The sequence below is a fragment of the Musca autumnalis genome, unplaced genomic scaffold (assembly GCF_047663935.1).
Source record: "Musca autumnalis isolate F117 unplaced genomic scaffold, ASM4766393v1 scaffold_5, whole genome shotgun sequence".
Classification (NCBI taxonomy): Eukaryota; Metazoa; Arthropoda; class Insecta; order Diptera; family Muscidae; genus Musca; species Musca autumnalis.
The window spans coordinates 93,350,133-93,422,221 of record NW_027412088.1 but is presented as its reverse complement, the minus strand read 5'-3'; the positions used below and the strand labels follow the sequence as shown (position 1 = coordinate 93,422,221).

The following is a 72,089-nucleotide window of genomic DNA, read 5'->3' as shown; positions in this document are numbered from 1 at the left end:
ATACAAAGATTTGAACAAAAAATTCAACTTTGTAAAAAAACAACTTGCATTTGAAAGAGGAAATAAGTTAGAGGATAGCGAAGCCGCCCCACAGTCGATGTGTCTGAGGAGCCTTCCTAAACCAAAGGCGAAACATGCATGTCACACAGTGGTGATTGTGTGGGTTCGTATCGTCGGCTTTCCTTTTTCAAAAAGCATCTTGGTCAGTAAGCTCGTCTCTAACTAGAAATTAATTAAAAAATTGCAATGTATGTTTAACATAAAACCGTTTAACTTAAAAAGTTTTTTACCTATTTTTATTTCTAGTTTTTAGTTTTTATTTCGCATTCTGTTTAATTCATTTAGTGCTTCATTATTGCAAGGTTTCTTGCCCGTTAGTTTATTGCAGTCCAACTGTACCGCTAACGACGTACCGCTAACGTCGTATCATTTTTAGCCACCCTAACGCCACACAGTCCTTAACACGATAAAAAATCTTGACTTGGGTGGTGGATTCAGGCTGGATTAATCAGATACCTAAATTACAGATTCAATTTCTAAATTTAAATCTTAATTATACGCCATTTAGTGGCTGCGCCCATCTTAAATATTGAGGTTGTATAGTGCAGTGTTTTCTTCTTGTCAAGCCCTTTTATTTGATACCCATATTGGTGGGATTGATAAAAAATTGTTATCAGCCATTTGGTAGCGGCGGCCATCTTAGATTTCAATGTTGCATAGTAAATTGTATTCTACTTGTAGAGACCTTTCATTTGATACCCACGTTGATGGGATTGATAAAACCTAAGTTATCCGCCATTTTGTAGAGGCCGCCATATTGGATTTTCATTTTATATAGTACATTGTATTCTACTGGTTGAGCACTTTCAGTTGATACCCATATTGATGGGATTGATAAAACCTACATACGTTATCCGCCATTTTGTAGCGGCCGCCATCTTGGATTTCAATTTTTTATAGTGTATTGTATTCTGCTTGTTGAGCCCTTTCATTTGATACCCATATTGATGGGATTGATAAAACCTACGTTATCCGCCATTTTGTAGCGGCCGCCATCTTGGATTTAAATTTTTTATAGTGTATTGTATTCTGCTTGTTGAGCCCTTTCATTTAATACCCATATTGATGGGATTGATAAAACCTACGTTATCCGCCATTTTGTAGCGGCCGCCATCATGGATTTCAATTTTTATAGTACATTGTATTCTGCTTGTTGAGCCCTTTCATTTGATACCCATATTGATGGGATTGATAAAACCTACGTTATCCGCCATGTTGTAGCGGCGGCCATCTTGAATTTATAATGATAATGAATAAACATAATTGTATTGTCACCAAAATCCGAAGTGTATACAAAATTTCATATTAATCGGATGGCAGGAAGAGGGTGAAATTTGAATTACTAAATTTGACCCAAGAATAAATAATAAAACAAACGGGGTGAGCTAAATAAAACCATTTAAAAAAATATTTTTTGAAAAATCTATTTAAGTATTTTTGTACTGTTATTGAATTTTTGTACATAGAGCGGTAATGGGGACCAGTGCAGCTACCAGATTGTAGTAGCATGGACACAAACTAAAGTAAGTTGTTCTATTTGTCACCAGACGAAGCATAGCGTAGACACAAACTTAAAATTGACTAAAGTGATAAAAATCGTGCTGGCAGTTCCTAAAGAATAGTGTTCGCAATTTAGATCGAACACAAACCAAAATATGGTGTTATATTTGCCACCAGATGGCACGTAGCATAAACACAATCAAACATTTACTTAATGATCAAAATTTGTATTGACAGTATATACAGCTTACTGCAAAACACAGTAAATGTGCTATCTAGGCGAATTGTGATAAAAGCAACGTTGTATAGTAAAGTTTCATAATATTCGATGGTCAAACTCTCTTTCATTTCTATGGTATATGCAAAGTATTTCCCGGATATAAACATTTCTCACTTAATAGCACTGAAACTTGTGCAAAGTTAATTGGAAACATTTTTTGACACATGCATTTTCAGTGTTTATATCCGGAAAACACTGTATTTGCTGTTTCTTCATTTTTGATCCATAAAAGCAAATCCCTTTTGCTGACCAAGCATATTCTGTTTGTACTGGAACATTGACACATTCATTTCTTGCCTAAGAATTTGTTTACATTTTGGAGCAGTTTGATTTCAGTATTTGTCAATGAAATAGTTATAAGAAGGGGGCGAAGGGACGCTAAACAGGAAGAAATGGTGCAGAGTTTCATTGCAAATACAAGCAGTAAGTATGGCGTTAAGTTGGACCAGGCCGAACTTTTTATACCCTCCACCACGAACTGTATTATAGTAAATAGTAACAATAAGCTTCCTTTCGTTTATGAAAGAACTAAGCTCTTCCTCTAGGCTATGGCTTATTCCTTAAAGGAGCAGAATATCTTAAATGATGAAAATCACTTAATATTGATAAATTTCCACGTTGATTACAAAAAACCAAGTTACACCCACTTCAGGTGGAAAATGTACCAAACACTTTAAAATACCTCACATCACCGACGCAGCCATCGGTGAGGCCCGAGTTTTCTATCTTCTCCAAACACAAAATTCTAATTAAAAACATGTAAGAACGGCGTTATGTTTGGCCAGGCCTAAGTTGTTATACCCTCCACCACTAGTTGTATTGAAGTAAAATGAAACAATTAATTCCCTTTCGTTTATTAAGAATACTAAATACCAAATTTCAGCAAGTTCGGTAAAACAATGTGGCTAATGCTAAGTTCACATTTACGAAATCCACTCGATTTCAACTGTCAATTCCATAGCTCAAACGTCAAATGAAATCTCATCTGGATTTCATTTGACGTTTAACCTATGGATTTAACAGTTGAAATCGAGTGGATTTCGTAAATGTAAACCAAGCATAACCTTCACAATACCGAAATTCGGAAGGAACCGTTCCATGGGGGCTATAAAACGTCGATCTACACCTACAAATTTCTGGCGGAAAGAAACCTTCAGATTTACGAAAATCGGGAGGTTCCGCTCTATGGGGGCTATATCGAAACGTGGAGCTATACCGACGAATTTCAGTCAGAAAGGCTTTTGCCTCCAACAAAAACTAAATACCCAATTTCAGCCATTTCCGTGCGTTGCTGTGGCTACAACCTTCAAAATACCGAAAATCGGGAGGTACCGCTCTATGGGTGCTATATAAAGACGTGGACCTGTACCGACAAATATCTGGGAGAAAGTTTTATACCCCTAACGAAGACTAAGTACCAAATTTCAGCCATTTTGGTGTGACATTTAGGCTAAAACCTTCAAAATACCGAAAATCTGGTCGTACCGTTCTAGGGAGGGGCTATATGAAGGCGTGGACCTATAGCGACAAGGCGTGGACCTATAACGGAACGGTTAGTACCCCAAATGGAGATCAAATACCAAATTTCAGCCATTTCGTAAGGCTAAAACCATCAAAATACCGAAAATCGGGTGGTACCGTTCTATGGGGACTATAACAAAACGTGGAGCGATATAAACCATTTGCAATACCAAATATTCTAGGAGTAATAGAAACTTCTATACCAAATTACAAAGCTCTATCTTAAAAATTGCGAACTGTGTCGTTATTTCAACTGACGGACAGACGGACATGGTTATATCGAATTAGAATTTTACCCTAATCAAGAATATATATCTTCTATATATAAAATAGAAAAATGTTTGTATGTTTGTTTGTTTGTTTGAAATTTATAGACTCAAAAACCGCTGAACCGATCTTGCTGAAATTTTCAGGGTATATTACTACATCGCCTGAAAGTAACATAGGCTATAAACAGTTTCGAAATTCCGCTCCGATCCGGAGATATAGCAACAGAATCGGAGGTACCTCCAAAAAAATTTAAATTTGGATGCAAATATCTATAGAACGGTTACAGATACAGACTCCAAATTTGAAATGTTTGATGGATTTTAGCCTAAAAATAAATGTGCCAAAATATATCGAAATCGGATATAGCTCCCATATATATTTTCGTCCGATTTCAAGTATTTGATGTACCAAACACGCTATATATGTCCGATTTCCATGAAATTTGGAATGCGTGACGGAATTTGGCCTATAAGTAAATGTACCAAACTATATCGAAATCGGTTCAGATTTGGATATTGATCCCATATATATTTTCGTCCGATTTCATGTATTTGATGTACCAAACACGCTATATATGTCCGATTTCCATTAAATTTAAAATGTGTGACGGAATTTGGCCTATAAGTAAATGTACCAAACTATATCGAAATCGGTTCAGATTTGGATATAGCTCCCATATATATTTTCGTCCGATTTCAAGTATTTGGTGTACCAAACACGCTATACATACATGTCCGATTTCAATGAAATTTGGAATGTGTGACGGAATTTGGTCTATAACTATATGTTCCATTATACATCGAAATCGGTTCAGATTTGGATATAGCTCCCACATATATTTTCGTCTGATTTCAAGTATTTGATACACCAAACACGCTATATATGTCCAAATTCGCTGAAATTTGGAATGTGTAACAGAACTTGGTGTAGAAATAAATGTGCCAAATTATATCGAAATCGGTTCAGATTTGGATATAGCTCCCATATATATTTTCGGTCGATTTTCCGCATTGGATGGACCAAACACGCTGTATATGTCCAATTTCGCTGAAATTTGGAATGTGTAACGGAATTTGGTCTAGAAACAAATGTGCCAATTATATCGAAATCGGTTCATATTTGGATATTGCCCCTATATATATTTTCGGCCGATTTCCTGTAATTTATGCACCAAACACGCTATGTGTGTCCAATTTCGCTGAAATTTGGAATGTGTGACGGAATTTGGTCTAGAAACAAATGTTCCAAATTACATCAAAATCGGTTCAGGTTTGAATATAGCTCCCATATATATTTTCGGCCGATTTCTTGCATTTTGTGCACCAAACACGTTATGTATTTTATTGCAATTTGGAATGCGAGACGGGATTTGGTGTAAAAATAAATGTGCAAAATGATATCGAGATCTGTTCAGATCGGAATATAGCTCCCATATATATTTTCATGTTTTTATTACATATGTCTAATTTAAATGAAATTTTGAAGACACTTAGAAGACATCATTATATACACAAGTACGAGTACTTATAGTTGAGAAGGAATTGACCAAGGCTACAGCATTAAATATTATATCTTTGAGAGACTTCTTAAGAATAATGTTTTAATATGATATAACTAAATCATTATTTGTGTAAAAATTTTGAATACGAGTGGGAGTTATCCTAAGAGTAATTCCAGATATCGCAATATGTTAATATGTATATGACCTGGAAATAATAAGTCCCATTTATAAAATAAATTACAACTATCCTCAAACCTAAGGTTCTCAAACCTGGTTCTATTCTTAATTTTATTCACTCCAAATCCAATCTGTACAAATAAAGAGAAATTAATATTGTAAGAGTATATAACTACCGTAGGAATACTTATAGTCGAAAAGGCTTTAGGAGGAGTGTTACCTCCTGAAACATACAAAAATACCATAGTAGCTCCAAAACAGCCCTGAATGGGTAGAGAACGCCTTCATATCTCCTATATTTATACGTTTAAATATTAAAAAAGCATTGCATTATATTTTATCTAAGTCGGGGTAGCAAAGCGCACCGGGTTCAGCTAGTATATATATATATATATATATATATATATATATATATATATCAAGCTTTTTGTAGAAAATTAACTTATGTTGAAACTGAGGTATGGGGTATTGTAACTCGCGATAAGTTTTACTATACCATAACTTTTGACCGCATTTCGGTAAAATAAACTGTTTTAGCCCGATTCACCGAGGGGTTTCTTAAAATAATATTTTGAGCGGAAGCTGTGGTCGTACTAATGTAAAAAAATCGGAAAAAATCGTTGAAAAAACGAGTTTCATTATGTTATTTTCCAATTAGTGGTTTTACAACACAATGTAGAGCTTAAAGCTCAAAGGAGAAGTTAAAGAGTACACTTCAGAGTTGAAGTTTCTAAAGTATGATTTTTTAAAATATCCACTGTATCTACCTCAAACGGATGCTGACATTTTGAAACCAGAAAAATGGGGTTTTTTGAATTTTTGTTCTAATCGGGACGCGCAGCTGGATTTCACTAAAAACTTATTATTTGATTATAGTACTCACGATTTCGCATTTTTTAATGTATAACATGAGGGTGTAGCCCTCACAGGATCACAGTAATCTGCGCCCAAACACGAAATTTTTGTGCGTAAATTTTTCTCAAAAACCTATTTTTTTGGTTTAAAATTTACAAACGTCAATCGATTTCCGTGGAAACCCGCGTAAATTTAGTTTTTTTGCGTTCTGAATCTAACAAGCCACGACGCGTAAAAATCCACCCACTAGATCGGCGGATATGATACCCCTCAAATTTTGAAAATTTGCAAAAAATTGTTTTGAAAATATCGCATATTAAAACGCGTTTTGGATGTGTCAGTTCTACTCAAATAAATAGATCGATACGCGTGTTTAAACTCCGCGAAAACAGATATTTAAAAACTCTCGTAAATCCAGAGATATAATAGATTTTTTCTAAAAATTGAGTGCGATGCTACATCCACGGTTCTTGATGGATCGCATTGAAACGGCATAGAATGATGTATTTTTTAATGGTGATTATTGAAATCGGATGCGCATAAAATGTAAATGAACTTCGCGGAAATTATGACCATTTTACTGTGTTTTGCACCCTAATATGCAGCAGATGCTACATCGTGGTCGCCAAATAGAATTTGACAAACTGTACATCAAATAAGAGGGATTGATTCGCTGTGTTGGAAAATCGGATGCGCATCATGTCATTTTCACAATTGCGCGGTTTATATGCATCTCAAATGTTGTAATATTCAATATAACATTATTTTAACGTTATGCCACCATTGGAATTCCTTGTGATTTGATATAAGGTTCTAATAATATTATCCAATAGGAAAACTATAAGCGAAAAATTTGTTACAACGAAATATCATCATTATTGCGTGAAATTTTGACGAAAATGCCGAAGAACTCAAACATTTTTTCTCCAACTTTTCCTAGAAAACCATAAAAAAACAAGTAAGAAAAGTCTATAGTCGGACGGAGCCGACCATGGGATACCCTATACCACTATCCCTGGACAATCGCTCTCCACGGAACTTCTTTTCAATGATTGTGAAAATTTAAATATTAAATATCAGAGATGTAATGTATAATACTTATGACCAAAACAAAAAAGTTATCTAGCATGACAAAGACATTTTTGTAGCAGGAAAGGAAAATTTAGTTCACACAAACTAAAATGTAATGAAACCCACTTATGTAGTACTACTACTTCCGTTGTTTAACCGCTACGTTATTGGAATTTTTACCAATTTGACACAAAAGTTTCAGTCTATTTAACCCGCTAATGGGTACTTTACACGATATGTATTTTACATATGGGTTGTCACTTTTTATATACAAAATGTATACGCAAAGTGACAACCAATATATAAAATACATATCGTGTAAAGTACCCATAAGTATTATCTGATCTTCAAGTTGGTTTGTACGCTTCTTCTTCATCATAAACTCAAACTTTGTTTAAAATTGTGCGGGTTATTTTTTTGACCTACAGAGCCGCTACGAAATTGGTAAAAATTTTGTTTTTGGTCCATTTCATTCCCTGAACATTTCACGATCATCAGCAAAAACTAATCATTTCTATTCTAGCCCGAACCCAACCTCCTTAAAAAATTCGTTACAATCGGTCCATAATTGCGGCCTTAAGCTTGTTTACAATTTTTAATGGACGGACTCACATCGCTAAATCGCTTTATCTCGTCGAGATATGCATTTTGGCATACCAAATAAGGGGTCTAGGACGAATATTTCGTGGTGTTACATAAACTTTTGGAGAGACAATATTTAGCATGGGATAAAAATGTGGTTCTCTACACAGAACCCATTATATATTAGGCAGTATGCCCGTTATCTAGCAAACACTTTATTGCAATTTACATCAGAGGAAAGGTCAGTAGTTTTTTTCCATATGTAGGCTACTATGCGAAATATGTCTTCATGGAATTAAAATATCGACCAAAAATAACATTTTTATATTTTTCATACAAAAGTAATGGTCCATTTCACCCGCTAAAGAATATCAGATCATCATTTAAAATTGTAGGCATCTTTTTCAACCTATACCGGTCCAACATGTCCAAATTTTCGCGACTATTGATGTATAATTGCGACTTCTAGCGAGTTTATTATTACACTACAAACAAATAACGGAATATATTAGGCTGTAACTCTGTTATCTGATCATTCACACCAACATAATTGGCATCAATTGAAAGGTCAAGCGTTCCACTTTCAAGTATATCTCACTTGTCCGGAATGTCACTTCCAGGAATTAAGATATAAGCGGTATATTAAAAATTTTCACAATTTTCACACAAAAGTTTTGGTCCATTTAACCCTCTAAATATTATCCGATCGCCATCTCAAATTGCAAGCTTCTCCTTTGTGATATACTCTTACCTTATTTAAAATTACGCGTTGATCGGACTATTATTGATATTTCGCGGTGTTACATGAATTTTTACCAAAACAAACTTATAATACCCTTTTCCACATTGTGGTATAGGGTATAATAAAATTAGAATAATATGATTTTAATTTTTTCGTAATATTTTCTTCGTATTTTTGCAAATAACTTGAATACTATAGCTCCAACCTTCACAACTTAGGTTTCATTTTACTCCTCAAAATGTCTGGATGCTGTTATAATTTTTTTATATATTTTTCGTAAGTATGAGCGCTATTGTTTCAAAAATATGTTTGTAAATACGTGAAATTATTTAACAAATTTGATTTTTCGCGAATCCACTGAGACTTTGCGATTATTTTTTTGCATCATCGCAAAGGTTACGAATTCAGTTCACGATAATAGGATATAACAGCTAACAATATTAAGCCGCGATTTTGTTAGAATTTTTTCTAATTATCATAATTAAAACAGTCATATCTTTTGCGCGCAATGATCAAAGTTAGTAACGAAAACAGATATGGAATGCTGATTTTTTTCTTAATCTATGTGCCAAAAATCATTGATGTAGTATCAAAATTTTTTTTTGATTTTTTTGAAATGAAAAAGACAATTTTAGACATTTTTCGATGAATATTTCGATGTGTTACAAACGGAATGACAAATTTAATTATAACCTCCATATTATGGTGGAGGGTATAAAAAACCCTTCGAAATAGATACCGGTTCATAGGGGCCAGACTAAAACCTGGACATATATGGATAATTTTTTGCAAGTAAGTTTTCTATCTTCTGAAACCACAAAAATCGAATTAATAACAAAACTTTAAATCATGTGGTCCCTAATGTGGGGGTTATACAAAAACGTGGACCTATATGTCTGCAAGGGATGTTTTGTACCTGTTATAATATTTTGAATCCCTAGCGAAGACCACATGCTAAATTTCAGTCATTTCTGTGGAATAATGCGACTAAACATTAAAAATACCGAAATCATTGGTGCCTTTCTATGGGTACTATAAGAAAACTTGAAACTATACCGACAAATTTCAGGTTCAAAATAGTTTACCCCAATGAAGGCCAAATTTTAGTCGTTTCGTTGGGATATTGAGAACACAACCTTCAAAATAGCGAAAATCGGAAGGTACGATTCTATGAAGGCTATGTGAAGACGTCGACCTATTCTGATAATCCTCTTTTGGAATATTTTATACACCAATCATCATCGTCATCAACGCAATATTATTAAACCTTCTGGCTTAAGCAACAGGCAGTGTTTCACATACGACTATGTGATGTGTTGTTTACAGTTACTTGAAAAAATGACGTTGCACTGTGCGAAATATGAGCACTTTAGCGGAACTTTACTAATAACTTTTAAAGAACCTAGATTCCTACAATGTTGCAAAAATATTTCTTATATTAGTCGAAAATGTGGGGCTCAAATTGGGCCACATAGACCCGCGGTTTCCTGTAGCGCTTATGTGACGGCGGCTTCCGTTTTTACGTTTTACATTTACTTTTTAATCGATTTTGCTGCAAATTGGTATACTGAGTTTTAAGCGATAGAAAACTAATGTACAAAATATTTTCAATATAGGTTCGCGTTTGGGTATAGCCGCCATTGAACGGTACCAGTTGATAAGACATATTTTAAATTTTATCGACACATTTTCCAACGTATTTGGTTGTATTTTGGATTATGTTCTTCGTATTAGCTATTTTAAAGGTTAAAGACCAAAAATTGCAACCGATTTTGATGCGAATGTAAATTTTAAGATTTCTTCAAAACACAGTCAACAATGGCGATCGTTGCCGCGTTTACCTTCCACTTTTGGAAAATGCAATTATAAGAAATTTCCGAAGTCATTTAAAAAAATGTTGAATATCTCCGAAAACTGCGCGTTTTATAGCTTTGCACACAGAGGAGACCCAAATCTTTCAGATTATATATATCTTAACACGGAAATGCACGGAACTCACTTTTGAAATGTCCACGGAAAATAAAAAAATAATTTTGAAAAATTCAAAAAAAAAAAAAACACTTCTTTCCGATTAAAATTGCACGAAAACAATAAGAGTTTTTTGCATTATTTAAAAAAGTAAAATATCATAATTGTTGTGTAAAATATTAAAACAAAAATAAATCATGGCATACTGACTTACCATTTTTCCGCGCCGCTCCAATTTTTATAATGAATCGAAAATATATTTATTAGAAAAAAAAATTATGAAACAAAAGTGCAACTTTAAGTGCATTTTAAGTCGTTTCGTGGAGTAAATCGCCAAACTGAGCACGGGCCATTTGCAGGGGAGTACTTAGCTAACGAATTCAATAAAAATTTAAATAATTTTATGTACTTTCAAAATTCCTTAAAGTTCCAATAAACTTCCCATATTTCGCACTGTGCGTTGTACAAAAAAAAAGAAGGAATTTACTTGTGCACATCCGATGATTTTTTACAACTTCCGACGTGAATAATCACGGCAAGGGAGCATCGATCAAATTAAATCATTGTATGTCAATAAAGGACCATCCTATAGCACTATGAAAAACTTGTTTATTGAATTCAATCGTGGCCGACACTCGCCAAAAAAAAAACAAAGTTCGTTAGGGTCGTCCAAAAACGGCCGTTGTGTCAGACAAAATCAAGCCGTGAGTGAGCGGATAATGCAAGAACGCAGTGCTATATACCGTGTGAAAGAGGCATCCTTGGGCATTTTTACCATCAACTAACATGAACACTTGGCAGCATAAATGTTATTTTTCTCGTTGGATCCCCTGTCCCTCTGTGCATGAAATTTCTGTGAAAAATACGATCGCGGCGCTTCAAAAGACGTTTATAAGATGGATCCAGGTGACGAATTATGGAACTATGCGTATGAACCCGAAAAATGGCAGCAATCGCCAGAAGTGCTGTAAAAACGTTAAAAAACCATGTTTTGGAGGTCTCTCAATCAAGCCACTGTAAACAACCCAATACATGGCTGTATGTCAAACTGTCCTGAGTACTCTTAGGCTAAAAACTGTCAAACTTCCAAAAAAAAAAAAAATGTCAAATGACGCCTGGCGACACTGCGTGTTGCCTAGGCCAGAAGGTTTTTTAGTGACTCTCGTATTTCTCCACTTAAAGGTTTGGATTCCTCTAACTCTGCTGCTTTCCTCTGAGTGTGGAATCCCCCTATCTCCACAAACTTATGCAAATTTCAATGATTTCGGTGGGATATTGAGGGCACAACGTTCAAAATACCGAAAATCGTGAGGTACCGTGATATGGGGGCTATATGAAGACATATACCGACAAATTTCAGGTGAAAAATTTTATACCCAATTTTCAGCCAATTCGTTGTTATACTCGTAATGAGACTAAAACCGTCAAAATGCTGAAAATCGGGAGGTACCGATCATCTTCAATACCAAACATCCTTGGAGTAGTTTCTATTACTATCTTAAAACCAATAAGGAAAGGATCAAAGTCGGACGGGGCCGACTATATGATATCCTACACTACTGTGAATAGGTAAAATATATATGGGAGCTGAATCCAAATGTGAACAGATTACGATATAATTTGGCACATATATTTCTAGACCAAACACCGTCACTCATTCCAAATTTCATCAAAATTAGACATACATAGCGTCTTTGGTGCATCAAATACCTTATTTTTAGACCAAATTCCGTCACACATTCCATATTTCATTGAGATCGGACATATATAACGTTTTTCGTGCACCAAATACCAAAAATTGGCCGAAATTTTATATGGGAGCTATATCCAAATCTGAACCGATTTTGATATTATTTGGTACACTAATTTCTTGACCAAAGTTCGTCACACATTCCAAATTTCATTGAGATCGGATATACATATATAACGTCTTTCGTGCAACAAATACCAAAAATCGGCCCAAAATTTATATGGGAACTATATCCAAATCTGAACCGATTTTGATATAATTTGGCACATTTATCTATAGACCTAATTCCGTAACACATTCCAAATTTCATCAAAATTGGACAGATACAGCGTGTTTGGTGCATCAAATACCTGAAATCGGCCGAAAATATATATGAGAGCTATATCCAAATCTGAACCGATTTTCACCAAAAGCAATAGCGTTCTTCATAAGGCTAAAAAAATGTGACGGAAGAGCTTACTAATTTCCGAAACGATAAGAAAAATATAAAAAGTTCAGCTAGGGCGAACTTAACGCCGCACAATGGTTCAGGAATCGATTTTCCTGGCCAAAAATCAAAATTTTGTTTTGTCAAAGATATTTAATTTCTATATGGGATTCGGTAGTAAACATATTGAAACTAAGGAAACCAAAAAATTAGGCCCAAATATTGGAAAGTGTGGGCGTGGCGTGCCCCTAAAGACGAGCGTTTTCCCCATTTTTGGGAAATACGTAATTTTTGCAAATTTCTGGAGAAAGACGAAGCTATTTCTCTGAAACTATAACAGTTATTGTGTTCATTGTTTTTTTGTAAGGTAGGTAGGATTGTGGCCTTTAAAAATCGTTTTAGTAAATTACCGTAGCGTTTACACAACATGACCTATTTTTCCTCGGGTACTAAATTTTATGAAATTCCAAATTTAGTGGACTAGAACTTTTGTGGAACAACATGGAACAAAGTTCTGTTTTCACAGAAAGATGCCCGAAGCTCTCCTTTTCCAGCCCATATATACTTTTGTACCCGTTTCGTTCCGTCCGTTTAACACTTTTTTCAATTTATTGAAATTATATGGGTAAAAATGTCTGTTTTTCTATACTGTTTCCTCGCCGCTCAGTTGTTCAAGAATCGATTTTCCTGGCCAAAACCCCAATATTTTGTGGTCACAGATTGTTAATTTATATATGAGATTCGAAAGTAAACATATTGAAAGTAAGGAAACCAGGAAATTAGGTCAAAAATATTGGAAGGTGTCAGCGAGGCGCGCTCCTAAAGACGGTAATGTTTTCCCAATTTTGAAAAAATACGTAATTTTGCTCATTTCTGGAGAAAAAAGTAACTATTTCTCGTAAACTATAACAGATATTGTGTTCATTGTTGTTTTTTTGTTAGATACGTAGGTTTATTTCCTAAGAACCGTTTCACGAAGTGAGCTATTTTATTTTTCCTCAGGTACTAAATTTTAGTGAAATTCCAATACCCGATCCGTTCCGTCCGTTTAACACTTTTTTAAATTTATTGAAATTACATGGTAACAATGTGTGTTTTTTTCTATACCGTTTCCCATATTAATTACAGTTTTTTACACAAATCGAATTTTTTTAAGTATATAAGTTTTTATATGAGTTTTACGAAAACACAATGATTAGTTTTTTAATTGTTGAACAAATTTTAAATTTGTTGAAATTTTTTTTATATTATTTTTTTAGTTTTTGTTTATTTTTGTGTATTTGTTTTAGTTTATTTATTGAAATTTGACCATTTTTATACCCCAGCCTTTAGGCTAAAGAGGGTATTTACACTTTGATACGGCCAAAAATGTGCCTCCTCGAAATAATGGTTTTAGACCCCAAGTATGTTTGTACGATATCCTTTTCAGACAATTTTGGGTCGATCTAGCAATGTCCGTCCGTCTGTCTGTCTGTCTGTCCGTCCGTCTGTCTGGCTGGCTGGTGCGCACGATAACTCTCGAACGGATCAATCGATTCGGTTCAAATTTTGGGTATCGAAATTTGTCCAGATTTGATTTAAGTTCGAAGATGGGCCATATCGGTCCACTCCTTCAGATACCTCCCCCACAAAAGTTCAAAAATGTTCGGAAAAATTGTCCGCACGATAACTCTTGAAGGGAGTAACCGAATTAGTCCATACTTTGCACATCGTGACAATTCTACCAGACATAGATGAGGTTCCAATATGGACCCTATTGGTTCACTCTTTCGGGTACCTCCTACACAAAATTTTGCTTAAGTGCAGTTTAAGGCCTGCTCTCGAATCGCTTTGATTTTTGTTGCAGCTACTTGTATTCACTACCCTTATTACGACGATATAATTTTTTTCAGGAGCAAGTCCATATATCCTCAGAAATCAGCACGAAAACTGCAAACAACCCATATAATACCATGTGTCGTAGTTGGAGTGCACGATAACTCTCGAACGGATCAACATATTTGGTTAAAATTTTGGGTCTTTCAATATTTTGTGCAAACTTAGTTTAAATTCGAAGATAGACCATATCGGTCCACTCCGGTACCTCCCCCACAAAGGTTCAAAATTTTTCGCCAAGATTGTGGGCATGATAACTCTAGGAGGGAATAACCAAATTGAGCCAAACTTTGCTATTGGTAATATTACTTTCAGGCATAGATCGAGTTCTAATATGGACTATATCGGTCCACTCATTTGAGTACCTCCCACACAAAATTTGGAAAAAGTTTAACAACTCCTCTCTGATCTTATTAATTTGTGATGCAGCAGGTTGCACTTGCGGCCCCTGTTACGACGTTGTAATTTTTTTCGTGGGAAAGTCCATACTTCCTGAGATAATGACCCAAAAAGGTCCAGAAAATCCTACCGGCACCACCTAAACTGGCTAATGTGTACAATAACCCTTTAAGAGAGAAATCGATTTAGCTCAAACTTTGTAAATTGAAAAGTAAAATTGTAATATATTTAAATTCAGAAAATTAAGTACAACATATTTAATTATATAGTCTGTAAGGAAAATATCCATAGACTAATAAAGAAAAAAAATATTTCCTACAGATTTGTATTAGGTCCGAATATGTACTACATCGGATCACTTCTATGGGTACATCCTACCCAAAGTTTGGAAAAAATGCACTCGTCTTGGATCATTCTGAATTTTGTTGCAACATGTAGTTTTTTGCGGCCCTTTCCATCCTGGAAAATTTTCCCAACAGCTAAAAAACCTGCAGAAGTATTGTGTTAACTTTTTTGAGGGTATATCTCTGTCGGCTCAGCTGACTGAGACTTTCTTACTTGTTAATATATAGGAAGGTATAAAAACACAAAAACTGTCATATTTTGATGTAAAATAGAAAAAAGACTCAACAGTTTAACTTTTACCTTGAATTCCTCTGGACCTACTAGACCTAATTTGATCGTTATTTATTCATAGAGGATTGTGTTATCTGTCGAACAAAAAAAAAAATAATTGTGAAAATATCTCTATCCGTTCAAAAGTCACAGAGTTTTTACCAGGAAAAACCTATTCTGAACCACTGTGCGCCGTTCTTACTTGTTTTATAAAAAAATGTTATAGAGATGATCGTAATAGAGAAGTTCCACTGCAAATGATTTGTGCAATAAAAACAAGTAAGAAAAGCGTTAAGTTCGGTCGGGCCGAACTTTTTATACCCTCCACCACAAATTTCAGCCATTTCGGTGGATTAATGTGTCACAACCTTCAAAATACCGAAATTCGGAAGGTACCGTTCTATGGGGGCTATATGATGGCGTGGACCTATACCTACAAATTTCTGGGGGAAAGTTTTATAGGCCTAAAGAAGACTGAATACCAAATTTCAGCCATCTCGGTGTAATAATGAGGCTAAAACGTTCAAAATATGGAAAATCGGGAGATATTGTATTATGGGGGCTATATCAACACGTGGACCTATATAAACATTTTATCGTAGAAATGTTTCTTAGCCTCTGGAAACACAAAATACAAAGTTACAACCGATTCTTTGGTCAAATGGGTCTAATACATTCAAAATATATTAAAATGACGCGTATTTTATAAGGGGTCTTATGTGGGGACTATACCAAAACGTGGACCTATATAACCCAACTTTGGTAGGAATGTTTTCTGGCCTCTGAAGACACAAAATACCAAATTACAACCAATTCTGTGGTCAAATGGGTCTAATACATTCAAAATATATTAAAACAAGTAAGCAAAGGCTATAGTCGGACGGGCCGACCATGTGATACCCTACACCACAACCTGTAGGAATTAGCTATGTGCAACCGCCTTGCACGCTGAATGTCCGAGTTCGATTCCCATCAAATTGTCAACGGTGGCAAAATACCCCTTAGTATTGTTGGCGATATTTCCTGAATATTTCAGCCATGAGAAACGTCTCTACAAGTGATAACTTAGGACACGCCGTTCGGACTCGGCGATAAAAACTAGGTCACATAACAATAACATAATATGAATCCATTGATATAAGAGAAGCCTCCATTGTCTTTACTGGGATGTTTGTGGAAAAATATATAAATTATACATTTCTAAAAAAAATATTCGAACATTGGAAAATACATATTGATTAGCCCCTCCTGCTACATGTTCAAATTGTCTTCGAATATCAAGTTCCTTTTTTGAATACACCTAAAATAAATAAATATATGTATATACCATGCAGTTTGGTCTATTTGATAATTGGGAAAATTGCGAGTTTATTGAATCTATCGTCCAAAATTGTGCACTTGTACCTCACATATGCTTCGAAAATAGAAATTAAATTTTGCATGCAAACAAATTTATAAATCCCAAAATTATTCACACTCAATTACACAGCAAAGAAGATAGTATAATTCAGCTGTGCTAACGGTAACACGAGTTTGCTTCAAAATACGTGAAATCTGTAGGTATCGTAATATCAATTTTAGTAAGCTAACTTCTGAGTTTTGAAAAAGTTTGAGAATTATTTTTTTAGATTTGTAATTTTAATTGAAGCCGGCAGGGTTTTTTGGAACTTCTGGACTATTATCTAAGGAAGTATGACTTACCCCTGAAAAGGGACCACAATAGGGACCAAGAAAAGAACCTTCTTCAAAAAAAAAAAACACAATCAAATAGATCCGATACGGGTCCTCAAACTGCACTTTTCCGAAATTTTGTGTGGGAGGTACTCGAAGCCGATATAGTCCATATTCCAACCTGACACATGACTGGATGAAATAACACGATGTGTAAAGTTTCGACCAATCTGCTGAAAAAAATTCAAAACTATTCGAGAGGACTCTTAAATTTCCCTTTTCCGAATTTTGTGTGAAGATGTAGACCGGCATAGTCTTATCCGATCTATATCTAAAAGGAATAATAATATATGGAAAGTTTGGAGCAAGTCGATTGCTCACTTCACCAGTTATCGTTCACATAATTTTGAACTTTTTTGGGGGAGGTGTGGACCGACATAGCCTATATTCGAACTTAAACAAAGTTTGGGCAAAATATTACGATGTACAACATTTGGTTCTAATCGGTAGATCCGTTTGAGGGTTATAGTGCGCACCAGCCAGCTAGACATTTAGAGAGACAGATGAACGGACAGGTTTAAATAGACTCCAAATTGTCTGAAACGAATTCCGTCCAAACATGCCTGGGGTCTAAAACCAATATTTCGATGAGACACATCTTTGGTCGTATAGTGTTTGTACCCCCTTTACCCTAAATCCTGAGGTAAAAAATAGGTGGCGAGGCAACCCCATGTTGCAATATTTGTATAAAAAATCCAATTTGACAACTGAACTGAAAATTGCTGTGTCATAATAGAGACAATTTGTAGCATGGGAGAAAATTTTTGTTCTCTACACAAAACCCATTATATATTAGATAGTAGGCCCGTTATCTAGCAGACACATTATTGCAATTTGCATCAGGGGAAAGGTCAGTAGTTATTATTCCATATGTAGGCTACTTTGCCGGTATATGCCCTCCAGGAATTAAAATATGGACCAAAAATAAAATTTGTATATTTTTCATACATAAGTAATGGTCTATGTCACCCCCTAAATAATATCAGATCATCATGCAAACTTATAGACATTTTCTTCTACCTAAACTCTTACCTCGTGCAAGATTTCGTGACTATTGAGCTATAATTGCGACCTCTACAGTGTAAATTACTACACTACAAACAAAAAACTGGATATATTAGGCTGTATCTCTGTTATCTGATCACTTACATCAACGTAATCGACATCAGTGCATAGGTCAAGAGATCGTCTTCCAAATATAACTCAAAAGGGAAGTATGTGTCTTTAAGGAACAAAGATATAAGCTGTATATTAAAATTTTTGACAATTTTCACACAAAAGTTCTGGTCCATTTAACCATCTAAATATTATCTGATCGCCATCTCAAATTGCAAGCTACTTCTTTGTCATATACTCTTACCATATTTAAAATTTCGGGTTGATCGGACTGTTATTGCGACCTACAGAGCCGCTACAAAATTGGACAAAAATTATGTTTTTGGTCCATTTCACCCGGTAAATATTTCTCGATCATCACCAATAAGAATAGGGATCTATTCCGGCCTGAACCAGACCTCCGTACAAAATTTCGTGACGGTCGGTCCATAATTGCGGCCTGGAGCAATTTATAATGGACAGATGGACGGACGGACGGACGGAGGGACGGACGGACACACATCTCAAAATCGCTTTATCTCGTCGAGATATGAAGATTGGTATACCACATTGGGGGTCACCGACGAATATTTCGCGGTGTTACATGAATTTTTACCAAAACAAACTTATAATACCCTTTTCCACATTGTGGTGTAGGGTATAATGGCGCGTACTTTATACGGGACCTTATATGGGGGCTATACCAAAACGTGGACCTACATAACCCAACTTTGGTAGGAATATTTTTTGGCCTCTGAAGACACAAAGTACCAAATTACAACCAATTCGGTGGTAAAATGGGCCAAATATCTTAAAAATTCCTTAAAACGACGACGCGTCACGCGTCATTTTGTATGGGGGCTATACGAAAGCGTGGACCTACATAGCCCGCTTTCAATACCAAAAGTCCTACGTAAATATAACATATTTTCCCAAAATTTCATCAACCTACGTCAATACGTTCGGACGCTAGAGTGATTTCCACAGACGGACAGACGGACAGACAGACAGACGGACGGACATGGCTATATCGATGTAGAATTGCACGCTGATCAAGAATATATATACCTTGTGGGGTCTACAATGATTATTTCGAGTAGTTACAAACGTAGTGACAAACTTAATATACCCCCATCCTATGGTGGAGGGTATAAAAACTGAAAATGTGACACAGTGCTCTGGCCAGAAGCATTGTGCAATCAAACATGGTGAGAATGCCCAATTGAACGAGCTTTGTGAGAGACCATCATTAAGTCCCTACACCAGTGATGCCAGATTTGCCGATTTATCGGCATTTTGCCGATTTTTAGTCCAAAAAAATGGAAATGCCGATTTGCCGATTTTTACCCCTAAAATGCCGATTTTTAGTTAAGGCAACTTGTTCACATAAAATTTCCATTTTGTATAAAAATTGTGGTTGCTAGAACTAATTTGGTACAATAACACAGACAACTATATCGTCAAGAGTAGTTTGATTAATAATAACAAAATTTTTTTTAATATTTTATAAAAATAGTTTGAATTTTCTTGATTACCATAACGTGTACTTCAGTATATACGTCAAGGAAATTGTCCAAAAAACGAAATTGTCGAAAAGTGGGTTAGTGGAAATAATTAAAAACTGCACAAACTTTTACATTGAACTTTGTGGTCAGATTTTGAAGCGGTATAATTTTGAAAATAAATTTAAGTGCCTAGCTTCAATAAATCAAGGTTTTATAATAAATGGCACACACGATTCATTTTTCGACATTATAAAGGAATACGAATGCTTTATAAACATAAACGAAAAGCAAGAATCACGCGAACTTTCACGTTTAAATTTCAACAATTTGTTTAAAGATAAATACGTATAGTTGCTAGAATTTTGGAAAACAATGTGTGAATTAATTGGCCTGTTCCTTTACTTTGAAAATGGTAAAACCGGCAAAAGTAGTAAAAGTTGTAAACTGCTCTTATATGAATTGTATTGTGTCAGAAGTAAAGGAACGCTTTTCGAGTAAAAAGTGGCAAAACTTGAAGTTTCTTGAACGTGAAGGAACAGAGCTAATATGTGCAAATTCTTAATCATTATTTCCTATTTTGTCCAAATTTATTAAACATGTTTTAGTCTTGCCACATTCTTCAGCAAATGTGGAAAGAGTTTCTAGCCAAGTAAATTTAAATAAAAACAAGTGCCGAGATCGATTAGTTAGGAACTCGATGGAAGGAATTCTCTTAACTAAAGACTACTTAAAATTAAATAAGTCTAACTGTTATAATGTTGTCAATAAAAATGATTTGTTACAAAACTTTAATTCAAATATTTATTACAGAAATTTAATTCAATTGTAAACCAACATTTCAAAATTCCAATACAACTAGTAAGAAAGTGTCAGTCGGCTTTGCTGACAGAGGTATATCCTCAGCCTATGTGAATTGAAACTTTCTTCTACGGACAGATCGAATGTTTTTAAGGTATTTTCAGAATTATGTGGCAATTTTTAGACATTTGAACTTGCCGAAAAATGTGGATTAAAATTTAAATTCAAAAGTGTTGTGGAGGTGGTACTTAAAGGAATGGACCGACATAGTCCATAGGGAAGTGGATTTTATTTCTAGAGTTATATCTTTTCGATAGATATCGCGCCCACTAGTCATTTCAGTGGGTCATCGTATAACTGTTGGAATCGATTGATCAGTTCGAGAATTATCGTGCTCAACAGCCACTACATTTGGTGCCATAGGGGTTTTTACATCCCTCGGGCTACATTCTCAAGCAGCATGGACATGCCCCTGAAAAAGCTTTTACCGTCGTAATGGAGGCAGCGTATTCAAATTGTTTCAACCAAAATCGAAGTGATTCGAGAGCAGGGGCTGGATTCTTGTTCTATGAAAAATTGAAATGAAAAATATTTCCTTTATAATTTTTTTCATTTGACAGTTTTTTCTTTCAGTAGTGCGATTCTCTAACTCATTTTTTGAGTTACCGAAAAAAATCGGTAACATTAAAACCCAAAATTATGAATGAAAATTCAAATAAAAGTTGACAAGACTATTGCTATCGGTAGAACTTTACGACTACCTAATCTATATCTTGTAAACATATTAGGATGTGTAAAGTACTAAATCGACTAAATCAGTCACTCTTTCAAGAGTTATCGCGCGTACAATTTTTCCGAACATTTTTGGACTTTTGTGTGGGAGGTTCCCGAAGGAGTGGACCAATTGAGTACGTATTGGAACCTCATCTAAGTCTGGTAAACATTTCACGATGTGCAAAGTATGGACCAAATAGGCTACTCCCTTCAAGAGTTATCGTACGCACAAATTTTCCGAACATTTTCGAACTTTTGTGGGAGAGGTACCTGAAGGAGTGGACCGATATTGCCCATCTTCGAACTTAAACTAAGTTTGGACAAAATATTACGAAAGCCAAACCTTGGAAAAATCGGCTCATCCGTTCGAGAGTTATCGTGCGAACCAGTCAGCCAGACAGATAGACGGGCGGACATTGCTAAATCGACTCCAAATTGTCTGAAACACATTTCGTCCAAACATACTTGGGGTCTAAAACCATTATTTCGATGAGGCACATTTTGCACGTATGAAAGTTTATATACCCTCGTTAGCATAAATGCTGAGGGTATAAAAACAATCACCTTATTAATAACCTCTTAAGACAATATTTGTATACGTTTTGTTTAGCTTGACTGAATTTAAAATATATTGATTTCATATATACATACACGTACTTATAAATATATACTACATATGCATATGGTAAAACCATTTATATTCATACATATTTTGAATTACTGCCTTGGTTTATGAACAGTTAATTGTTTTGTTGCACTTAAATAAACGTTATAATTTGCCGATTTTTTGCCGATTTTAAAATTTTTTTGCCGATTTTGCCGATTTTGGCACCCGAAAAGTGCCGATTTTCGACCAAACTTATCTGGCATCCCTGCCCTACACTATTCTTGTTTTCATTTCGTTCTCACTACCAGCTTGTTGTAATAGCTTTTACCAAATACCCACTTATCATTCGTTGTGCATTCAACGCACTAGTACTTCCCCTTTGAGTACTTGGAGCCATATTTGCACCAATAAAACAATCTGACTCATCAAATAGTAATGTACTCGTATATCTCTGTTCGCTGAGCGGATAAAATATAAAGCAAGTGTTTAGAGGGAAATCCCCATTGATTTCATTGCGTTCGTATCAGAAACAGTTGAGATTTCTAGTCACAACAACAGTTTGCCATAAGCTCTGCAATTGTTCATTCACTCACTCATAATTCGCAAGCGAAGAAGTAAATTTGTACGTAACAATCGTCATGGATTTGACATTATATGCCATTGTAATTGGTGTACTCAGCTGTTTACTGCATATAGCCGTTAGTGGTTTACTAATTGATCTATTAGTGCAATTAATACGTAATGCTGATGCCGACAATGGTAATAATGGTAAGTATGAAATCTCTAATAGGAAAAGGCTGATGGTTTAATTTTATTGTTGTTTGGTGATACAGTGAAGTGAAAATATTGATGAATCTGTTATAAAGAAGCGAGGAGAAAGTTTAGTCCGAAGGGAGATACAAAAGGTTTAAACATGATTAAAGTTATTCATAAAAGTTCCAATACCAAACTATAACAAAAACCAAAATTTTAAAAAATCATGTTAATTGTTAATACATATATAAAAACTATATGATTTTTTATGCAAATCTCTTGCTGTTGGCCATCAAAACATTTTTCCGACAAAATATTCAAAGTTTATTAACGATTTAAAATCAGAATTTGTAAGTGGAAAAACAGTATCTATATATGGTAAATTTCAAATTTCTTTTGCAATTCCATTGGAAGAAATTTTAAAAAATTTTTTGCGAGCACATCCGCAATTTTTGGAACATAGATTAAGAAAAAAGTCGTGGTTTCAAATCGTTTCGCGTTCACAAAATTGGATGCTGCGCTCCAAAGTTGTGGGGGGTTTTATTCCCTTATAAAGAACAAATATTTAAAAATTCCATTTTTGCTGTAATAAGAAAATGTATATATAAAGCGTTAACAGCATTTAATATCTATCCGTAGATGCCTAAATATTTACAAAATGTGTTTCTATTTTCGCGGAAAATCAAGAAATACTGAAAAAATCTTGGAGTAAATTTAATTTATTCTAATTTAGAGTCCAAATAAAACTCGAAAAAATTAATTAAAAATACGTACAGATTCTAGACAACGCGTAGAAAGATATCATACCAAAATTTTAACGATAGGATTTATAACTGCCATATTACAGCAACAACAAAAGACGAAAACTTATTGTTGGAATGTTATTTCAAAAATATATTTTTTTGTTTAATACCAAAAATTAGAAAAAAGCATTTTTGGGAGTTATTCTACTACTTCGCTAAATTTCGATGCAAGGACTGACGGACTTTGCTGAAACTTCTTCAGGGAAAATGCGATGACAAACCCGAAAGTGTATTTGCTTACTTTGATAAACAATAGGATTATGAAATAGAAAGTAATATTGAAATTACAACCAAAGAAAAAACATAAAAGTTAAAAAACGTATAATTCGCGATTTCGTTAAAATCAGTTAATGCGCATGCGTTTTTGAGATACAGCTAGTGCATCTCTATCAATATGCAGCGATTTTTCCACTTTTCATTCAGCGGCCAAAGTATGCCGTCAGCTGCATCTTACTGTTCAAAAAAACTTTATGTGGGTAAAACTTGCGCGATGTACATAAGATTATAAGGCGCATCCGATTTCAATGACAGCCTATAAAAAATACGTCATTATAAAAAATTTTAAACAAATTCGTCAAGAACCGCGGATGTGCTACCAAATTCTATTTTATACGAAATACGAATATTACTCCAGAATCTCGGTAATTTATGCCACACGGTTTTGGAAATAATATAATCGCGTATAAAGGATTGCATTTATGTAAAAATAACCAAAGAAAATCGCGGTTCAATGCGCGGAATCATCAAAATATCATTTTGCAGAATTTCCTGCATTCAAGGTATCTATAACCGCCGTTTTAGTGGATGGATTTGAAAGCGGAAGGGTTCATTAAATCCGGCGCGTAAAAAAAACTAAAATCACGCGGGGTTCAAGGGTACCCGAGTCACAGTTGTAAATTTTGAAGCCAAAAAATAATTTTTTTAAAGAAAATTTACGGACCAAAATGTCGTTTTGGACTCCTATTACTAGGGAGCTGTATGAAGTACACTCATGAGATATACATCAAACGACGTGGAATCACGAGTTCTACAATCCAATAAATAGTTTGGGTAATTATCTGGTTGCGCCCTCCAATTATAAGAAAAATTCAAAAAACCCAGATTTCAAAACTTCAAAATGTCAGCATCGATTTTAGGGGGATGCAGTGTATGTATCGAAAAGTTATACATTAGGACATGTTTCCCAAGGGGTATTCTTCAATTCTTTCTTTGAGCTCAGATCCAAATTTTCCGTGGTTTGACCAGAAATCACGAAAGAACACAAAAAACATGTAAACTTCAACACATTTTTACCCATATTTTAATATTACCACCAACACAGCTTCCACATAAATTATTTGTTATGGTTCATTTTATGCGACCACGGCTAAAACACTTCAATTAATATAAATATATTCATATTGTATAAAATATATTGACAGTTCGCGACTTATTAAATGGTGAACCTCAACTTCAATGATTGTAAAACATTTTTGAATATTACCATATACCAAAATGAATGTATCAACGAGCTGAGTAGGTCTGGCTATGTGTGTCCGACCGTCCGTCCGTCTGTCCATCTAAACCTTGTAATCACCCTACAGGTCGCAATTTTAATCCGATTGTCACCAAATTTTGGTTGTTGATGAAGGTCGCGGAGGGAAAGAAGCCTATTGATTTTGGTGATAGTCGGATAATATTCAGGTCCGAATGGGCAAAAAATTTATTTGGAGAAAAAATCAATATTTTATTTCAACGCAAATATCTACGCTAATGAATGTAGAAAATATCACCTTTCCAACGATGTAACGCAACGAATATATCGCAATGGCCGCTAACAAAACCCAACTTTTCATTTTTGCAATTTTAATAATAATGACGAATATCACAGCCTTAGTTGGGGACCTTCCAAAAACAAAGCCTGACTATGAAAGTAGAAAATCCCATCTTTGCAACGATGCAAAGTAGGTTTGCGTAGGTGGCCAAATAGCGGAGATATCGCAATAGTCGGTAATACATCCCATTTTTCCACTTTTTTTGTAATCACGCTACAGGTCGCAATTTTGATCGTATCGTCACGAAATTATTTGGTTTAATGGGGGTCCTACAAAGGAAGAAACCTATTGATTTTGGTAATGGTCGGATAACATTCAGTGGTCGGAATGGGCGAAAAACTTATTTCAACGTTTTATTTCAAATCGAATATCTCCACTTCTATAGGTTAGGTTAGGTTAAAGGACGCGCAGGTGTTTTAGTAGACAACTGCTCCACTCGGAGACCTTAAGGTCCATTGTGTTCATCCCGGTAGATAGCTGAAGAGAGAAAGAAGAAGATAGTAGATGGTGGTAGCTGCTAGAGTGTGGATAGAGTTTTCGGATTATTGCATGTTTGTAGTTGTAGTTTGTGTTTGATTAAATACTGTTTGTTGGAGCCATATCAGGCCCTTTGCGAGATAGAGCAAGTTTGACGGTTCTGTTTTGCAGAATGCTGTTAAGGACTGGGTTGTATGTTCTCCTATGGTGCGCAGTCTTCTGGAGATTAACATAGGACAACTGCATAACAGGTGCTCGATGGTCTCTAGTTCTTCCTCATCATCGCACAGCCTGCAGTGTTCAGCCGAGCCTTCTTCCCATTTGCACGTCATTGCCCTTATTCAGCAGTGACCAGTAATAATTCCCACTGCTAGCCTCAGGTCGGGTTTCTTCATCGTGAGTAGTGAGGCGGTTCTCTGTTTGGATGGTTTTGGCCAGATGGTCCTTGAAGTGGTACAACTCGACGTATTTTGCCAGAGTTGTCGAAACTTATCCCGACAGCCCTGTTCTATTATTGCCATGAAGTGGCACAGTGGTGGCTTGATGGAGTTGTCAACTGCGATGTTTGGTGACTCCGAACCGCGGCGTGCAAGTTCATCGGCTGCTTCATTCCCTTTGATGTTGCAGTGTCCTGGGACCCAACACAAGGGACCTGGGACCCAACACGAGTGACCGCAAAGCGAGTTTGCAGTCTAGGACCGCCGCGGACTTGATATGATGGGACTTGAGTGATTTAAGGGCCGCTTGGCTTTCGACAAAGATAGTCACCGGTCCAGATAAGTCCTCTTTCAAGTTGTTAATCAGTTTCGCGGCTTTCCTGATTGCAAAAACTTCGGCTTGAAAGACACTACAATATTCGTTCAGCCTGTATGAGATTTGTATATGGAGGGATTCGCTATAGACACCTGCTCCTGTGCCTGTTTCCATCTTAGAGCCATCAGTATAGATCTCTATTCCGTCTAGAGGTGGGCTGCTATGTGTCCACTCATCCCTATGGGGTATGTGCACCTTCGTTTCCTCGAAGCACATTTGTGTCGATATATAGTCACTGATGTTCCCCGAGGCTATTGGTAGTTCAAAACGACGTAGGATTGCAGTTCGACCATACTCGGAACTGCGCCATGAACCTAGCTCCTTGAGCCGGATTGCACTCTTTGCTGCTTGTTCCTGTACTACAATGTCCAGCGGATGTAGCTTTATTCTGAACATTCCACCATACCAGAGAGCCATAGGTAAGAATTGGGCGTACTATGGTCATATAGATCCAGTGGATGACCGCTAGGGGTATATCAAAAGCAAAACCTGGTAATGGAAGTAGAAAATATCACCTTTGCAACGATGTAACGTAGGTTGTCGTAGGTGGTCAAACAACGAAGATATCGCAATAGCCGCTAATAGAACACAACTATTCATTTTTGCGATTTTAATAATAATGACGAATATCACAGCTTTGGTTGGGGACCTTCCAAATGCAACGCCTGACTATGAAAGTAGAAAATCCCATCTTTACAATGATGTTAAGCAGGTAGGTGGCCAAATAATGGAGAAATCGCAATAGTCGTTAATACATCCCATTTTTAATTTATGTGTAATCACGCTTAAAGTCGCAATTTTGATTGGATCGTCACAAAATTTCGGGTGTTAATGGGGGTCCCACAGAGGAAAAAACCTATTGATTTTGGTAATGGTCGGATATTATTCAGGGGTCGGAATGTCAAAGAAACTTCTTTGGAGAAAAGGCCAACGTTTTATTTCAAAGCGAATATCTCTCTTCTCTAAGAGGTATATCGAAAGCAAAACCTGGCGACGAATGTAGAAAATATCACCTTTTCAACGATGTGAAGAAGTAGGTTGTCATAGGTGGTCAAACAACAGAGATATAGCAATAGTCGGTAATGCATCCCTTTTTCCATTTTTTGTGCAATCACACTATAGGTCGGAATTTTGATCGGATCCTCACGAAATTTTGGGGGTTGAGAAAGAGGCCTATTAATGGTTGGTGTACATCCCACTTTTCCATTTTGTTATTTGAGTTGTACTGGCGATGCACTTAAATGCGTTTCAACAAAATTGACCTGTATTAATGAAGACATTCAGAGCAAAGGCGCTAAGCTATCCCAATTTTAATATTTTAAATTTTACCAGTCAAAAGCTTATGCACAGGGGTAGTGGTGTAGGGTATCACATAGTTGGCCCTGACCGGGCTATAGCCTTGGCTCACTTGTTTTTTTTTAATTGATGCAATATACGATGCTGTACGGGGTTTTGAAGTGTATATGCTACCTTTGATTAGAAGTATTTTAATACCTTGAAATATTGGTCTCTTTCATTGATCGAATCGGATAAAGTCACCAAAAGCTATTTCTATATTGGTATTTTTTCTTTCTTAGTACAAATTTTTAATTTTTTGACTAAATATGTGTGTACGAGGGCGGTTCGGAAACTTCTTAGCCTATCAATGAAAGAGAATAGTTAGTTTTTCAAAAATATTTTTATTTTTCAATATAATCTCCTGAAACTTCAATACACTTAGTCCAACGCTTTTCTAGCAATTCTATCCCTTGATTAAAATAGTTTTTCTCAAGGTCTTCAAAATAGTGGTTTACAACTGTAATTGCATCTTCATTTAAGGTAAAGCGCTTGCCAGCAAGAATTTTTTTTAGATTTGGGAACAAGTAAAAGTCACTGGGAGCTAAATCATGAGAATAAGGTGGGTGGTCAAGCAATAGTACTCTGAATTTATTGTTTTACCCTTTTGCAGATAGTCAATCAATAAAATAAATTTGAAGTCCCAAAAAACCATTGCCATAACCTTACCAGCCGATTGAGTTGTTTTTGCTTTCTTTGGGGCACTTCCTCCAGCTTCAGTCCATTGTTTGGATTGTTCTTTTGTCTCTGGAGTATAGTGGTGGATCCATGTCTCATCAACAGTTATGAAACGACGCTTAAAATCCATTTTATTTCGCTTAAAACAACCCAAACAAGCTTGAGAAATGTTCATTCTTATGCGTTTTTGATCGACTGTTAACAAATGCGGGACCTATCTTGCAGAAAGCGTTTTCATCTGTAGTTCTTCATGCAAAATTAAATGGACTCGATCATTTGAGATGCCCATGATATTAGCAATTTCACGCACTTTTACTCGTCGATCATTTAATACCATATCATGCACTTTGGCTACAATTTCTGTTGTTGTTGCTGTTTTTGGACGTCCACTACGTGGTTCATCTTCAATGCTTGTACGACCACGTTTAAATTCAGCAACCCAATTTTTTACTGTTGCATATGAAGGAGCACTTTCACCTAACACATTCACCATATCAATATCAAATTTCTTGTCCCGATAAACCTTTTTTATGTAAATATTTAATGACAGCACGCATTTCTAATTTTTCCATTGTGTAAATTGCGGATGCGTATTTTTTGAACACCTGTTTCTATATGAAGGAGTTGTCAGATCGAAACAAAATTTAACATGTGTTCATAACAGAGATGGAAGTTTCCAAAACACTTAACTGTTTATACCGCGCTTTTTGTGCTAGGCTAAGAAGTTTCCGAACTGCCCTCGTATGTATATTTAGCCAAAATGGTCCACCCGTCCATTACGAAATAATGAAAATAATTTATAACGTGTCGCAATCATAAACACATACATATGTACATATATTCCAACAACATCGCCGAAGGAACAAGGGAGACTTCGCAATCATATAAATAAATTCCGCGGAAAACTAGTGCCCAAGGGAAGTGGTGTAGGGTATCACATGGTCGGCCCAGTCCGACTATTGCCATCTTTTAATTGTTTTTCTCTCTTCTTAGAGTACCACATAACTGCAGCAAGTATTGTTTTGGCCTTTGTCGTTTTAATGACATTCTTGTCTATTTTGCTTGTCATTGGGGCACAAAAGGTAAGATAGTTTTAAATATTTATATTTCATTTGGAAAATATAATAATAATAATAATAAATTCACAAATATATTTTTTCAGAGACGTCCAGATCTTATGGCCGGATGGATATTCTTTACTATTGTTGGCATTACAATGAGTATTTTCAGCATTGTCTTTGGTGGCTTTAAATTACCAAAGACACAATTTTGTGCACGAATTATCTACATAAGTACGAATATTTAATTTTTAAATTGCAATTTTAATACATGTTTTTAATGCAGTTTTTCAGATCCTGCTGTGGTATCCTGTTTATAAGTTGTGGAAAAATTGCACTATCAATGATTATACGGTTATAGTCAGTCAGCCAATGGTGGTGGCGGTACAGCAAAGTTCCACGACAAATTATGACTCGATAAATGATACGGAAAACAATGACAACGGACGTGGTTATTTTAGAACACCAAACGTCATTTGAAATCAAGATTTTCGTGTTTTGGATTTTATTCTTTTAATATTTTGTATACTTTATTATATTATCTCCAAATCCAATTATCCAAAAAATCCCATATGCCGATTCATACATCTTTAGGTTAATTCAGTTGAAAAAAGACTATGGATGCGAGGTGATTGAAAATACATATATCAAATCCCCGGGCACTTGCACCCGGGCACTATAACAGAACTCTGCGATTTAAAATATTTAAAATATTCAATGTATTTTTTAAATATATGTATGCAACGATTAAACTGTTTACCTTTTTTCTTTTCAAATTTCTTTCACCCCACCCCAAAAAAATATAGACACACACTTAAATAATTATCTGCAAAGTGCACATAAAAAACATGAATAATAAATTCCATTTTGTTCATCGTATTCACATTTGTATAGTTCTTCTCACACATAGAGCAATTAAAATATTTTGACAATGACATGATTGGGTGGGCATGGCGGGAAAAAGAAAGAAGACAATGTACATTATTTCTGTCGTTATGAATTTAGACATTCAATATTTTATTTTTCTAAAAACTAAATATACTACAACTTTAATACTAATTAATTTTATATAATCGAATATCGTCCAACGATCTGTGTCAGCTAATTGACTTTTCATAATACCTTCTTAATGGGAGCTAGTAGTTATTAATAATATGGCCAGTCTTTAAGTGTAATGGAAAATTACTTTAATAGAAAAACTCATCTTGTGAATATAGCGGTACAGTGGTGGGTAACATTTTACGTCTCTCGTGTCCATCCATAAGTTCCATATAGAAGAGCTGTACACCGCGCCAGATATAGATTTCCAAAACTGTAAAGAAGAAAAAACAAAATGGTTGAGATTATTAACAAAATTAAGGAAAGGAAAAACAAGTAATATAACTTTTCATTCGGCCGGGCCATGAAATATCCTGAACTAATATGGAATATTAGTACAATAAAACCAAAACAAAAAAAAATTTGATGCAGAAGTTGGTTGGCAACAGTGAACCTCAAATATCAATTTACGGGTAATTCTGTCAAATAGTAGCTAAAACACGCAAAATACCTGAAATCGGAAGGTACCTTTATATGGAAGCTATATTAGAACGTAGGCATACATATGTCCGTATTTTTTGTAGAGAAGTATCGTGATCACTGGGAACTTTAAATGTCAAATTATAGTTCATTCGATCTGAAAATTTAGCTAAAACGTCAAAATAACTGAAACCGAGATGTACCGTTATAAGGACTATACCAAAACTTGGACCTACGTCCACAATGTTTTGTGGAGAAAATTCTTGAGAAGTTTCTTCATAGCTGGGAACCCTAAATGTCAACTTATAGTTCATTCAGTCTGAAAATGTAACTTAAAACATAAAAATACCTGAAATCGGGTGGTACCGTGGTATTTAGAAAAAAAATATTTTTTAAAAATCCACGATTTCTGAAAAATGTTTTTTTTTTTAATTCGCGATTTCTAAAAAAACCATTTCTAAAAAAACAAGATTTCTGAAAAAAATAAAAATCCACGGATATACCGCGAACTTGACCTGCCTGCAAACACAAGATACATTTTTTCTAAAATTTCAGCGTCTTATCTCAATTTTTGTTTATGCTAGAGTGATTACAACAGACTGACTGCATACTCGTAGATCGACTCGGAATTTTACCCTGATCAAGATATAATTTATAGCACCACAAATGACTATTTCAATGCGTTACCAACGAAAGACAAACTTAATATATAATACCCATACTATGGTTGGGTGACGTAGGGGATGGAAGATACCAGAGTACTGCGTAAGTAGCTGTTTTTGACACTCATAAGCCACATGCTAAAAAAACTAGCATATGTGCGGCTTGCTACTCTAAAAAATAAGTGCAGGTGTTGCTTGCCATTCTCAAAATATGTACGAGTGTGGCTAGCCACTCAAAAAATAAGTTATTTATAAATGGATATTTTTTGACACTTGCGTATGCTTTGCCAAGTAGTTTTAAATACCCAATAACATTTTTTGTTTTACTTTTTTGCTCATCGCACATTAACTAGTCCAGAACTAGTTCTAATCAGTACTAGTACAAATATTGGCCCCTAAGTAATGCGAAGGGAACCAATTGTCACCTTTTTATCCCCAAGTAAACGAGGAGGCGTCAGTTGCGACTTAATTAACTTAACTTAAACGACGAGTTGTATAAATAATTCACATTTACATTTTCTTCATAACTTTAATATAAATGAAGCATCCAATAACAGAGGCTAGTGTTGATGGAATGAATATCTTCGTTCATATTATTCATATTGTTCTGGTATAAAAAAGGAATACGACGGAAATATGCAAATCGCCCTCTTCTTCTCTCTACCCGCTAGCAATTCCAATTGTCGCAATTTAAATAGTTCTAAACTAGAGGTAAGTGGTACTAGTTCACAATTGACCCATAAGTAATGCGAAGGGAACTAATTGACACCTATATATGTGCTTCCACTTGATGAGTGACTTGGAAAACTATCTACGATTGCGAGTTTTGTAACTGTGCAAAATACGATGGACAATTGTTTTACTTATTACGCACAAGCAACGGTCTTAATGCGTCGTAAGTGTTTTTTGTGGTGGTGGAAAAAATATGGAGTGCAAGAAAACAATTGTATTAAAAAGTAAACGACTCAAAAAACTTGTGTGCGCTCAAGTGGCTTCCGAAGGCAAGTGACTTGTTGATGATCTCTGGAAGATACCAAGCAACGGTCCTGACCGGTTTTAACATGGCAAAGCCCAGGATTTATCTTGGTCCCTCTTTCATCTCAAGTGGACACTGACCTCCCCGTGGTGTCACCTGGGGAACTGCCTTTAACACCCGTTAAAGGTAGTGAGCTAACATGTGCCGCGCGTTCTCCCATAAGAACGTTAAAAACTTGGGTTTGGGCGTCGGGTTAGTAAACCTCCCCTAGAAAAAACAGCATACTATGAAAAAACGAAAGAAAAGAAAAAAAACCCCTCTAAAGTTGACGAACTGCGCAAACGTTTTAAGGACCATGATCTGCACCTGGAATGTTCGCACTCTTTATAGAGAAGGTGCAGTCTTCGCATTGGCAGACGTACTTGAAAAGTACAAGGCCGATATTACTGCCATACAGGAAATACGATGGACTGGGAAAGGCGTCAAAACAACACCTAGAGGTGACGCACTGTATTATAGCTGCCATGACGTAAAGCATGAGTTTGGTTGCGGATTTGTAGTTAGTCGGAGACTAAAACATCTGGTATCCAGCTTCACTCCAGTGAATGAAAGACTTGCTGCAATTCGAATAAAAGCTAAATTCTTCAACATCAGCTTTATTTGCGCTCATGCTCCCACTGAAGAAAAGGACGAACAGACCAAAGATATATTTTACGGGCGCTTAGAAGAAACATATGACAGTTGCCCTGCCCATGACATTAAAATCATTCTAGGCGATTTTAATGCCAAAATTGGAAAGGAGAATATCTTTGGCCCAACAGTCGGGAAATTCAGCCTCCACAGTGAAACATCTGACAATGGTATGAGGCTGATAGACTTTGCAGCTGCAAAAAACATGGTAGTTAGCAGTACCAGATTTAATCATCTCGATATTCATAAGGGCACCTGGCTGTCTCCAGATCAGAAAACAAGAAATCAAATTGATCATGTTGTGATAGATGGAAGACATTCATCGAGCGTGTTGGATGGACGATCGTTCCGAGGCGCAAACATTGATTCGGACCACTACCTTGTTGCAGCAAAGGTACGCATCCGCTTAAACGTAGCAAACAAAGTACGAACAGACACAACACGAAAGTTAGACATCGGTAAGCTGCAATCACAACAGATAGCCACAGAATATTCCACTCAACTAGCTTAATTGCTTAATCAAAGCACTCCTCATCCCGATAACATATCAGCGCAATGGCAAAGCATTGCCCACTCCATGCAAACAGCCGCAAAATCCATACTTGGATACCAGAGACCTCCACTAAGGAATCCATGGTATGATCAAGAGTGTCGTGCTGCCACCGAAGAGAAAAATGCGGCATATAGGGCTACTTTAAAATCCGTAGCAACGCGTAGCGCACGAGAGAGATACAGGAAGAAAAGGAGAGAGGAGAAACGTCTTTTCTGCAGGAAAAAGAGAGAGATGGAAAAGCGGGAGTGTGAAAATATCGAGATGTACAGGAGCCAGAATGAAGACCGAAAATTCTACCAAAGAGTCAAGCATCAAACTGGTGGCTTTGGTACAGGCACATCCTCCTGTAGAGACCAGCAAGGTAATTTGGTAACTGATACAGATAGTGTGCTCAGGATATGGAAAGAACATTTTTCAAAACTGTTGGTATCCAATAGCAGCGAAGACGACGAAGATACCACAGTCCCAATCCCAGAAGATGGTATTGAATGTGTACCGCCCAGCCAAGATGAGGTAAAGACAGCAATAAATCGCCTGAAGAGTAATAAGGCAGCAGGAGCCGATGGCTTGCCAGCCGAGCTGTTCAAAACCGGAGGCGACACGCTGATAAGGTGTATTCATCAGCTAGTTAGCACCATCTGGCAGGAAGAACGAGTACCCGACGATTGGAACCTGAGTATCCTGTGCCCCATCCACAAGAAGGGAGATAAGACTGTATGCTCTAACTATAGGGGCATAAGTCTACTCCCTATTGCCTACAAGATCGTGTCAGGGATATTGTGCGAACGACTAAATCCTATGGTCAACGACATAATTGGACCATACCAATGCGGCTTTAGACCTGGCAAGTCCATCATTGACCAGATATTTACCCTGCGGCAAATCCTGGAGAAGACCCAAGAGATGCAGATCGACACCTACCATCCTTCGACAGCCCGCTGCGTTCAAAGGTATTCCAAGCCATGTCTGAATTTGGTATCCCCGCAAAGCTCATCCGGCTTTGCAAAATGACTTTAACTGACACGAGGTCCTCAGTTAAAATAGGAAAGAACCTCTCCGAAGAGTTTGGTACCAAAAGAGGTTTCAGACAAGGAGACAACCTTTCGTGTGATCTCTTTAACATCCTGCTGGAAAAGGTTATACGAGAGGCAAACGTCAAAAGAAGTGGCACAATCTACACCAATAGTCACATGTTACTTGCTTATGCTGATGATATAGACATCATAGGCCGATCAGTAAAAGAAGTAACTGATACCTTTATGAAGGTCGAAGGAGAATCTGCTAAAGTGGGTCTGGCGGTAAACGGTGAGATGACCAAGTTGATGGTGTCGACGCGCAATGCGTCCATAGAGCTCGGACCAACTGTGGAAGTTGGTACGTTTAATTTTGAGGTAGTTAAAGACTTCGTCTTCGTCGGTTCAAATGTTTTCTTAAGTAGTATCCAGGATGATTTGTAAACTTTTTGTGCGCTCAAACCTATTTGCGTAGCACTTTTTCCACTCCGATTTAGACACCTCCAAAACATGGTTTTTGAACGTGTTTACATCATCTTCAGGCAACAAAAATCGTTGACCCCGCCTTTTTTATGTTGAGGAATCAAATTAAGTCATTGGATCCCCAGTCAGGGCTAAACGGCGGAAGACCCATCAATTCCACGTTTTGTCCGGTCAAACAGGCGCTGGTTTGAATCGATGTTTGAGAGCCCAAATTGTCATGATGCAGAATGATGAGTTTTCTTTTGTTCGTTTTTCTAATTTTTCAGGAGACTTTAGGCAAACAAATTATAGTGTACCACTCAGAATAAACCGTCCTATATTTCTCAAGCCACAGGTCAGTTTTTCTGAAGAAACAGGCAACCTTTACTTCGAAGTGCTTCTTACATGAACAACTTTCGTTTGATTTGGTTCAATTTCGAAGATCCAAACGGCCGATTCCTGCTCTGTTTCAGGCTCCTAAGCATAGATCCTAGATTCGTCGTCTGTGACGATCTTATAAACGTAGTTTAAAGCACCGCGATCGATTTTAAGCACAATTTCTTTGAACCAATTCACAGGAGCCTTTTTTGAGCGATTGTCCAATTTTGCTGGATCTAACAAGAAAAATCCATTTTTGCGGCCAGGTGTTTATGCAATATCAAATGTTAGTTGGTGGAAGAAATACCTAAGGATACATCAAGCTCACGGTATTTAGCCTGGCGATCTCGCATTATCGGTTCATGCACAACATATTTTTTTTCTGGCACAACGACCGATTTTGGTCGACCCTCATTACCTTCGTTTTTTGGCGAGTGTTGACCACGGTTGAATTTATTACACTGTGCAACACTGGAAATGCAAACAACTTCTAATGGGCATTTTCTGAAAGTACATACTGAGACTACAAAAACCTTAATTGGGTTTTGTGTTCTTAGATCGGGTTTAGATTTTATGGCCTCATCTAAACCGACCTAAAATGAGCCTTTTTTCCAGTGATCGGACCTTTATCTCCGAAACTAATAAGAATTTTGCTTTGTAGTCTTCAGAAATATTGTAGCCCTAAAGTAGTACAACTTATGGGCCATACAGATGAACTAGGAAAAACTGGATCTAGCGCATCAAACTCGTTAAAATATAGAAAAGTTTACATAATTTCTGAAATTCTGGACAGTAACAACTAAACTGTTAAGAGTTGAAACAACTTACCATTCTAGAAATTTTCCAAATAATGTGACCATCAATTCTTCAGAACATTTTGAAACACTAAAATGGTTATTTCACGTTGTTAAAGGGGTATTTCATAACATACCTTTTACAAAACTTATTTCAAACAATGTTCACACAGGCTGTTTATTCCCATGTTGGGGATTTCAATGAATTATTGAAATATTTACCAAATGGTTGTTGAAAAATTTGCTATAAACAAGGCGATAAAGGCAGTTTACAACAATATAATGTTCTGAAGAGTTGTGTATTACATTTCAGAGAATATTTTCCCAAAAGGTAACATTAAGAATAATTTAACATTTTGGGAGATACGCTGCGAAATATACACAAATTATAAAATTTTTAGATATATTATAAAATTTGAGGCAAGAAATTCAGTTTTTCGAGTTCACTATTCCTCCAAATATTTTCTTCTTGCTCTTATCTACAAGTTTGCTGCAGATGTCAAAACAAGGTTCGTATTGGTTTCAGAGATACAGCCCCGATTTGTTCTAATAATTCGATCTTTAACCATGTTTAGATGAGGCCATAAAAACCGAACCCGATCTAAGAAAACAAAACCCAAATATGGTTTTTGCCTATTGGTCCTCTACTTTCATAAAATTCTGGACAGAAGTTGTTTGCACGCGATTGGCTCAAAAATGTTGCACAGTGTTATCCAGCTTTTCATAGTCCTATACGATGGTCCTTTATCGACATACAAAGATTTAATTTAATTGATGCACACTTGCGGTGATTATCCACGTTGAAATTTGTGATAAACTCTTGGACGAAAATGTTCACAAGTAAATTCCATTTTTCTTGCAAAGTGATTTTTTTAAGTCACTGTAAACAACATATAACATGGTCGTACGACAAACTATCCTGAGTGAGACCAGTCAAAAACTGTCGAACTTTCTAAAAATTCAAATGGCTCTAGGCAATATGCGGTGTTGCCTAGGCCAGGTAGTTTTCGTGCATCCCTCGTACTATGACGGTAAAGGATAGTGCGATTCCGTCATTTATTCCACATTTCATCCAAATTGGAAGCACAGAGCGTGATTGGTGCACCAAATGCCACAAATTGGTTGAATATATATGAGAGTTATAGTCAAATCTGAACCGATTTTCACCAACATCAACAGCGTTTTTACTATGGTTAAAACAATGATGTTCCCCATTTTCAGCTGAATCGGATAATAAATGTTACCAGTACGTTGCTAGCAAAAATACATGTACAGACGGATGGACGGACATGCATAAATCGATTCTATGTATGTATTTCCCCAAATGAAACTATGGGTCTATCTAGTTTGCTTTTTCATATTACATAAAAATGCACAAAGACATAATATTCCTTACCACAATGTGGTGTAGTGTATAAAAATTGAATATTTTGTGAACATTTTCGTCCGATCGTTTTCACAATTTTCGACGTGGATAATCACGGCAAGAGTACAGTGGCAAATTATTCATCTACTTCGACTAAACTAATGCATATTACCCTTGTCAAACATGGGCTTATGACCCCTTAAAACCAATTTTTTTACCGGATAAAGGAAGGTCTGTGATTTGGAAGATTTCATGTTTGGTTCAATGCTCTTGCATAGAGGGCTATGCTTGTTTTCATAACTGAAGTTGTTAGAAGGACTGTGCAGGCGGTCTTGGATGTAATGCTAAGTTTCCAATCATTGACCTCCTAGTGCAATTTCAGGTATCGAAGTGTGCAGCTAACCTCAATGAACTGCAAATTTAACCAAATTACACTAATCGCGGTTCGAAAATTTGTAATGTTGGCGACATTTCCTGAGTATTTCAGCCATGTACAACTTCTCTATAAGTGGTGTCTTAAGACACGCCGTTCGGACTCGGCGATAAACTGTAGGTTCCATATCATTGAGCTAATATGAATCGGGGTGCACTCATTGATATGAGAGAAGTCTCCCTTGTCCCATCTGGGATGTTTGTGGAACAATTATATAAGTTTTCTTTCTTCTGACAACATGACATTCGGTCTCCTGGCTACGTCGGTATTGGGGACTATACCTATACGTTGGGACTATACCTATACTGTCTGATTTTTTGCAAGAGTGGCTATATGAAGACCCAAAATTTTCTGGTGGAAAGTTTTATACCACCAACGAAGACAAAGTGCAAAGTTCAGCCACTTCGGTTGGATATTGAAGCCACAACCTTCAAAATATCGAAAATGGGGGGTACCCTTCTATATGAAAACGTGGACCCCCCATGAAGACTAATTCAGCCACTTCGGTCGGATATTAAAACTACAAACTTCAAAATATCGAAAATCGGGGGTACCCTTTTATGACGGCTATATGAAAATGGACTTATACTCATAATTCTCTTTTGCTATATTTTATACCCCCATTGAAGACTAAATACCAAACTTCAGCCATTTCGGTGGGATATTGAGGTCACAACTTTCAAAGTACCGAAAATCGAGAATTACCATTATATGGGGCTATATGAAGACAACAAATTTCAGGTGGAAAGTTTTATAACTCCACCGAAGACTAATTGCCAAATTTCAGCTATTTTGGGCGAATATTGAAGCCACAACTTTCAAAATACCGAAAATCGGCATATCCCGTTTTATGGGGCTATATGAAAACGTGGATTTATACTCATAATTCTCTTTTGCTATATTTTATACCCCCATTGAATACAAATTTCAGTCATATCGGTGGGATATTGAGTCCTCAAACTCAAAGTAGCGAAAAGTTTCTGGTACAAATTTGTATACCCCCAACGAAGCCTAAATACAAAATTTTAGCCATTTCGATCATATATTGAAGCCACAACCTTTAATATACTGAAAATCGGGAGATACCGTTCTATGGGGCTGTATCAAAACGTGGACTGATATAGCCCATTTTCCATACCACACAATAGAAACTTCTGTAACAAATTACAAAACTCTATTTTAAATATTGCGAGCTGTATCTTTTTTTCATCAGACAGACGGACATACTCGTAGTTATATCGACTTAGAATTTTATGCTGATCTATAGTACATATTTATAGGGTCTCCAATGAATATTTCGATGTGTTACAATCGGAATGACAAATTTTATTATATCGCCTACATTATTATACCCTCATATTTGCTGTCAGACCAATTTGACCGAACTGAATCTAGCAGCATGTTTGCTTGCATCCGATTAGCTGATTCATTGACATTTCCGTTCCCATACTTTTTGAAAAAATTGTATTGGAAAGCAATTTTTACATTTCGTTTGGTAATTTTACTATGTATTTAAATAGTACTGGAACGGAGCTATTATTGTACAGATAATGGCACACGCCATAAAATAATGTCATACAACTCTTATTAATTTAAAACTGATCTCATTTATTTGACCAATGATCATTCATAGCCATTTATGACTATTGATGAAAATTTGTGTCAAGGTCACCACCACTCTATCGTGACAATGCAGTCGGCATATGTAGTTCTGTTAATTTTGAAAATTTGCCAAAAATATTTATGTTAGTGGCGAGAAGAAAGTGAAATAGAACATCTGGGGATTTGATGGATGACACATTAGTCGGTTTCAAAGAGTTGGTCATATTTATTTTTTGCAAACAAAATTTATTTGTTTTATTATTCACTCATTATCCGCAACCAATCACTCAATTGAGGTTGTCAGAAAAAGTAAAATAATGAAATATTTTCTTCTTAAAAAATTCAAATGTAACCAAAGACGAACACAATAAACAAACATATGGTATGTATTCTGTTGCAGCTACTCATTAGCATTCTAGGAATGGCCATAGCTCATTTTATGGTACGAACTTCGGGCTCTAGTTTTGCTCTGTTTGCAATTATTGCATCGACTACGGATGAAATGCAACAAATGTATGAATTGGTGCAAATACTACATATTTTCGTCTTCCGGACTACATAAGGGGTTACCCCTATTTATCACTTGCAAAAAGTGTTTTGTGTGTAGATGAGGAGTTGATTAGTATATTATACCACTTCGTTGCAGGATGTGAATTCGCTAAAAAATTGAGATGTATGAGGCCATAAATGAGTTCTACAAAATAATATTCATGCAAATTCAAATTTCATGCATTTTTCTCGAAATGACATTTTTGAAAACGAATGGAATGATCTTCATATACGTATTTTGGTTAGCTTGTTAAATACATAAAAACCCTGTCTTAAGTGACACAATTTTTTGAATGTTTTCCTTGAAAGAAATTCATGAAAAATTATTTTTTTTGCCTGCACAACTAAGGTTAACCCCTTAATTTAGCGCTGTGCCAACTTAGCTCGCTGTTGTACGTGAAAATAACGTTTTCGACTCAATATTTTTTGAATTGTTTAGTTAAATTAGTTCACCAGTTCAGGGCCTGGATTCTTGTTCTATGAAAATTTAAATTAAAAACAATTTTCTTTTTTAAATGGTTTTATTTAGCTCACCCCGTTTGTTTTATTATTTATTCTTGGGTCAAATTTAGTAATTCAAATTTCACCCTCTTCCTGTCAACCGATTAATCTGAAATTTTGTATACACTTTGGATTTTGGTGACAATACAATTATGTTTATTCATTATCATTATAAATTCAAGATGGCCGCCGCTACAAAATGGCGGATAACGTAGGTTTTATCAATCCCATCAATATGGGTATCAAATGAAAGGGCTCAACAAGCAGAATACAATATACCATAAAAAATTGAAATCCAAGATGGCGGCCGCTACAAAATGGCGGATAACGTAGGTTTTATCAATCCCATCAATATGGGTATCAAATGAAAGGGCTCAACAAGCAGAATACAATGTACTATATAAAATTAAAATCCAAGATGGCGGCCTCTACAAAATGGCGGATATCTTAGGTTTTATCAATCCCATCAACATGGGTATCAAATGAAAGGTCTCAACAAGTAGAATACAATTTACTATGCAAAATTGAAATATAAGATGGCCGCCGCTACCAAATGGCTGATAACAATTTTTTATCAATCCCACCAATATGGGTATCAAATAAAAGGGCTTGACAAGAAGAATACAGTGCACTATACAACCTCAATATTTAAGATGGGCGCAGCCACTAAATGGCTTATAATTAAGATTTAAATTTAGAAATTGAATCTGTAATTTAGGTATCTGATTAATCCAGCCTGAATCCACCACCCAAGTCAAGATTTTTTATCGTGTTGAGGACTGTGTGGCGTTAGGGTGGCTAAAAATGATACGTCGTTAGCGGTACACCACCCAAGTTAAGGTGAAAGGTTAAAACGCGCCGAGAACTGTATGGCATTAGGGTGGATAAAAATGATATGTCGTTAGCGTTTTCCCCTCAAGACTCAGGCGCATCTTGTTGTACATAGCCTTGCCCCTTTATTGGACCCCTAAGGGGGTCGACCGTTTAAATGTCCATTACTCGTGGGAACAAAATGGTAAAAAAATATATAAAAAATACAAACACAAATAAAACAGAAACTGAAACACAACGTAAACGAAGGCTTCAAAAAGCGAAAGAAAAGTATAAAGCAAAACGAGCTAAAGAAAGTGAAGGTGATAGAAATAGTCGATTACATAAACGACGGGAACAATTAGCGTCAAAAACACCTGAGCAATATGAGGCCAGGTTAAAAAAGCAACGTCAGCGATATACACAAATGACGGCGTCAGAAACGTCTGAAGAATATGAGGCCAGGTTAACAAAGCAACGTGAGCGATACACACAGATTATAGCGTCAGAAACGCCTGAATAATATGAAGCCAGGTTAACAAAACAACGGGAGCGATACACACAGATGTGTGTTGCCTTTAATACTATCATGGGCTTCTACAATACATAAAATGCAGGCCAGCACTGTGGATCACGCAGTCGTATACTTAGGTGCGAAACTGTTTGAAGAAGGTCAAGCCTACGTGGCTCTTAGTAGAGTAAGATCTTTGCAGGGACTACGTATAGAGGAGTTGGACTGCAATAAACTAACGGGCAAGAAACCTTGCAATAATGAAGCACTAAATGAATTGAACACAATGCGAAATAAAAACTAAAAACTAGAAAATAAAAATAGGTAAAAAACTTTTTAAGTTAAACGGTTTTATGTTATTGCAATGTTTAAGATAAATGTACTAAAAACCAAAAAATAATAAAATAGATACAGTCGTGGGAATTATAAACATATGCATAGACTAGACTAAAATAAAACCGTGGGGCAGGTCAATTGTCTACAATCGTTGATTAAAATGTTTGTTTTGTAATGTTACACTATAATTAGGCAGTTGTTCAACCGACAACGATGGACGTGTGATAAGTAGGGCTAGAATGTGGAAACAAGCTAGCAAACTCGATTATAAGCGAGTTTTAGGGTTTCATAGTGGTGAGCGAGTAATACTTTGTCGATTAAAGACAAACTACGAGCAGTGAAACGATTCCTCGCCAGCCAGCATTGTGAATGTCTAACGATAAACTAGTTGAAACATCTCTTTTATTTACATGGAGTGTATAACTATTGGAATTTCCATGAGCAAGAAAATAGTAAGTAATTTCCTCACCGTCTGCGGGCCAACTGCCTAACGACGAATTAAACGATTCTTCTATCGCACATTAAGTCGATAATTTGTAGACAATTGACGTGCCAGACGGTTTTATTTTAGTCTAGTCTATGCATATGTTTATAATTCCCACGACTGTATCTATTTTATTATTTTTTGATTTTTAGTACATTTATCTTAAACATTGCAATGTATGTTTAACATAAAACCGTTTAACTTAAAAAGTTTTTTTTTACCTATTTTTATTTCATTTGGCATTTATTTCCTTTATAAAATGTTTCATTTCACATTTTCATACAAACAGAATTGAGCCTCTGAACAAATCTCATAATATAGTGATTAGTCATCCCTACACGTTTAAACTCGTGAGAACATCCAAGTTTGATGGAAAACATTATCAAGTGAATTGAATTTTTATTACAATTGCAATTAAATGCATTTTGGGACTTATTAAAACACACTTAGAATTTTTAATTTTTCAAAACTTACCCAACATTAAAATGGTTGCAACCAAAACAATTATCATGGATGCCTCCACACACCAACCATTCAGACTATAGATGATGAACAAATAGACAGTGTAGATAAGACACAGACTTAGAGCAATCATTGTGACAACGCCCATGACAAGCCATGGTAACAGTAATTTATTGTTGTACTAAAAATATTTGGAGATTAATATATAAATTAATATATAAATATTAAAAAAATTTAAATCAAATTACTACTCACTCTCATTGCTCCAACTATTAGGCATATTGATGATATTAGCGAAGCCCAACTTAGACATGCATAGAGGACATAAAATGTTGCTGAAAGAAATATAAAAGAGAAAGAAACATTAAATCGAAAAAATAAATAATAATTTTCGTTACAGTTACACTAATTCGCAGGAAAAATTAAGTAAGCAACAACTATAGACAGGACGAAGCCGACTATATCATACCCTACATCACTACCGCCGTAAGTATTTTAAGGATAAAGAATTCTTGTAGAGAGATACTGAAGATATTCGTCATTCTGGTTGTAAAACCTCATGATTTATGGTTAAAGTTAGAGTTGCACTATGGGCAGCAAGGTACTTTCGATTACTTCTAAGCAATATCCTGTAGAACTGGGTCAACAATACCGACGAGAACCTACTTGATGTTGGTTTAAAGCTCTGCCGGTCTTCCTGATACGAATTATACAGTTTTTATACCCTCCACCATAGCACAGTGGTGGCGCTTACATGGGAGGTGTGACAAAAATACCTCTAGATAATATATCGAAAAATATTCTAACAAAAATGTTGTAAACCTAGGTCCAAGTTTTCGCGTGACTCCAATGAACGAATCGTCCTGAATTAAAGTATTTGACTGTTATCAACACATTGTTCAACCGAATTTGCTGTAATTGGGTACCGGGATTTCTTTTCGTGTAGTAAACCTCCCCGCAAAAAATTGTCAATAATGGTCCATGATTTGGTATACTCCCAGATGATTTATTTTGGCAGATGTTAAACAAATATTCAAACCCAATGGGTTTTAATAATGACCTCTGAGTTCTGAAAACCACTGAAATGTAATATCGCTCCACTTTTGATCGCAGCCTTTCGGTACTTTAAAAGATTAAATCCCTTTTTTCTGCAGAAATACCTGTAATAACGTTATTTTGGTTTTCAGTGCGTGGAAAATTTCCACGTTTTGGCGTGTTGCAACATTAAGGTTGGGACACAAATACTTATTAAAGTACTAGCCGAACCGGTCCGCGTTGCTGGCCCTTGAAGCAATTTTATTTTACCTTAAGTCAGCGATTGTATTTTTATTGCATCGCTAATTAGTCGAGTTATTATAAATAAAAAATCTTCATATTTGTTTGTGTCGATATGTAATTTTAACATACCGCCAAAAAGCTGACTTGAGGCATGCATTTATTTCATCTGCTGGAATAGTATAACTGGAAGTGTTTGTCTGAAATTTAAAGGTAAATTGCTTCTTAAATTATTATGTGCCATTGTAAATTCGTTCCAGGTGATAACTTATATTTAATATTGCACATGTGCCCTTCATTCACATGAATATTCAGTGGCTTAAGGGCCAACTGTATCGTCCTTCCACCTTCTTATAATGTACATCTTATATACCTGATGAAGCTATAGCTATCGATATGTTGCCTTCTAATTTAAATACTAGCTTTCCAATAAGGCCAAAACTTCGCTATGCATAACATTTGGTATTTCCATTGATTTGTAACATATTTAAGAAAGTAGGAGTGGTCGGGTCTTATGGTTTGTACATTTTACATATATAGCGCATTTAAAAAAATAGGACGCAGGGTATAACCAGCACCTCCGAAATTTAACAAAATTTATAGCATTTTTCCACCAAGGACCATCCCTGTACATCATCTGAAAATTACATGGAAATCGGTTTAGAAGTTTCGAAGATATAACACACTTAAAAAAGTGGGCGTGGCCGGGTCTTATAGCCACAAATAGGTCCCTCGGGCGTGGTCGGGTCTTAAGGTCCCAACATGAGTACCTAGGGTCGGAGAATCGAAGGGTGGATGTTCGGAGCAGGCTGTTTCGTTGCAGAGTGGTTCGATATGTAGAAGTTCGGAGCGGGGTGGGTGGGAGGGTGTGGTTCGGAGGTTGGAAATTCCAAGCGGGGTGGATCGGAGGGTGGAAGTTCAATGCGGGTTGGTTCCGAGGGTGCAAATCCGCAGCAGGGGCGTTCGGGGCGGGGTGGTTCGGAGGGTGGAACTTCGGAGCGGGGTGGTTCAGTTGGTTGTTGTTCGGAAGGATTAATTCAATCACTAGTTTCATTTTTGCTAAAATAGCGGTTTTATTAAATCAGACATAGTGGAGGTACCAAACCCCTCCGAAATTCAACACAATGTATAGACCCGTGCTATACATTGTACATTCTCTGACATTTTCAGGAAAATCGGTTCAGTAGTTTTGGGTATATAACGTATTTAAAAAGTGGGCGTGATAAAATAGGGTTTTTATAAAAATAGGGCATGGAGGAGGTACCCCGCCCTCTCCGAAATTAAAAATATATATATAGCCTATTTTCACCATAGATATAGCATTTTTAAAGAAATAGGGTATTGGGGAAGTACCCCGCCCCTTTCGAAATTCAACAAAATTTGTAGCCCATTTTAACCGGGGGCCATCCCTGTACATTCCCTGGCAATTTCAGAAAAATAGGTTCAGTAGTTTTCGTAGAAATGACAAAAATTGAAAATTGAAAAAAGTGGGTGTAAAAGTGGGTGTGGTCAAAATTTCTTTGCATAAAAACCCAAGTCGGGTTATGGCTCACATTTTACAGACTGATGCCATTACCAACGAACGACATTTGATTTTCATTTATTTATATAAGGGAAGTACCCCGTCCCTTCTGAAATTCAACAAAATTTGTAGCCTATTTTAACCGGGGGCCATCCTTGTGCATTCCCTGGTAATTTCAGGAATATCGGTACAGTACTTTTTGTAGAAATGACAAAATTAGAAAATTAAAAAAAGTGGGCATAAAAGTGGGTGTGGTCAAAATTTCCTTGCATAGAAGTTGGGTTATGGCGCACATTTTACAGAAAAAATTATTCAAATCGGTCCAGCCGTTCTCAACTGATGCCATTACCAATTATTTTTCTTTCTAGAGTTTTTAATGCGGCTCCAAGTTACCGTGATAAAAAAATCACTAATAGCATAAAAAACATTATATTGAACATAAATGTAAGAAAGGATAATAAAATTACGTAAAAATATCAGTCGGCTTTGCCGAGAGAGATATACCCACAGCCAACGGACACATCGAATGTATTTAGAATCTTTTCAGAAGTTTGTTACCCTTTTTGGACATTTGAACTTGCCCACAAAAACGTGGATTAGGACTAAAGTTCCAAAGTCTTGCGGAGGAGGTACTTGAAGGAATGAACCGATATAGTCAATTATAGAATATATTTTGGTCAATATTATAACCAAAATATTTGGTAACCCCTTGCAAATTAGAGGAATTGTTATAAGTAGGAAATTGAAGCTTTGGAGATTTACTAAATCATTCAACTCATGTTAAGGCGTGAACAATAGTCCTTTGTTTCAGAACCTCGTTTATAATACAACAATTTTTTCTGATTTTAAAATATTTTTTCTTCTCCAAAATTAATTAATAAGCTTTTTTCTCCTTAAGACCTGCGAAGAAATGCAAAGAAAATTGATTTTGGAAGAATTTGAAATGCTTAGAAGCGGCTTGCATCTTTAAATTTTTAAAATAGTGAAATAAATTTTCTGATTTTTGTCGTTGGGTGCATCCACTGTGCATAGAATGGAGGGTACATTAAGTTTGTTTTCCGTCTGTAACGCATTGAAATAATCCTTTGCCACCCTAAAAAGTATATATCGTCACCATAAATGCCAAAAGTCGTAAGTAACAAAATAATAATTTTACAGGAGAAGCAAAAAACGTTATTTTAGTCTTAGATTCCATCAAAAACTAATTTTGACTTCGGGCATTTATGATGACGATATATATTCTTGATCAGTGTAAAATTCTGAGTCGATCTATGCATGTCCATCCGTCCGTCTGTTGTAGTCACTGTAGCATCCACAAAAATGGAGATAGGACGCTGATTTCATGTATTTTGACCTTTTTAGTCACCTTTTCAGACCGAATTGCCTATACGTAATCTGCCATTTACAATCCCACGGCAGCGGGTTCTTTCGTACCGGATTGACCCGGAACGATAGTGTTTCGGCCAACGGCTGCCAACTCAGCATTAAACCAATGCTTCTACGTAGGTTTAAATGCTACTACAACAACAACATAATTTGACATTTGGGGTATTTAGCGACCAAAAAACGTATATTCCAAAAATTATGGGCATAGTAGACCCATGTTTTTATTAACGGTGCCTCACGATTTTCTGTATTTTGAGGATTTTAGCTATAATTTTTAATCGAACTGTAAGCTGTAATATGTAGACAGCGGAATTTTATGCAACCCCTATTTTTGGTCCGATTCATGTCAAATTTTGGTACTGGGCATATTTTTGGCTTCTGATTAAATTTCAATCGAAACATATGACATATGCAAAATTCTTAAATTTTTGCATATGCAAAATTTATGTATTTTACATATTTTCCTATGCAACAAATATTTCAATAATAGGTCCAAAAATGTTGGTATGTACATTTTTTCTGTTTAAAATTCTTTTCAGACAAGTCAATAAAATAAAGAAATGTATAGCCACAGCCTCAACCTTTAAAATACTGAAAATCGGGAGGTATCGTTCTATGGTAGCTATATGAAGGCCTGAACTTATACCGACAAATTTCAGGTGGAAAGTTGTATACCCCGACGGAAGACTTAATACCAAATTTCACCCGTTTCGGAGGGATATTGAGGGATATTCTAAATACCAGAAATCCGGTGGTACCGTTCTATGGGGGCCATATGAAGACGTGGACATATACCGAGAAATTTCAGGTGGTAAGTTGTATACCCCCAACGAAGACTAAATACCAAATTTAAGTCATTTCTGTGGGATATTGAGGCTACAACTTTCAAAATACCGAAAATCGGGAGGTACTGTTCTATGGGGGCTATATGAAGACGTGGACCTATACTGACAAATTCCAGGTGGAAAGTTTTATACTCCCAACGAAGACTTTTTGCAAAATGTCAGCCATTTAAGTGTGATGTTGACGCCACAACCTTCAAAATATCGGAAATCGGGAGGGACCGTTCTATGGGGACTATATGAAGACGTGGACCCATGCGGATAAATTTCAGGTGTAAAGTTTCATACCCCTAACGAAGACTTAATACCACATTTCAGCCTTTTCGGTGGGATTTTTAGACTAAAAATCCTTGTATATATTTTTGCATATGGTTTTGCATATGCTTATTTTATGCAAATATGTCAAAATATGCACGATATGCAAAATATGCAAACATTTCTGGGCCTAATTCGTTTTATTTTGTGATAAAACGAGTTTCTGTCTAATCAGATTTTCTCTACGACCATCCTAACCATATATGCATTTGCATAGGATTCCGCTGTCTAGTAATATGACATTTGAGGATCCCAGTGGTCACGAAAGTTCACCATCAAAAATTTTCAACATATGTCCTTGTTTTGGAATAGACGCCATATAACGGTACCTCCCGATTTTTGGCCATAATTTTTTATCGAACTTGCTGTAATTGGACATTTAAGGTTCTCAGTAGTCACGAAAGTTATCTACCAAAAAACGGTAATATAGGTCCATGCTTTGATTTTAGCCATAATTTTTAACCGGACTGTAGCTGTAAAAACCGCCAACATAGGTCCATGTTTTGGTATAGCTCCCTTATAACGCTGTCCCGATTTCTGGTATTTGAGGATTTTAGAAACAATATTTAACCGATCTACTTGTAATTTAAAATTTTGGGTGCATGTGTTGGTATAGACCCTATATTACGTTAACTCCCGATTTTCGATATTTTCTTAGCTGCATTGATTGACGGAACTATCCGTAATTTGACATTTCAAATTCCCTGCAGTTACAAAACTTTTCCACCAAAAATTCTCAACATATGTAGGTCCTCACTTTGATATAGCCCCACAAAAAGGTACCACCTGCATGAACATATTATTTACATTAGATAATTTAGGCATTTTCTGCTGCTGCCGAGGTGCAATAGTATGCACACCCGCCTTGCACGCTGAAGGTCGTGGGTTCGATTCCCCGGACAGGCAACTTCAAATTTTCAACGATGGCAAAATACCCCTCAGTAATGATGGAGGGTATAAAAAGTTCGGCTCGGCGAACTTAACGACTTTTTACTTGTTATACCCTCAGCCTTTAAGCTAACGAGGGTATATACACTTTCATAGGGCAAAATGTGCTTCATATAAATAATGGTTTTAGATCAAAATATGTTTGGACGAAATCCGTTTCACACAATTTGAAGTGGATTTAGCAATGTCCGTTCGTTTGTCTGGCTGGAGGTCACGGCAACTTTCGAACGATTCGGTCCACATTTTTGTGCGAAGGTCGTAACCGAGTTGGTCCATATGCACTCTATCGGTTCACTTCTTTCGGAACCTACAACACAACGGCCTTTTTTGGACGAACCTTACAACCTTCGTTTTTTGGCGAGTGCCGACCACGGTTGAATTCATTGAACCAGTTTTTCATAATCCTATAGGATGGTCCTTTATCAATATACAAAGATTTAGTTGGATCGATACACTCTTGCGGTGATTATCCTCGTCGAAATTTGTGAAAATTTCTTTGACGAAAATGTTCACAAGTAAATTCCATTTTTTTGTAAAGTGATACATAAAATGGTCTTACGACAAACTGTCCTGAGTAAGTCCAGGCTAAAAACGGTCAAACTTTCCAAAAAAAATTTCAAATGGGGCCTGGCAATACGCGGTGTTGCCTAGGCCAGGTAGTTTTCGTGCAGCCCTCGTATTCGCTGCCCCGATTACGACGGTACAAGTTTTTCAGAGGCAAGTCCATACTTTCTGAGAAAATGGTACGAAAGCTGTAAAAAGTAGGTCAAAGTTTAGCCTTCGTAAACTTAACAAGCACGGTGCTCTTGAAACAATTTTAAATGGAAGGTGCTTACACCTCGGAAGTTTTTGCGGATTCTGATACTACAATGTTTATAGATGAGAAAAATCAAAAAACTAAAAAAATCGCCGGAGCGCTTTTTAAATAAATCGCGATTTAAGTTAAAATTTTTGGGGGTTGTTCAGGTTTTCACAATTTTTCTTATAAGGGGGCGATACAGTCTGTGCATTGTTCCAATTTGAACTTCTATATCTCAAAAATGGTAAAAACTACGAAAATATCATAAAGGTCGATCTTGTAGAGAATTTTCATAGCTACAAAATTTTCTGTAGTCTCATTTTGATAGGATTTGCGCTTTTTAAGCAAAATCGTGAAAACCTAAACAACCCCTAAAAATTTCAACTTAAATCGCGATTAATTTAAAAAGCGCTCCGGCGATTTTTTTAGTTTTTTGATTTTTCTCATCTATAAACATTGTAGTAACAGAATCCGTAAAAACTTCCGAGGTGTAAGCACCATCCATTTAAAATTGTTTCAAGAGCACCGTGCAAGTATTTGAATAAAGTACATATCGGACAACTCCTTCTAGTACCTCATACTCAAGAGTTTAAAAAATGTTCACTAAAATGGCACGCGTCATCTCTCTTGAACGGAGCAGATTTGGTCCAACCTACTAATATGTCCAAAAGTAGGTTAATTTCAAAAATCGTTCATATCGGTACCTCCCCCACAAAAGTTCAAAACTATTGTTTCAATGCAGTTTAGGATCTATTCGAAGACCCTTTGGAAATGTATACCGATGCTACTCCTAGTGGCCGTGTTTACATCGATATTGTGTTTTTCGTGGAAAGTCCATGCTTCCTGACATAGTGGCCCTAAGTTATACGGTGACCAACTGAAATGACTGGAGACGCGTTATAACTCTCAAATACCTGAAATCCAAAACGTGGACCAATGTTCAAAAATTTTGGTGGACAATGTTTTTGACCAATTCGAACCATTAATGCCAAACTATAGCTAATTCGACTTGAAACTACAGTTAAAAACGTTATAATACCCGAAATCGAGTGGTAATGTTATAACAAAACGTGGACCAATGTCCATAATTGTGAAAAAGTTTGTTGATCATTAGGAACCCTACGTGAGTATTCGGCCATGAAATGTAGCTAAAAACGTCCTTTGGCCCCATACAAAGCACTATGGAAATAAAGATCAATCAGGTGACAAGGGTTATCGTTAAGCGATCATCATAATTTTTTGTAGAAATTATTTTTTAGCCACAACAATGAACTGGAAAATTGTTTTCATCGATAGGACCATAATTGCGGTCTTTAGAGAATTTTCGTGAAAATTTACCTTTGGCCCCATACAAATTGCTATGGAAACAAAGATCGTTAGGGGGTAGGAGTTAAATAAATCGTTTTTGGGTCGCCCTAATGTATATAACTTGTAATGCTGTTAAGTGCCACTTTCAATTTACGATTGGTCAGCGAGTTGCAATTAGCAAAAAGTTCGCAACCATACAATAAAGCGGACATCAAGTAGGTGGTCTTGGTCAACAGACAACGAGTATAGGGGGATATGTATTTAAGTGCGTAATTCATAAAACACGAAGTTTCAAATAAATTTGTCCAACAAAAGTGTTTGTATGGTTTGTCCAGCAAAGGGAATCATTAAAAGTAACACCTACATTAATGACGCTGGATGCAATCCATTCTTTTTTGGTTGTTAATTGTTATTGTTGATTTTCCACTGAAAATTACTTATTTTTGTGTATGACTAAACATTTTGATTTAAAATTAAGTCATTTACCTTTGCCCATTCACATGCATATGAGAAGTCTTTATTAAGTTGTTGTAAACATTGACTTATGTTTTTTGCATATGGAGAAAAAAGGGGTTAGAATACGAAGAAAAGCTTCAAGGAACTGATAATTTATTCGAATTATAGCGATTCCAATGTAGTGGTCAGCACGGAAAGTCGATTGCATGACATATAGCCTTATGGCCAAGACATTGCAGCTTACGCAATTAACAGCAGACACAAAACCACTACCATTAGTTTTAGACACAAACTCTACTTACACAAGCTGCTTAAGCGCGCGTGCATAAGATTAAATGTGGATTTTTTCTGCTGCTTTCAAGATACTCATTTGCTTATGTAGGATTTTTTTGAAGATCTTGGAAAGAAAATACAAAATTGCAACTCATAACCATAAATGCCCAAAAGATGTAAGTAACAAAATAATAATTTTACAGGAGAAGCAAAAATAGAAATAAAAAAAGGGTCAGTATCGATAGAATTATACCTTCCACAAAAATATGGAGGGTATAATTTAATCTGTTGTTTCGTTTGTAATTCATAGAAATGGTCGTCGGAGAGCCCCGTTTCAGTCGGATTTGACGATGGACATATAAGGCATATTTATCGAAATAATGGTTTTACACCCCAAGTATGTTTGTACGATATCCGTTACAGACAATTTTGAGTCGATCTAGCAATGTCCGTCCGTCTGCCTGTCTGGCTGGCTGGTGCGCATGATAACTCTCGAACGGATCAATCGATTCGGTTCAAATTTTGGGTATCGAAATATTTTGTCTAGATTTGATTTATGTTCGAAGATGGGCCATATCGGTCCACTCCTTCAGGTACCTCCCCCACAAAAGTTCAAAAATGTTCGGAAAAATTGTCCGCACGATAACTCTTGAAGGGAGTAACCGAATTAGTCCATTCTTTGCACATGGTGACATTTCTACGAGACATAGATGAGGTTCCAACCCTATTGGTCCACTCTTTCGGGTACATCCCACACAAAATGTTGCTTTGATTTTTGTTGCAGCCACTTGTATTCACTAACCCCATTACGACGATATAATTTTTTTCAGGAGCAAGTCCATACTTCCTCAGAAATCAGCACAAAAACTGCAACCAACCCATATAATACCATTGGTCGTAGTTGGAGCGCACGATAACTGTCGAACGGATCAACATATTTGGGTCAAATTTTGGGACTTTCAATATTTTGTCCAAACTCCACTCCTTCCCCCACAAAGGTTCAAAATTTTTCGCCAAGATTGTGGGCATGATAACTCTAGGAGGGAGTAACCGAATTGAGCCAAACTTTGCTATTGGTAATATTACTTTCAGGCATAAATCGGGTTCTAACATGGTCCACTCATTTGGGTACCTCCCACACAAAATTTGGATAAAGTATAGTTTAACAACTCTTATTAATTTGTGATGCAGCAGGTTGCACTTGCGGCCCCTGTTACGACGTTGTATTTTTTTTTCGTGGGCAAGTCCATACTTCCTGAGACAATGACCCAAAAAGGTCCAGAAAATCCTACCGGCACCACCTAAACTGGCTAATGTGTAAAATGACCCTTTAAGAGAGAAATCGATTTTGCTCAAACTTTATAAATTGAAAAGTAAAATTGTAATATATTTAAATTCTGAAAATTTAGTACAACATTATTAACTATATAGTCTGTAAGGAAAATATCCATAGACTAATAAAGAAAAAAAATATTTCCTACAGATTTGTATTAGGTTCGGATATGTACTACATCGGATCACTCCTACGGGTGCATTTGGAAAAAATGCACTCGTCTTGGATCATTCTGAATTTTTTTGCAACATGTAGTTTTTTGCGACCCTTTCCATCCTGGAAAATTTTCCCAACAGCTAAAAAACCTACAGAAGTATTGTGTTAACTTTTTTTCTTCGGGTATGTGGCTGAGGGTATATCTCTGTCGGCTCAGCTGACTGATACTTTCTTACTTGCTAAATTTGTTTCAACTTTTTTTTAAAGTTTTTCTATTTTTATCGTTGGTTTATTGGTGATTGACCTCTTTTAAATATAAAAAAAATTAAATATAAAAAAACTCAAATTTTTACCTTTGACTTTAAGTCTCTGCAACTTCTAAATTGAATTTCATAATTCAGGATTCATCAGAAAGGCTATTGTGAAAATATCTTCATCCGTTCAAAGTTACAGATTTTTGACCAGGAAAAAACGATTCTGAACCACTGTGCGCCATAGGTTTTTTTTCCGAAATTTTGTATGGAGGTACCCAAGGAAGTGGACCGATATAGTCGATATTCGAACCTGATCTATTACCCTAGACCAGGGACGAGCTTCTTTGCAAGGCAGTATAATGAGGGCGCCCATTGAGTTGTTTTTGCATTTGCTTCTCTCTCACACATACAGTGTACGTGTACATAAACAAACGATGAACATTATGTGGTTGTTGTTTTTTTCACCCATGCATATAGACATGCTTTAGTATTAATGGAAATGTTATGGGTGACGTTGCCCTAGAGTCTAGGGCCTAGACAGACGGCAGCGTTAATTTGCATTAACTGCCTTAATTCAAATTAATTCGTGCATTATCCACATTTTTAATGCACAATATGGCAATACCGTAAAGGAGAGCATATTCATGCTCTGAGACACAAGGAAGACAAAAAATTACAGTGCAAACAACAAAACAGCAATCTATGGAACAGCTGATTGCAGAAACTTCGTCTGTCATACAAAAATTAAATGCAGATCTTGATGCAAATTAAAACTGCCGTCTGTATAGGGTATATGTCTCGCGGAAATATTACGATGTGCAAGGTATGGACCAAATCCGTTACTGCTTTCCAGAGTTTATCGTACGCACTATTTTTGCGAAAAAATTTGAACTTTTGTGGTTAATGTACCCGAGGGAGTGGACCGATATGGCCCATCTTCAAATATTGCGAATTGACTGAACCGGTCAAGAGTTATCATCAGTCATACAGACAGACATTACTCATCCGACTCCAAATTGTCTGAAACGGATTTCGTTCAAACATACTTGGGGTCTAAAACCATTATTTCGATGAGGCACATTTTGCCGTTAGTCTAAAGACTGAGGGTATAAACCATATGTTCTATTTTTATACCCTACACCACTATGTGGTAAGGGGTATTATGTGTTAGTGCATTTGTATGTAACATACAAAAGGAAGCGAGATAGACCCATAGTTCCTTCTAGGGATATACATAGAATCACTTTCTGAGTCGATTTATGCATGTCCGTCCGTCCGTCCGTTCGCAACATACAGGTCGCATTTGTTGACCGATTTCGCTGCAAATTGGGGAATACCATTTTTTTAGCCGTCGGAAGATCAAGTTCGAACATGGGATATATCGGTCCACGTTTTGGTATAGCCCCCATATAACGGTACCCCCCCGATTTACGGTATTTTGACGTTTTCAGCTACATTTTCAGACCGATATAGCTATAATTTGACATTTAGGGTTCTTAAGTGTCAATAAACTTATATAACAAAAGTTTTGGACATAGGTCCACGTTTTGGTATAGCCCCCATATAACGGTACCCTCCGATTTGCGGTATTTTGACGTTTTTAGCTACATTTTCAGACCGATGTAGCTATAATTTAACATTTAGGGTTCTTAAGTGTCAATAAACTTATATAACAAAACATGTGGACATAGGTCCACGTTTTGGTATAGCCCCCATATAACGGTACCCTCCGATTTGCGGTATTTTGACGTTTTTAGCTACATTTTCAGACCGATGTAGCTATAATTGGACATTTAGGGTTCTTAAATGTCAATAAACTTATATAACAAAACATGTGGACATAGGTCCACGTTTTGGTATAGCCCCCATATAACGGTACCCTCCGATTTGCGGTATTTTGACGTTTTTAGCTACATTTTCAGACCGATGTAGCTATAATTGGACATTTAGGGTTCTTAAATGTCAATAAACTTATATAACAAAAGTTGTGGACATAGGTCCACGTTTCGGTATAGCCCCCATATAACGGTACCCCCCGATTTACGGTATTTTGATAGTTTTAGCTACATTTTCAGACCGATTTAGCTATATTTTGACACTTAGGGTTCTTCAGTGTCAATAAACTTATATAACAAAACTTGTGGACATAGGTCCACGATTTGGTATAGCCCCCATATAACGGTACCCCCGATTTGCGGTGTTTTGACGTTTGTAGCTACATTTTCAGACCGATGTAGCTATAATTTGACATTTAAAGTTCTTAAATGTCAATAAACTTATATGACAAAACTTGTGGACATAGGTCCACGTTTTGGTATAGCCCCCATATAACGGTTCATTTAAGTTCATATTTTCGTATAGCCCAGATACCTCCAAACTAGCTGTTAATGACATTTGAAGTTCCCACGTTATGTACCGATTTTCGATATTTTGAAGATTCTAGCTAAATTTTTTAACCGAATTAGGAGTTATTTGACATTAAAGGCTCTCATCAAAAACTGTCAACATAGGCCTATGTTTTTTTCTAGCCCACCAAAAATTGTCAACATACATAGTTAGATACAGGCACCATAAAAAAGGGCCTCCCGAATGAAGCATAAATGTACATAAACATTATCTGACATTTTAACGTACCCACTTAAAGTAGGGGACTGGAATGAAAAGTAATTATTCCATTTTAGTTCAGAATATTTTATGGTGGAGGGTATGAAAAGTTCGGCCCGGCCGAACTTAATGCTTTTTTACTTGTTAGGACTGTAGAGGTGAATTTAAGTAAAATTCACATTTTGTAGCTTTAGCTTATAAACTTTTAAAGAAGTAACCCATTAGTTATCAGTCTTATTTTACTCCTAAATTTTTGCTGAAAATTATTCAGAAAACTTTTTATAGGAAATCATTCCTCGTGTTTACGGTAACAACATCATATTATATTGGGCTATGCTCTTATTTGCATTTTGACCAAATCACTACAATTCATAAAATACCACAAAAACAACATTCGTGGGCGAAATCTTTGAAGTGCTTTCAATCACTAGCTTTCTTTACATGTGGAAACTTGGACCTAGATGTGAAGACAATATTTTACCACTAGTTTTTCTACTATTTAAGAGCCCATAGCTTGTCATATTATAAAAGAGTCCAATTTCAGAATCAAATTTCGAAATGTTCCATTCGTAATGGTAAACTTATCAAAAGAACCATCGTATGGTAGATTGTATTGAATGGGAGACCGACCGGACTTCCTTTAAATTGTAAATGTGCGCTTACTGCGAAGCCTAAAACACATGTTTTAGGAAAGCATGTTACGAAATTTACTAAAACAGGGTCTAACATTGTTTATTATTGTGTTTTAATGCAATATTATAAATTATTGTCTCTTAATACATTTTGCTTTTTTACTCAACACCTCACCTGTATCTGTATCTAAAATCCATCCCGTATACTGTGCCTTGGGACTATTTTTATCGATATTCGTACCGACTTCTGTCCGATGACTTATTTCACCTGTATCCGGGTCAATGATCCACACTGAATTTGTAACTTTTTCTTGCGTCATAAATTGCACTAAATTATAGGTGGTGTGAATGCTGGCATACAAAAACAATAACACCGACAAGGAGCCTACCACAATGGCGGCTGTTTTCAAAGGCAAACCGAAAACTTTTTTCATTATTTCACGCCAACGAAAAATCGAAAGATGACACAACACTTTTTGTTTGCAGTGTAAATATGATGAAGTGCTAACTAACGCACTGAACCATAAATGAGTGGAAGGGGTTTTTTTAGTTTTTTTTTAATTAGCAAATTTTATTCAAACACAAACAATTTTGTTAGGTTTAGATTTTTTGTTTCTTTCCTGGTCCGTATGGACGACGACGGCACGCGTTAAAACAATGCTTTTTAGTTTTCTGGGTGTCACGCGAAAATGTCGACTGGCAAACATTGACTGAAGAGCAAATTCAGATTGCAAATGATTAGCCGTCGCCGGCAGCTGACGATGGCAGCAGAGCGGCATTTGTGCTAAAACTAGCAATGACGACGACGACGGCAGCACTGACATCCGTTGAAGATGTCAGCAGAGTTTCATAAATATATAGTTTGTTTTTATAGTTTTGCATCTTTTTTAATTACTCATCTTTTAGCTTGACTAGCAGGCCAAAAGAATTTTGAGCGACGACAGCAATGGTGGCAGAATTATAGAGTGATACATTATTATCTTTCCGGCAAAATGCTAGAAATTCAATTTGTCTCGCCTCGCTTGATGTAGCAGGGCGCGAGTGCTCACTGTAGGCCGTGGAAAAGATAAAAAGTTTTTACTTTCTATGTGAACAGCATGAACTATGTCAACACAGCCAGCCGACTTAACCACAAGCATTGTGGGCTGAGGAAATCTCTAAATAAACAAAAACAGCATAACCCAAAACACAGACTGCGACAATCTGTCATTAATTCTCTATAATTATTTGTTTTTTTTTTTGTTTCAGTTTTGTTTTATCATTTATTTGTTGTGGGAGGTGGTGGCGGTGGTTTGACTGGGTGGTGGGTAATGTCATTGAATTGAATTTATCTTAGCTAGCTGGGGATTAGTTCTTAAAGTTCCGAATATCTTTTTTTTTTGCAAAGATGACGTAGTAGGAAATTGTTTTGAATTTTGTATACTTTAAATGTGTAATACATGTCTGAGAATGACAACATTTCAATATAGATGTGAACCTATATCTGAATGGGTGGTTAATAATTATGAAAATATACAATTACGACGGTACATAAAATAACAGTATATAAAATCAATACTTTTAGAATTTTTATACATCGAGTCGATTTTGCTTACTTAGCTGGCCCATTACAGAAATTTGTTCCATAGACCGAACTAAGATCTCCAATTCTCTCTGTTTAGTGCTTCGCTTTCTGGAATACCGCGCCTTGTCATCTCTTCATCAACTTGTTTGCGCCATCTATTCTTTGGCCTGCCAATTCTGCTTGCACCGCCATGTGGCTCGAATTTATACACCTTTTTAGCGGGTTCATCATCTTATGATATGGCCAAGCCAACGCAATCGTTGCATCTCAATACGTTCAACTATATTAATATCGTTGTATAGTAGATACAGCTCGTGGTTCATGCGACGTGGGTATTCACCGTCAACGCAGATTGGTCCGTAGAAAGAATTTTTCTCTCAAACACACCAAGCACTGCCTTATCTGCTTGCGCAAGTACCCAGGCTTCGGAACCATACATCAGCACGGGTAGTATCAGTGTTTTGTAAAGCGTTATTTTTGTTTGACGAGTTGTGGCTTTGTTTTTGAAGTGCTTACTTAAGCCATAGTAGCATCTGTTGGCCAATACAATTCTTCTTTTTATTTCACAACTGATGTCGTTTGTTGTGTTTACGGCGGTGCCGAGGTATACGAAGTCTTTTACTACCTCAAAATTATAGGAACCAACTTCAACAGTTCGTCCGATTTCATGGACGCATTGCGCGTCGACACCATCAATTTGGTCTTCTCGCCGTTTACCGCCAGACCCACTTTAGCAGATTCTCCTTCGACCTTCATAAAGGTATCGGTTACTTCTTTTACTGATCGTCCCATGATGTCTATCAGCATAAGCAAGTAACATGTGGTTATTGGTGTAGATTGTGCCACTTCTGTTGACGTTTGCCTCTCGTATAACCTTTTCTAGCAGGATCTTGAAAAGATCACACGAAAGTCTCCTTGCCTGAAACCTCTTTTGGTACGAAAACTCCTCGGAGAGGATCTTTCCTATTTTAACTGAAGATTTTGTGTCAGTTAGGGTCATTTTACAAAGCCGAATGAGCTTTGCGGGGATACCAAATTCAGACATGGCTTGGAATAATTTTGATCTTAGCGGGCTGTCGAAGGCTGCTTTATAATCAACAGAAATGTGGTAGGTATCGATTTGCATCTCTTGGGTCTTTTGCAGGATTTGACGTAGGGTAAAAATCTGGTCAATGGGAGACTTGCCAGGTCTAAAGCCGCATTGGTATGGTCGAATTATTTCGTTGACCATGGGTTTTAATCGTTCGCACAATATCCCTGACACTATCTTGTAGGCGATAGGGAGAAGACTTATGCCCCTATAGTTGGAGCATAAAGTCTTATATCCTTTCTTATGGACGGGACACAGGATGCTCAGGTTCCAATCGTCTGGTACGAGTTCTGCCAGATGGAGCTAACTAGCTGATGCATACACCTTATCAGCGTGTCGCCTCCTGTTTTGAACAACTCGGCTGGTAGGCCATCAGCTCCGGCTGCCTTATTATTCTTCAGACGGTTTAGTGCTGTCTTTACCTCATCTTGGCTGGGCGGTATACATTCAATACCATCTTCTGGGATTGGGACTGTGGTATCTTCGTCGTCTTCGCTGCTATTGGATACCAACAGATTTGAAAAATGTTCTTTCCACATCCTGAGTACACTATCTGTATCAGTTACCAAATTACCTTGCTGGTCTCTACAGGAGGATGTGCCTGTACCAAAGCCATCAGTTTGATGCTTGACTCTTTGGTAGAATTTTCGGACCTCATTCTGGCTCCTGTACATCTCGATTTTTTCACACTCCCGCTTTTCCATCTCTCTCTTTTTAAGCGGGTGCGTACCTTTGCTTCAACAAGGTAGTGGTCCGAATCAATGTTTGCGCCTCGGAACGATCGTACATCCAACACGCTCGATGAATGTCTTCCATCTATCACAACATATATATATATTCTTATAAAATATAACTTCAGAAAATGTATCAAAACTTTCTTTAATGGGCGCCACTTTACATGGGGAAAGTGTGGACCTATGTTGACAATTTTTGGGTGGAGAAATTCGCCTGACTATTGGCAATTTTTGGTGGAGAAATTTTATGGCCTCGTTGAACGTCAAGTATCAAATAATAGGTAGCTTGGTCAAAAAGTGGTTAACATTCTCAAAATAACTCAAATCGGGGATACACCAAAACATGGACCTACATTGACAAAATTCAATGGAGAGGAGTTGTAACCGCTAGGCGCCTCAAATGGCAAACTAAGACATTGACCTACGTTGACAATGTTTGGTGGAGGCGATTTGTGAGTACTGGGAACTCCAAATGTCAAATAACAGGTAGTTCGGTCAAAAAGTAGTTAAAATTCTCAAAATACCTATAATCGGGCCTACACCAAAACATGGACCTATATTGACAAATTTCAATAGAGAGGAGTTGTGACCGTACTGGGAACTTCAAATGTCAAATAACAGCTAGTTCGGTCAAAGAGTAGTAAAAATTCTCAAAATACATACCTATAATTGAGGAGTAACGTTACATGGAGGCTATTCCAAAGCATGGACCTATGTTGAAAAATTTGGGTGCATACGTTTTGAGACCACTGGGAACCTTAAATATCAAATAACAGCTAGTTCGGTTAAAATTTTTAGCTAAAATCTCTAAAAACAACGAAAGTAAGGAGGTACCATTATATGGGGGCTATACCAAAACATGGACCTATGTTGAAAATTTTTTGTGTAGATGTTTAATGAGCTCTGGGAACCTCAAATGTTAAACTACAGGTAGTTCCATAAAATCATGTAGCTAAAGCTCTCGAAATTCTGAAAATCGGGATGTACCGAAATATGGACATATGTTGAAACATTTTGATAGATTAGTTTTGGGATAACTGAAAGCTTCAGACGTAAAATTGCAGGTACTTTTGTCAAAAAGGTAGCTAAAATCCTCAAAATACAGAAAATCAGGAGATACCGTTATATGGGTGCTATACAATTTTTAATGGAGATGCTTTGTTGTCTCTGGGAACCTCAAACATTAAATTACAGGTAGTTCGTTAAAACATGTAGCTTAAACCCTCAAAATATCGAAAATTGTCGTGTTGACAATTTTTGTGACCTCTGAGAACCATTAACGTCAAATTATAGGTAGTTCGGTCACAAAATTTTGCTAAAACCCTCAAAATACCGAAAATCGGAAGGTACCGTTATATGGGAGATACACAAAAACATGGACCTATGTTGACAATTTTTGGTGGATAAGTTTTGTGACCACTGGGAACATCAAATGACAAATTACAGCTAGTTCGAATAAAGATAGTAGATAAAATGAGGCTATACCAAAACATGGACCTATGTTGACAATTTTTTGGGGGTGATGTTTTGTGACTTCTGGGAACCTTAAACGTTAAATTACAGGTCCAAAGGTACGTGGAAAATGTTTGATATACTATTTTTGTGAAAACTGGATTCCTCAGACGTCAAATTGCAAGTAACTAAAATCCTCAAAATACCGAAAAGCAGGAGGTACCGTTTTATGGGGGCTATACCAAAACATGAACCTATATTAACGAGTTTTGGCGGAGAAGTTTCGATATCACTGAGAACCTCAAATGCCCACTGAGAACTTCAATAAAGGTAGATCGGATGAAAATAAAAAGAAAATAAAATCAAAACTAAACTAAAACACTGATTTTTTAATGACCTTCAGCCGAAACAACAAAATCACAATTAAAAATTTACCAGGTCAACGATAAACAACAACAACGTAAAAATTTTAGCTAGAGTCTTAAAAATGCCGAAAATCGGGATGTACCGTTATATAGGGGCTATACCGAAACATGGACCTATGTTCACAATTTTTGGTGGAGATATTTTGTGACTTCTAAGGACCCCAAACTTCAAATTATAAGTAAATCGAAAACGTGGGCCGATATAACCCATCTTCGAACTGTACCTGCCTATGGAAAAAAGACACACGGGTGCAAAAATATAGCGTTTTAGCTCAAAGATTGGAGACGCTAGAGTGATTACAACAGACAGACAGTCGAACGAACAGACGGACGTGGCTATAACATCTCAGAATTATATCTTGATCAAGAGTGTATATACTTTATTTGGTCGCAAATGATTATTTCAATGCGTTACAAACGAAAAAAACAAACTTAATATGCCTACCATACCATGGTGGAGGGTATAAAAACGGGCGCTACCGTTACATAGGGACTCTACGAAATCGTGGATCTACGCCGCCAATTCTTTGTGGGAATTTTTAAGGGGTATAAAACATTCCTACAGAGCATACTAAATACGAAATATCAAACGCTTCGGTTTGATAATGACGTTTCTCTTGGATCAAACCATCTTCCCATAAATGTCTCTATCAGCAGACCGCCCGATTTCATCACCTGTGAACGCCACACTTTCCTAAATCATGGGAAAGTTAACTTGTCGAGTTCCAAATAGTTTACTATTCACCGCTTCAGAGATATGCCCAATCCTTCTGATGTTCGGTAAATCTTACAGTCCGATTTCGCTTTTGTCGCCCGTTCCAAATACCCTTGAGGCCTAACTCATCCTCAGCGTCAGAAATAGCTGTCCTGTTGCCGATTATAAACATGGATTCCGTAAGCAGCACTGCACGCCATCTTCGCACATATTAGACCAGAGCAAGCCGTGTGACAGAACAGTGATGGTAGCGCTTGACTTATCAAATACCCTTGATACCGTCAAGCACTAACCCTCCGGCCAAGCTTAAAACGTTGCATTATCAATTATATGTGTGGACGCTAGTAGTAGGTGGAATTAAGAAATAAGAAGTCCAAGGTCCGCAGAGTGAAACAGGGAGTTCCTCAGGGTGGGGTTATATCTCCGGAACTATTTAACCTCTACCTCTCCTGTATTCCGCTCTCCAGACGGAATTGAGATCGTAACGTATGCGGACGATTGTACGATCTTGGCATCAGGTACCTTCCCTGATGTCATTTGTGAAAGGCTGAACTGCTATTTGACCGACTTTACCACCTGTTCAACGCGAGGAATATGCAACTATCCGCCACAATGTGTTCACCACATGGACGGCACAGGTAAGAAGAGAGTCAAATGTCATGGTCGATGGTAGCAGAATTCCGACCACAAACTACCCCAAAAAATCTGAGGGTCACAATCGACAGCATGTTCACATAGTCCCCGCATGCCACAGCTATCTGCGTCAAGCTAAAATGTGCGAACAAAGTCCTCAAGTCCCTAGACGGCAACAGTTGGAGTGGTGAAAAAGAAACCTTGTTGGCCACATATAACGCGATAGATCGGTCTGTGGTATGCGGCGCCAGTTTGATCCGCGAATGTAATTGCAACGCGATGGAAAGATATTCAAACTTGCCAGTGGACCACTTACATGAGGAGGAAAAGATTCTTCCAGAACAGCAACAAAATGACATGCTTTCGTTGCAGTACATGCTCGGTTGGTACCGTGAGAGCAACCCCAATTATCATATGGTGGATAGGTCCTGCCCTCTCAGGCAGGTCAAGGGGGACCTTCATGATCTAGAAAGCATTACAAAAGAGAACCCCTAGACGCAGTCGCAAATGCCATAAGCAACTATCGTTTGAATGCGGTCCTAGGAGTAAATCCCGTCATCTATCGCAGCGGAGGATCGTCAACTGCCACGACAAACTAGAGTAGTTTTGGCTCAACTAGGCTCGAGATGGTGCAGCCGAATAAATTCCTATAGGGCAAGAATGGACGACACCATGCAAAACATCTGCCCAGCACGTTGCACAGGCCCGCACGACACACTTCACCTTTTCAACTGCCCTACCAAACCTACTCAGCCGTCGCATTCCTGGAACTGGAGATTTACCCAGAGCCAGATTAAGCAGGATAATGAACATACAAACATATAATAATAAAACACTGTTACAACAACAAAAAATTAAAATCATGTCGGTGTGATAATTAGGCTAAAACCTTGAAAATACCCCAAATCGGGAGATACCGTTCTTTGGGGGATATACCAACAAATTTCTAGGGAAGTTTATTGCTTCCAATGAAGACTAACTTCTAAATGTAAGCCAATTCCGGGTGATAATGAAGTTATAACCTTGAAAATGCCGAAAATCGTGGCTATATAGCCCTGTGGGGCTATATTAAAATATAGACCGATATAGCCTATTTTCAATACTTAACATGCTAGGATTTATATAATCTTCCGTAACAAATTATAAAGGTCTGTCTTAAATATTGCGAGCTGTACAACAGACAGATGAACATTGCTTTTTCAACTTACAATTTTATGCTGCTCAGAATACTGTTATTTTTTATCAGACTTTGTATGTCAATTTTGAGTTGTATTTACTACAAGTTAATATAATAATGTTACGGAATTAGATTTAACTAATCTCCGTGTAGACGTTGTTTTATTCCCCAGTACGATTTGTACCAAATAAAACAGGGTTCGTTTTAGATTACGTTTCTACAATGCTTTATTTACTTTATTACACTTATTCAGAACCGACTTTAATTACTAGCACACAGCTTAAACACAACTCAACTCAATGTTGCCATTCGTAACTCTATTTATACCCAAAATCTCCTTGGTCTAGAAATATCTAGAAATATGGCAACAACTAGAATCTGTGCAGCGAACACACAGACGCACATTCGCACTAAGCGAACATCCATACTCACATACATACAAGCACAGTAATGACGTAACTACAACAACAAACAACTACACGAAATACAAGAAGTAGGAACTAAACGATAGTTACATTATTGTTGCAAAACAAAACAAACAAAAGAACATTAACAAAAGGTAATGTAACGACTAGAATGATGAAGAGAGTTCTACATGGTAGTTGTTGTTGCTTAAATAAAGTAACTGCGTAATAAAAACTTTACGTTACAATTCAAATTTTTAAATTAACGGAAATTAAACTAAACTAACTTAAACCTATCAGTTACATTCGTAACATTGCCTCCCGCTTAAGCCTGTTCGTCCCGAATAGGCACAGTTCCCTATCTGTGGTATGGGCATTGGTAACACTGCCTCCCGCTTAAGCCTGTTCCTCTTGACTAGACGCAGTTCTCGTTCCATAGTGGTGGCAACCGATTTAGATGTACCCTCTACTGCGTCAGCTTTGGACTTCTGCTCTTCTGGACGTTGCTCTCTCTCCAGGAATCTTGACGTTATACCTTCTTTCTTTGTGGTCACCTTCCTAAGTGCCACCTGGTCGTCATCGGACTTGTCCTTCCTTGTTGTACGGCCGCTTTTCGATGGACCTTTCCTCGACATACATCTTCGCTTTCTCGTCCTCGTTGCTGGATTTTTCCGCTTTCCTACTGGCCAATTGTCGGCGGCTTCCACCTTCAGCGTACGGACATCTACAGCGATCTCGCCGGATTCTGCCTTTGGGCGATGTTTGCTTTTCTCGTTGTAGCCCACACTTATCGGTATTTCCACATTGGACCATGTCATCACACGGTGCTTTATGTCCAGGTTGATATCGAAGGCAATCATGAAGTCTACACCAAGTATAACTTCGTCCACAATATCGGCCACTATAAAATCGAAATTTACAGATTTTCTACCCATGCTCAGCCTTTGGTAGGCCTTTCCATGCACCGTTGTAGTCTCGCCTGTGGCCGTCCGCAATTTGACTCCATTTAACGGCAATACCTTCCCTTTCACCAAATCCGGTCTAATAATGGACTTTGTTGCACCGGTGTCCAATGTCAAGGTACGCAATACACCATTGACGAAGCCTTTAACCGTCAAGTTGTGGTTCTTCTGCTGGACTATGGCTATAGAAATTGTGGGACCATCGTTTTCATCCTCTGCCAGCGGCGCCTCGTGATCGACGGAATTCATTTTATTTGATTCACCTGATATCTCTCTTTCCAGATTCTTGGCCACCGGTTGGTCGTCGCTTTTTGAAGGCGGTGAAAGCGGTGAGGTGGATCTGGGCCTTCCTTGCCGCAATCTGCATTCTCGTGCAATGTGTCCAGCTTTCCGACAGTTGTAGCAAGTCCTTCTCGTTTTACCAGCCCCTCGTTTCACACGCATTAGTGCATCCTTTAGCGGATCGACAACGGTCTGGGAATTGTTGTCCTCAACTTGCAGCCTCCTCACGTTGTAGGCTTTAGGTTTCACCAGCATCCTCGCGGTTTCTTGGGCCAGGGCAAATGACACGGTTTCTGCAAATGTTCCTATCGGTGCCGCATACGTCGCAAATTTTATCTCTGGATCACGAATACCACTTGCAAATGTCTCAGTCTTTATGCGGTCCACCAATGGATGTGTCTCTCCTGGATATGCCAACTGCGCCAACCGCTCTATATCAGCCGCAAAGTCTTGTAAGGTCTCATTTGGCTTCTGGACTCTTCCCCTCAGTTCCATTCGGTAGATCTCTTGCTTGTGTTCACTACCGTACTTACGTTCAAGAGCAGCCATTATATCTCCATAGTTGTTCCTAGAAGCGGCGGGAATACTCTGTAATACGTCAGCAGCATCACCCTTCAATGCCATAAGGAGTGATACCGCCTTGTCGTTGTCGTTCCAAGAATCTCTAGCAGCCAATGTCTCGAACTGTAATTTGAACACATTTAAAGAGGTTGAGCCGTCGAACACTGGAGGCTTGATTTTTATCGTGTTATGAATAGCTCTCACTGGGCCACCTTTGATTTCCAGTTCCGACATTTTCCTCTCTATGCCCAGAATCTTCTCATCTTGAGCCAGAAATTTCTCGTCAACAGACAAAATCTTTTTATCCAACTCTTTAATTTGTACCTCCACGTTTTCTACTCTCTTTTCAATCACCATCGTGATGTTCTCGAGTTTCTCGTTAATTGTTCTAGAATTTACCTCTAATTTCTCTTCCATGCCCTTAGCGATTTTTCTAGAGTTCTCTTCTAACTTTTCCTCTAAGTTGTCGTCGAATTTGGCAAATCTGTCCTCCAATTTTCTGGAATATTCTTCACTCTTTCTGGAATTTTCTTCAACCATTCTGCAACTTTCCGCTTTCATTTCCATCATAAGTCTGGAAGTTTCGTCATTCTTTCTAGAATTTTCGTCCATTTTAGCGTCTAATTTCTCCATCATTTTGGAATTTTCTTCACTTTTCTTATTCATTTCCTGCATTATCATAGCCAGCATTGATTTCAAATCGTCACCCCTGGCAGCTACCGACGAGACTTCCTCAACGCTGGATTCGCCCTTTGCCGATAACTCGACTTCCTCCTTCCCGTCGAACTCATATTCATCGATGTTCATTCCACGGCGCTCGAACTCTTCCAACAAGCGTTTTTGTAGTTCGGCCTTGTTGCCAGTAGAACACAACTCCAACTTACTTAGCTCCTTCTTCAAGTCTTCCACTCGTAGATCCTTAAACTTCATTGTAGGATGATCGTAATCTCACTGCTGACACCAATTGTTACGGAATTAGATTTAACTAATCTCCGTGTAGACGTTGTTTTATTCCCCAGTACGATTTGTACCAAATAAAACAGGGTTCGTTTTAGATTACGTTTCTACAATGCTTTATTTACTTTATTACACTTATTCAGAACCGACTTTAATTACTAGCACACAGCTTGTATCTAGTTAGCACGCAGCACTTCTTCTACCGATCTGTTCAGTTCAACGCTTAAAACACAACTCAACTCAATGTTGCCATTCGTAACTCTATTTATACCCAAAATCTCCTTGGTCTAGAAATATCTAGAAATATGGCAACAACTAGAATCTGTGCAGCGAACACACAGACGCACATTCGCACTAAGCGAACATCCATACTCACATACATACAAGCACAGTAATGACGTAACTACAACAACAAACTACTACACGAAATACAAGAAGTAGGAACTAAACGATAGTTACATTATTGTTGCAAAACAAACAAAAGAACATTAACAAAAGGTAATGTAACGACTAGAATGATGAAGAGAGTTCTACATGGTAGTTGTTGTTGCTTAAATAAAGTAACTGCGTAATAAAAACTTTACGTTACAATTCAAATTTTTAAATTAACGGAAATTAAACTAAACTAACTTAAACCTATCAGTTACATTCGTAACAATAATAACTAAATAAATAACCTTTAGAAAAATCCTTAGCAAAAAATTCGATTTTGTAAAAAAGTGTTTCCGTTCCTGACTGTTCGATTTAGAAGTAAAACGCTGTTTTGTGAAGAAAGCCTCTTCTTTCTTTTTTTCCATCGAAAAATCTGCATAACAACTAATTAACTAAAGAATGTTCAGCGTTCTCTACACATATCAGCTCAGCAAATGCAAATATTTGTCCATATAAAACTCGAACTACTCAGCAGCAGTATGTTTTGTTTTATGTTTATGTGATACACATTGTTGTCGGGTATCAAAGTTTAATGATTTGATTCTAATTAAAATTATTCAATTCAATACCGTCGATCGTTCAAGCTGAATGACTACTGTGCAGCTTTTTGAACTTGAGGCCATTTTGAATGATTTTAATTTAAACAAAGTATTAATTTAGTTTTTTCTTGATAAGCAACAGAGAATTTTGGAAACTCAACTACACAATTTGGAAAGATTGCCAGAATAAAGCAAATAAACAAAATTGTTTGTGTTGAGTTTGTGCAGAGCATGGTGGATTTTCAGCATGATCGCTACATTTTGATAGAGGGTATGGTAAGTCGGTCGGACGGTAAGAGAAAAAGTAAATGGAACTCATATTACTGTGTGTCAATTTTTGAGTCATGGTTCATTAACCACATTTTGACCCCACAGCGTGATAGAAGACCAAAAAAAAGAAGACACGTGTCCCTGCGTTTTTCCCTATCACTTCAACTTTCGCGGTTATGGGCCGACAGAGACTTAAGGCTTTGATGTCATATTCGTACACCCTTAAAAATGAATAAAATCCTTATTAATTCCATATTTCATGTGCAAATATGAAACAATAGATGGGAATTACTATAGCGATGAAATATTTAAGAATAACAAAACAAATTTTTTATTTATTCCGTCATTTAGGTATAGATGGCGCCTTTGTGGGTGGCAATGTTCGTATTCGTACACCTATAAGTACTATGAATTTGGGTTTTTTAAGGATTTTAAAGCAAACTACCGCCAATTTTTGTTAATTCTTTTGGAATGCCTCTGCTATAAAAATATGTAAAAATAACGATAATTTATTACAAATTTTGCATGAATAAAAAGTCGGACGAATATTTGAAATACTTAAGAAAAATGTGGTAGATATGATTAACTATGGCAATTTATTCCCGAATTTGGACGAAAATAGCCAATAGCAGTCCTTCTGCAGAAATATTCGAGATCTATTATGAAAATAAATGTTTTCAGCGTTTGGTAATGCAAAGAAACCTAATCCGGGCTAAGGTAAAGTAAACACATTTTTTGTTTCTACTTGGTAAAAATCGCAAGTTTCGTTTTATATTTGACATAAAATGTATCGAAGTTTTAGAATACGGTTTTTAAAATCATTTTATGTCAAGACATATCGGAAATTACGAAGAATAACAAGTGAGCCAAGGCGATATTGGGGTCGGGGCCGACTATGTGATACCCTACACCACTACCCCTGTGCATAAGCTTTCGACTGGTAAAATAATAATAATAAAAATAATAAAATTGGCCTTTGTTCTGAATGTCTTCATTAATACAGGTCAATTTTGTTGTAACGCATTTAAGTGCATCGTCAGTACAACTCAAATAAAAAAATCGAAAAGTGGGATGTACGCCAACCATCAATAGGCTTCTTTCTCTGCGAGACCCCCATCAATCACCGAAATTTCGTGAGCATCCGATCAAAATTCCGACCTGCACAAAAAATGGAAAAAGGGATGCATTACCGACTATTGCTATATCTCTGTTGTTTGACCACCTATGACCTATGACTTTCCTTGCCAGGTTTTGCTTTCGATATACCTCTTACAGAAGAGAGATATTGCTTTCAAATAAAACGTTGGTCTTTTCTCCAAATATTTTTTTTTTTAAATTCCGACCCCTGAATAATATCCGACCATTACCAAAATCAGTAGATTTTTTCCTCTGTGGGACCCCCATTAACACCCAAAATTTCGTGACGATCCAATCAAAATTGCGACGTGTAGTGTGATTACAAAAAGAAAAAAATAAATAAAGGTGGTGTATTACCGACTATTGCGATATCTCCGTTATTTGCCCACCTACGCCAACCTGCTTTACGTCATTGTAAAGATGGGATTTTCTACTTTCATAGTCAGACTTTGCTTTTGAAAGGCCCCAACCAAAGCTGTGATATTCGTCATTATTTTTAAAATAGCAAAAACGAAAAGTTGTGTTTTATTAGCAGCTATTGCGATATCTTCGTTGTTTGATGACCTACGACAACCTACATCATTTTAAAGGTGATATTTTCTAATTTCATTAGCAGGTTTTGCTTTTGATATACCCCTTATAGAAGCGGAGATATTCGCTTTGGAATAAAACGTTGACTTTTTCTCCAAATAAGTTTCTTGCCTATTCCGACCCTTGA

At 36.8% G+C, this 72,089-nt stretch overlaps 2 protein-coding genes across 2 annotated transcripts; one reads left to right on the top strand and one right to left on the bottom strand.

Annotated features, from left to right (window-relative positions):
- Positions 1-22,512: 22,512 nt before the first annotated feature.
- LOC141406005 (uncharacterized) lies at positions 22,513-30,586 on the top strand. The gene is made up of 4 exons (XM_073990973.1): positions 22,513-22,871; positions 29,770-29,858; positions 29,939-30,068; positions 30,121-30,586. Exons 1-4 carry the CDS (start codon positions 22,742-22,744, stop codon positions 30,312-30,314), a joined length of 543 nt encoding a protein of 180 aa, XP_073847074.1. The 5' UTR covers positions 22,513-22,741; the 3' UTR covers positions 30,315-30,586.
- A 232-nt stretch (positions 30,587-30,818) lies between these two features.
- On the bottom strand, positions 30,819-58,749 carry LOC141406004 (uncharacterized). The gene is made up of 4 exons (XM_073990972.1): positions 58,213-58,749; positions 44,190-44,269; positions 43,947-44,115; positions 30,819-31,146 (listed from the first exon to the last, which is right to left on the bottom strand). Exons 1-4 carry the CDS (start codon positions 58,469-58,471, stop codon positions 31,022-31,024), a joined length of 633 nt encoding a protein of 210 aa, XP_073847073.1. The 5' UTR covers positions 58,472-58,749; the 3' UTR covers positions 30,819-31,021.
- Positions 58,750-72,089: the final 13,340 nt, after the last annotated feature.

Bases quoted from the DNA above. Each gene is read 5' to 3' on its own strand.
- LOC141406004 (XM_073990972.1), bottom strand. From the start codon at position 58,471: ATGAAAAAAGTTTTCGGTTTGCCTTTGAAAACAGCCGCCATTGTGGTA. The intron at 44,116-44,189 runs GTGAGTAGTAAT...AAATATTTTTAG, and splicing joins TAATAGTTGGAGCAATGAGA to TACAACAATAAATTACTGTT. The intron at 31,147-43,946 runs GTAAGTTTTGAA...TCTTCTTTACAG, and splicing joins TGCAACCATTTTAATGTTGG to TTTTGGAAATCTATATCTGG.
- LOC141406005 (XM_073990973.1), top strand. From the start codon at position 22,742: ATGGATTTGACATTATATGCCATTGTAATTGGTGTACTCAGCTGTTTA. The intron at 22,872-29,769 runs GTAAGTATGAAA...CTCTCTTCTTAG, and splicing joins TGCCGACAATGGTAATAATG to AGTACCACATAACTGCAGCA. The intron at 30,069-30,120 runs GTACGAATATTT...TTTTTAATGCAG, and splicing joins TGCACGAATTATCTACATAA to TTTTTCAGATCCTGCTGTGG.